The sequence below is a fragment of the Platalea leucorodia genome, assembly GCF_965183815.1.
Source record: "Platalea leucorodia genome assembly, chromosome: 13".
In the NCBI taxonomy this organism is placed as follows: domain Eukaryota; kingdom Metazoa; phylum Chordata; class Aves; order Pelecaniformes; family Threskiornithidae; genus Platalea; species Platalea leucorodia.
In genome coordinates this window covers 8,694,516-8,766,604 of record NC_138835.1, presented here as the reverse complement: position 1 = coordinate 8,766,604, position 72,089 = coordinate 8,694,516, and the positions used below count along the sequence as shown (strand labels likewise).

General features: G+C 41.3%; 1 protein-coding gene across 2 annotated transcripts; it reads right to left on the bottom strand.

Annotated features, from left to right (window-relative positions):
- Positions 1–52,372: 52,372 nt before the first annotated feature.
- Positions 52,373–64,212, bottom strand: ZFP64 (ZFP64 zinc finger protein). 2 transcript variants are annotated; one of them, XR_014229637.1, is made up of 7 exons: positions 64,067–64,212; positions 63,255–63,494; positions 61,692–61,853; positions 60,618–60,680; positions 59,742–59,993; positions 54,264–55,939; positions 52,373–52,395 (listed from the first exon to the last, which is right to left on the bottom strand). XR_014229637.1 is itself a non-coding variant. In XM_082325653.1 (6 exons), exons 1-6 carry the CDS (start codon positions 64,119–64,121, stop codon positions 54,639–54,641), a joined length of 2,073 nt encoding a protein of 690 aa, XP_082181779.1. In that variant the 5' UTR covers positions 64,122–64,212; the 3' UTR covers positions 53,877–54,638. The 2 variants fall into 2 exon arrangements, 1 of the variants encoding a protein (XP_082181779.1); XM_082325653.1 differs by lacking the exon at positions 52,373–52,395 and having other exon boundaries at positions 53,877–55,939.
- Positions 64,213–72,089: the final 7,877 nt, after the last annotated feature.

The window sequence follows — 72,089 nt, the reverse complement described above, 5'->3', positions numbered from 1 at the left end:
TATATGTTTCCTCTGTGTATCTCTGGTCACCTACTAGCTGAATAGCTTTTAAAAAGCAAAGCCCACCACTGTGGGAACACGCTCTGAGTTCTTCCTTACAGCACAAACAAAACACCAGGCCCAATCTTGCCGACATTGGAGTGCTCTTGGTACAATTCAAGGGAAACGTTTCTGTACGTGAGTCATTTTATAACACATGAGGAATTTAAGGAGCTTTAGGTCAGCTGAATAATCTGAGAGGACACCACGACTTCATTAAATCCATGATGCATAGTAGTTCACATCACATCACATCATAAAACCTGAAGGAAACCAAAACCACCCTGTTAATGAACTGATTTCACCACTAAAGTTTTTCCCTGCCCTCGTATTAATAGAGACCTTGAAGTCTGTAATGGCTGTGATAAGATATTTGGTTACATTGATGTAATGTACTTTTTCTTATCAATATGCAAACAGGACCCTAATCTATTTATCTATATCTCCTTCACATTTTATTTGGGGATGGGGGCAAGGAGGATTGTCTTTGAAGGTTGCTTTCAAACTTTGGTATCTAATGAAACCAAGTTGACTTCTAAAGCAAATAATAATTGTTATGTGCAAAGAGGATTGTTTTATTTTTCAGTAGTATTTTCCAGGTTTTATCAAACAATTTTTGAAACAGGCTGCAGTTATACGTAGGATTTACCTTCTGCAGAGCGCGTTTGCGTAGGTCAGCCATTACAAGCACCCTTGTCAAAATAAGGCATAGTAATGCACAGATGCCCGTTGGGAGTCCTAATGTATGAGGCTAAGTACATAATAGTCTTTAATTTTTCAAGGGGAGAAGTCACTTTGGAAGATGCTAGGAGGGTTAATGCCAGGGAGCCAATGACATCCGGACAACTGCAGTCAATTCATTTCAAGAAAAGTACAGTGGTTTGGATTGCAGGAAACATTGATCCGGGCAGTAGCAGCTCCTCAGTGCCACCCACCCCTCCCTTGGTGTACGTTTCTCAGTTGTGTCTTGTCTATGGCTGTAAATCCTCGGCGTGGGGGTAGCGTTACAAACATACATGCCTGAGAGGGTTGAAAAGGGAGCTAAATAGAGCAGAAAAAGGTAAACTGACTTTTCTTTTCCCATCCATTCTCTCTCCAATTTTTTGCTATTCCCTATCCCCACTTAGCAGTCCAGAATTTTTTTGGACCAACAAATCATTGCCAAGTCCCACACCTCATGCAAGTGAAAGCACAACACAAAATCGTGCACTTGCAGAAGGGAGGCTGACCTTCTGTCCTCGTATTTTCATGATTTATTTAAAGGCAGGTCCTATTCTATTTTTATTTGAATGATCAGATCTTCCTCTTGCTCCGGGGAAAAAAACCAAAAGGTAAAGGTACACTGAGATATCCTTTAAGTCATTTTAAGCCAAAGTTTCTCAGCAGGGAAGCCCTGTAGGCTGTTACGGTTATAAGGACCATCTGTAATACCACTGAACATCAACTGCTCCCCGGCACTTACAGTTATCCCTTTTCTCTTTAGGCTCTTCTTTTCAAAATAATAGCAAATTGATGGTGTGTATTTTCTCTCCGCTTATCAGGGGATCATTTGAAGTTGAGCCATCTAATCCTGAAGATTCTTTAGCTAAACTAAACTCATGCACTTTATTGACTTGGACTGTGGCACGTAACCGCTAGTCTGAGCTAGGACTCGTGGACCACCACCACGCCCTTGGGGAATGCAGCATTTATTATCTAGGGGTGCAGTCCACCTGGGCGGTTACTAAAGCGTGTATATTCTGCATTTTCACTGCAGAGTTGTTGCTGCTGCTCTCCGTTGCATCCTGGGAGATTCACTGCGTGACTCCCAGCACGTCACAGTGCACATCATGCTTCTGTTTCATCATTTAAACAGTTCAAATCTTTATTTTTAAAATATCTGTAAGGAATACTGCAGTATTTAGCCCTGGTAGATTATCTGGGCAATGAACTGCCATCAGTCAGGAGTTTGCACCTTATTCCTGGCTCCACTGGCCAGCTTCCAGCCATTAGATTTTCTACCTTCATTTATGAACCCTCTATTTCCTTTTGTACAATAGGTGATAAAACTCCTCTCAGGCAGAAGCTCAGTCTGTTCTCATAATAAAAAATGACAAAAAATAATTGCAATATAATGATTCGGGGATCCCACATTATATTCTTTAAATCTGTTTCACTATGCTGAAACTCAGTAGAAGATCAATATTCTAAGAGAGTTTGATAGCTCTTTGCCATGTGAGACAATTTCAGCAGACATTTACCTGCTCCCTCTCCTTCATTTGGATTTGGTATTATTTTACCCCATTTTTCATTCATGCTTTGCAGGTGTGGACAGTACCAGAGCTTGTAAACAGGGAGAAAATTAAAGACTGAGGAGAGCATGTCTTGCAGTTGCTCTTAGTAGAATTAAATATGGATATCACAGAAAGAGAATATTTCCAGTAAACCTACTGGCTCCAGTTCTAGGAATTGGCTACAAAAAATTAATTTAGGAAAGTGTAATTAAATCCATGGACATTCTGCAAACAGAGCAAAGGTTGCAGAGTTGAGAATTTTTCCACAGAAAAGTTGGCTATATACAAATGAAATCACACCTCCTTTGTGGCCGCTCCTGCACACACAGACTGATCATTCCTATGTTTTGAAGATTTCATTCTGAATGGACCTTTAGAAACACGAGAGTACACGCATTGAAATTCATAAGGTGTATAATTCCTCTTCATCTGAGGAACAGGCAGGGTTTGGCTTGCTTCTAGCAAAGGACAGAGAAAACATTTTAGCAAGTCTCTGCTGACGCCTGCAAACACATGCGTCCTATACACACCTGCAGTCTTGACAAAATGAATGTTTTCTCACCCTGCCGTATTTTCCCGGGGAGGTGAATGTGGTTTTATAATGACCAGTTATCTGCAGCACTGATGAGATATCAAGCTGTGGAGGACACGAGGGCAAAGGTTTCCAAAATTTTGTACACAGAAGGAAGATTTAATGGGTGGAGGTCCAGGCTGAACAACCCGGCTGCAGAGGAGGACACCCTGCAGTGCCCCTCGCTGCCTCCAGGCTCTGGCACGCTCTCCCTACGGCTTTCAGCCTTGGCCTCCCAAACACACCCAGGGGACCCTTGTAGCCACTACAACCTCCACAATTAAAAGTTTGTTTTCTGTGCATTTATCCGAGGCTTTTCAGGTTGCAAAGGTATAGAGAGCCCACTTTTGTGGGACTCTGCTCTAGAGCTTGCGTTGTCTCCTGTGGATCCCAGGGATGGTAGGATGCTGGGGTGGAGCAGGGTGTTTTCTTTTTCAACACTAGTTTCTCCATTGTGATTTTTCAGTTAAGACTTTGGCTGCTCTGTTACTAAAAAGCAAATATTTGCATTGCTCAATCATAAGAGAATATTAAGTAAGTAATTTCTACATTAGTTGCCATTCATTGTGACATTTGTTTTACACCATGGAGTCCCTAGGTTACCGGAACCCCAAATCTCTTTGGTTAGACAGACCATTGGTCTTGCACAAATACAGATGTGAATGTTTCTGCCTTGCCACCAAGAAATTATTTTTGAGCATAATGCTTAAGAGTGTTTACAGTTCAAATACTAACAAAACATTTAGAGGTACACATTTCAATACAGTATATGGGAAACACCTGGCCTCAGAAACATTTGGGCAAAAATTGCTGTCAACCTTCTGTTTGTCAAAAGGGTATATTTATCCTCTGACTTTTTGTCATGACCTCTGCATTCTGAAATGAATTAAAGGTTTATGTGCAGGAATGCAGAGAGCAGGAAATCAGGAAATAGCATGGGAAATGGCTTTCCTGTCCCGTTTCACTGCTTTACGTACTGTAACGTCATCGAGTGCAGAGATTCTCTCCGTTTATGTTGGCGTCCTTAATTTGGGGTGTGCATGCCATATCGCTTTGTTCTCTGCTTCTGGAGTACCAAGAAGATCTATTAAAGGATACAGTGTTGATATAATTTCAGTACAAGACAGCAAGAAACACGTTCAGATTTCAATGGTTATTCGCTTATGTGGTTAACTGGAAAACTAGACATGTTTGAGCTAGTTAGATACAATTAACAGCCACTTTGAACCATCTGCCCTTGCATACATTTTTAAAAGTAAAAGCAGAAAGATCAAGTCTACCCAGGAAGCAGATGATTCAATGGGCATTTCCATTTTCACAAACTAATTCCTCTAAAGGAATATTCAGTTTGGAAATAGAGTTCATAAACTAAGAGTGCAAGAAAATAATTTGTATTTCATAAACAATAATTTTCCTTAAGACTTCAATGCTTTTAAGCACTACAACAAAGAACCAGGTGGGCAAAGTGCATGACCTGTTTGGTGCTTAGCAGCCTTATTGAAATGCTTTGAAACATTGAGTTGGGTGGAATTGCTCAATCTGGCTCTCAATGGTAGCAACAATAAATTTCCTGAATTATTTTCAAGTTGCAGCATTGAACTAGAGGACATACAATTAAAAAAAAAAAAAAAAAGAAAAAAAGGAAAAAAAAAAAGAAATCGAACAGGTTTTACAGTGGCTGGATACTTTCCATGAAAACTTATTATCAATATTTGCTGAAAGTATTTGGTAACTGCTGGTTAGCAGAAGACGGAATCTCCAAATATCTTAAATATCAAATCTCTTTCACTCAACTACTTAGATATGAGCATCAGGATCCAACTTTAAATTAGCTACACTTCGGCTTGGTGGCCTTTTGAATTAAGTAACATCTGTAGGACTCAGTGGGGATGGGGAAAGCTCTGAAAGCAGCAGAGCTCACTCAGCACTTTATAACATCAAGTTCTTAAAGACAGCTCTGAGACTTTTAATTCTTATTGCCTTTTCCACTGAATTTGACAAGAATTGCCGTACGTAGGACAGTTGGAGAGGTCATACTCAGTTTTCTTAGCAATACCCCACCTAAGAAAAAAAGGCCAAATACTACACCTAAAGACAATCACAAAACATCTATTAATACTGTGTTCAGCTGAGCTTTTCCTCTGTTAACCCTACTGTAAACAAAATCTCAATCTACCTACATCATTCAACTCCCTCCTCCCCCAAACAGTTTTTGTTATTCACTCTATATATCCCATATCTGGATGGAAAAACAATTGATGCCAATTTTTAATATTTTGGTTTCTATGCCTTTCTTTTAAACAAATTAACCAACATGGCTAAAACATGCGGGTTTTCATTCAGCTGTTCAAATAGAGTATTTGGAAGTAGATGGGTGTTTACAGGAAGCTCCAAAATAGGAATGTATATTTTTATGCAGTAATTAGTGATTGTTTAATATACCAACTGGGAAGGCAAAGAACAGCATAAACACATAATTGTTACCAGGCAGGGAGAAGTAGAGCATTAGGAGATAGCATAAATAGTCAAACGTGACCTCAAAAGGTCAAAAGAGAACTAAACAATTTTGTCACAGCACTTGCTTATTTAAGTCAATGCAAGTCCAATTTCCTCTCTGCTGTTTTGCCTGGTATTTTATACTGTCCAGTATTATTCTTATTTGACAGAGACACACAGAGAATCAGTTGTCCTAAGTACATTTACAAGTTGCGTGCAACTATTAAGCAAGAATAACCTAGAGCGTTTTGCAAGACGACTATTTTAAACATAACGCCATGTAAAATGCTGAACTAAAAATGTCCACGTTATATTAATTTCTAACAATGATTTACTGAGGTCAATGACAATAAAAATGCAAGTCAGCTATGGAGGCATTTTGTAACCTAGTTGATTTTTTTTTTTAACCCCCTTCATGCTGCCGTGTACAAGATTACCCTGACACTGAGTAGCAACAAAATTTAAAATTTAATCTCTGAAACAAACAATTTTCACTAAATTCATTCATGTTTTGACCCCCGCTCCCCCCTGAAAAAGAATCCCTTTTCTATTTCAATGCAAGGCTAGGATTTCACTGTGGGGGAGTAGTCCCTATGTATGAACCACATGGAAGACAGGATTATTTGGTTACACTTTAAATCATGTTCATTTTTAGAGCCTGTTCTTCATAACAAATAGGGCATTTTATCCTCATATTCTTTCTCTCCCCCCCCCCCCCTTTTCTTTTTTTTTAAAGTTTCCTTGGAGTGATTATAAAAATCACTTAAATCCTGAAGGGGAACTATGCCTCAGTGACAAAACAAATTTGCCACAAATCATTTTACAAAAGAACAGCAGGACTTTAGACCAAACTCGGGAACTGTTCCTATTCATCATTCATTTGTTTTGGAAACTCCACCCTCCTCCTGCCATGTTCAATATCTAATTGGCATTCTGACACTTCAGATAACTAAACATCTGCTGCATGGATGCTTCTTAGAAGTCTTTTGTTCTGTAAGTTGGAGTTCAAGGGATACAACTCACCGATACACTAGATTCATGCCATTGTTAGGGCAACTACTCTTCCTGAATGGAGAGAAAACAGTCAAATAAAAGCATTTTGCACAAATACTTCCCCCTACCCTTCTGATAAGCTTCCTAAGGGGTTAGTGTATTAAAATTCAGATGTCAGAGTACTGCTGCTTCTTAGCTATTTCCGCAGTTTAGGAAGTCAGGGTCTTTGCAAACCTCCCGTTAACAGTTGTTGACAAAAGGTTAATTTCTGTTGCAGTGACAAGCGGGTTTCATCACTGAGTAAAACTGAATGCAGATTTTCTTTGCTTTTTTTAATCTAGTATTTCAATTAACATAAGTGAACGAGATGGGTAGCTAACATTCAGGGCTGCTGTGAGACCTTAGGAATTAATATTTTGAAAGCAGTTTGGAACACTTGGATAAAAAGACGTTGTAGACCTGTGAAGCAATATTATTATTGGATGAAGAAATAAATCATATATAAAATTTTGTGAGCAAGATTTGCATGTTTCTGCTGCTAGGTGTTCTTTAGCCTAAAGGCTTTATGCATTCAGCCAACATTGTGAATACATTATCTGTACTGCAGTAGCTTCTAGAGTTTTCAGACCAGCCTCTGAGTGCTGGGCCCTGTTCGGCCTGCGTAAATGAGAAAAAGCCACCGACCTCATGTCCTCATGGAAGAACAAGACAGGCAAAGGCTAGGAGAGGAGGAAGGCACAAGTTGGTACCTAAGCTATGATGTGTTTTAGTAAACAGCCAAGGATAAACCCCACGTTGACGGGGTCCCCCTTCTGCTTCACCGTTAGACTTTTCACAATATGGTTCCTACTTAATTGTAGCTGAATCTGGCTCTCATGCAGCAGATATTTCCCTGTTCATAACCATAGAAAGGACATTCCCTTCTCAAGCGTGGCCTTTGTTTCCAGAAACAGGTTTTTAAATGCCTAAAGGACCTGGGCAAAAAAATACCCCAAGACCCAGAAGAGGTGCAAACATCAGACAGAGAGCAGTGGATGGGACTCCTCGCTGCTCCAAAGACTCTGCCAGGCTGAGGAGCTGCCCAGGTTCTACAGCAATCCCCTACCTGGCCAGATTTCCCAGCCTTGCTTGATGCATATTTTTTTTTTTTTTTTCCCCTCTGGAAATCTAACACTCTCTGAAATCAAGTTGCTGTAAACTCTGTGAGGCAGGTTACAGAGGAGGGCACTGATGAATGCCCCTAAAAACCCATTGTGCCCACGCTGCTGCATGAAAAAGACTGCTGAATACACTGCATAGGAAACAACTCACGTCATTGTCCTTCTGCACACACAATCACTCAAATGATGCATGTAAATAAGAGATTTTATAGGCACATTCACTTTGCAAATCCTTCCCATCTATTCCAAAAGAGCCACATTGTAAACATTAACAGGCTGATCGTAAGCCTGAATTTAGCAGAAAGGCTTCCAGTAACACATGAGCGGGACTGAATTAGACAGACTGACTTCTGTATTCCAGATACCTCACCGGCTACCAACCTCGGACTTTGGCCCTTGCAAGCATTCAAAGTGTATGAAATCTCTTCTGTAACATCTAAATACACCAGCCAACTAGCAGAGGAAGGAGGCAAAATTGTGTTAAGTATCTGTCTAGGCAGAGAAAGGGATAGAAGAAAAAAAAAAAATCATAGCTACTTATTTAAATGAATGGCTCTACAGGAGCTGACAGAGACAGAACAGTTAATTCACAAAGGAGTCACATTTGATATTCCCCCGTGCTATTTTTGATGAAGGACTGTGTGGTTATAAAGAGCTAGATAAGATAGGTGGAAGTGGAATAGCTATTTGTACCTCTTGATAGCTATGGCCAAAAGTGATCTTGTCCCTTAATTAAATGTTGATTTATATTCAGTGTGGATGAGTCCAGAATGGCAGGATGGAGTTAGCATATGGCTTTGGGAAATCTGGATTTAATTCCCTGCTTTCCGAAGCAAAATCTTTCTTGATCTTGGCCAAGTGACTTAGCAATCGGACCTTCAATACATCTAGTCTAGTGCTGCTGTATGCAAAACATGTTTGCAACAAAGCACGAATTGGTAAATACATCGCGTTTCCCTTTATTTTCTCAGGGGATATCCTAGTACATGACTAGGATAATTAAATTCTCCAAGTAATTTTACTGAAGCCAGCTAGCTGGAAGAACTTTAGCCCCAGGTCTGCTTGGCCAGCCGAGCAGGGAGTGCCACCTCCACGGCCAGGATTAGTGGCAGCTCAGTGCTGAGAGACTGGGAAATGAACTACGTGAGAAATTACATTTGGGAATTTGGTGCAGTCTGGATGTGGACCAGAGTCCACCATTTGAGTAACCTCATAAAGCACGTTGTAGGAGATCAGCTTCCTTTCTGATGCCTGGAAAACACACTGTAAAATGACAAGTCCTTTTAAGGCCATTTCTGTGCCTGCTGTTGAGATTTCAAACTCTATGGCACCTTCAGATACATGCCTCTTCATCTGAGTCCAAGCACTCAAAGTGGGAACATTTTCGGTTTTCCCAGTTCAGCACAGATCCAGATCCAAGAGGAGGCAGTGTTTCACTGAGAAACCTTCAATGACATTTCTGCTTCTCCACAGAAACTTCTGCCTGGAAGTTTTGTGGCTGATAAAGTCTTACTTGTAAAGCAATTCAGAGTCTGCCAAGCGATGAAGGGGAGAGAGCTGGAGCTTTTTGCATGCCATGCCTCCAGTTCTCTGCTCTCAGGCTGGTAAGACCAGGTCTGTATCGGGAAGACCAAGGAGAAATACTTCCAAATCAGTGCGATAGCTCCCACATGTGTGGTTTTCCATTACTTGGCCCAAAGGGTCCCTTGAAGCATTTTTCTTTTCCTTCATGCCCCCTCTCATGCCTGCACTCATGGCCTCTCACTAGGTCGTTTTCTGGACACGGCTGTTCGGGTCTTCTGTCAGTCTGTCCAACCCACTTTCTCTTTTCTCTCCCCTGCCTTTTTTTTTTTTTTCTTTTTTTTTTTGTGGAAAAAAAGAGAGATGAACATCTATGTCAATGAATCCCTGACCTACATAGGCTGACCCTGAGGAGTCAGAGATAATACACAAGAGTAAATGAGGTCAAAAATGGAGAAAAGCCCTGACAGTGAACTTCCTAGCAAAGTTTAGCTGCACCACGACTTCCAGAGAACCGCCCGGTGCACGGATAAGTTTCAACCTCTCTGTGTCCTGTAAAGGCCTTTCAGATTCTTTACATAATTTTTTGGCAAGGTTTATTGCCAAAAAGGTAACCCTAGAGAGAGGCTGATAAGGGAAGATTTCCTCATGCTCTCCTTCCTTTGCCCCTCCGTGGTGCCGGCACGCTTGAGCGGACGTGACAAACTCGGTTCTGCTGAGGACAATGCAACGTGATGGCCCTGGTGGCTCCTGGTGCAGGACTCACCCCTCCGCTGGCACCGCTGAGCTGCTGGGAGGACGTCCCCACCGTCCTGCGTGGGAAACTGAGCTATACCCCTTGGGACGACCTCAACAACTTAGAGATGTCAATGCCAGCAAAGGAAAACTTGGTCCTCTGATTTAGCAGGACTGATTTAGAAAGAATAAATATGCTTCTATAGATAAACATAAAATGGCAGTCCATGCATTTAAGCTGTTCATACCTGGCAACAAGGATCATATGCAAAACATGCTAAAAGGCATTTAATTTGAATCAGACAGCCTGCAGCTTTCTCACATACAAAAAGAAAAAAAAATCCTTTCACAAAAAAGGTCTGAGAAGTCTTACCTGTCGCTGAGAAAGCAACAGTGTCAGAATCATATATATTCATCCCCAGCATGAAACAGGCTTCTTTGCTGATGGTAACATAACATCCAGGTGTTAGGCCTCAACCCCACTTCAACTATTGTTTATTGCCATTGCATGGATTAATCCCTGCTGTCAGTCCAGTCTGCGAGATGCTCTCAGAAAGAAAGGTCTGCATAGCATCACGAGTGTCAGATCCTGCTTTGATACACTTTATCTTCCCTTATCCCTTCAAACTCACCATGACTACTCTGCCTGACATGCTAAAAATGCTTTAGAATTGGTGCATATAGGCTAAACTTTGGTTTCAGGGGAAAAAAACCCTGCCCACCCCCACTTTTTCTTTTTTTTTTTTTCTTCCTTTTTTGACAGAAATCATTGTTGATCTGATAAGAAGTTTGCGGAGTATCCAGTTACAAACTGAGAATCCCCAGAGTCAGTGATTCATTAGTAGTTATCCTAGTGTTACAGGAAGTAAACAGCTTTTAGATGTGCATTTTGCATCTAATTATGTCACAGTCCACTGGCCTTCTCAAAGGTGTGTTGTTTTTCAGGGTAATACATTAAAGATAACAGATTTTACAACAACAGCTGGGAAAAAACAAAAATGGGTAAGTTGTGGAAGCTTTGTAAAAGAAGTGGGAGATCTTTGCCACCCAGAGAAGACAACTGGGTGTCATTTGGAAGGATGTGAAACTTTATCCAGCAAAAAGGTGGCTGCCAAAGCATCTCTATTTTTGTGGCTCATAGTCTACTTCCAGAAAGATCCCGAATCCGTTTATTTTTGTACTTCCCCACTAAACGATTAATTTCAGTTACTGTTCAATAGCTTCATTCTGTCCTCAGATTCCTTAAAGCAAACTATCCTGGATTTATATCGCAGCACAAGAGAACAGAGCTGAGCCCAGTGGGATTTCTCCACTTAGGAGTTTCAGTTTACTACTAGGGGTCAGAAGCTGAATTTCTGTGTGCCCAACACTAACGGTTTTTTAACTTAAATTATCTGTCATTTCAGCTGACTTGAGTTTGTGAGACTCAAGAAGCATTTTCTCTAACAGGCTGGATGCCAACACATTGCTCCCATCGCTACCCAGGGAGGCTTTGCCGGTTGCCCATCTCCTAACGCAGGCGCTCACGACTGTCACTTGCCCACCCCGACACAAGCGGATCTGGCACGACCCCCTTGTGACAAGAGCACTGGGACCAGCATAGTGCAGGGCTGATGCCTGAGACTGTCACTAGTGATGGGCAGGGAGGAGTTTGGGCACATTGAACGTGGGTCACTAAATCGCAAGCCTAGAAGGAGCTAGAGGGATAAGTCAAGGAGAGCAGATCCTCCTGGGACACGGGCCAGCATGATGGGAGAGATGTCCCTGCAGGCACACCAGGATGGCACAGCCTGCCAAGCAAGACCTGGCACCATCTGGAGCTGCTATGATCTTCACTTATTTTTGGAGATGTTAAAAAGAGGATGACTGCGCATTTTGGACACAAACAACAACATTCCTGTGAATGCTGTCCAGGATGTATTTAAGTAGGGGATGACTGATCCCATTAGTCTGCTAAATCCCAGACTCAGGGGTGCAGAGAGCAGCATTCTTAAAAACAGGCAGGTTGGTTTTTTTTTTAGTTTTGCTTTTAAAAATGAAATTAATAGTCTAAGTTACATTTAGGTAAATCATAATTTGATAGTGAATAAAAGTCAGGGGTTTCATTAAAGCATTAAAGCACTTTTTCCCTGCCATGCCTCCAAATATTCCATCATCCATGTGCCAGGAAAAATTGTTTAGTGCTTTTAAAGCACTTGTGCATCCCTTTTCAATTCAAAAGACAACTGTTCTGTTATTTTGCTCTGCTATGGTTTACTGTTTTTGCCTAGGCCAGGGCAGTGCTGTCAGACTGCCTGTCGTCTCTTCTGCTCTTTCACCAATTCCAGCCATCTCCTAGAGAGGATCAGCATGAAATATTTCCCTCCCATTTGTAATGATCGGTAGCAAAGAGAAGCTCCATCATTTACTGGTCTATGCACCACTATTTCTGCTGACAGCTTGAAGAGCTGGTAATGGTGGGGTGCCCTTGGCTTCCCAGCGGTGTGTGTGCATTCATAGGAACTTTTTCCTTGATGCTCTACCACACTTCTGCACAGTCACCTGCCTCCATCTCACAACAATCTCCTTTGACTTGATAAAATCAAGGATAGGTGTCTGGACGAATTTGCTTATTGCCAGCTCCTCCTGAACTGAGGATCAATGGTTGGGAATGGAATTATAGGGTGGAGCTGGAGGATGGGTTTGGTCAATAGTCACTTGGGCTTTTGCCTTTCATTCCCTCCTCCAGCACCTAAAACATTATAATGTCACAAACGAAAGACAACGCAAAAACAAATAAACAGGGAATACAGCTGGTTTTCCATTGCTTTTTGCCTGTGTGGATTCTCCTATTTCTACCAAGGAAAACCCAGGCAGCTGCTCCTGCCTCCATCAGCACACTAATGAGTTATCTCCTTCCCTCCACTCCACACGCACAAACTTTGGGAAATGGATCTTCCTTTGGGACTTCTACTTGGCTTTCAAATTTGGTTGAAATTGGACAATTTCTTGCAGTGGGGAGGGGGGTGAGGGAGAGAGGCACACAGAGGCGCAGGGAGTATAATCAAGTAAACCTCATTTCCTTAGGAAATCGGGCTAAGCCAGCTAGTCCAGGGATCTGTATGGAAAAAAGCAGGCACAGCTGTGGGGATGCCTGAGTGCCCGGCCAGGCAGCGGGGTGGCATTTTGCTCAGGGACAGCGTGTCCCTGGGGACGATGTCCTCCTGCCTAGCACAGCACTGCTCGCTTCAGCTCTTCCCAGCCCCGCCAGCAGCACTGCACACCGCTTGCAGTGTGTGCCCCAGTTCCCCCATCTGCGGAAGGGAAATTAAGACTTCCTTCCTCATCCCGGCAGGGCATTGCTAAGATCTTCCTACCCTTTGTGAAATATTTAAGATCTGCTGAATGCCACACTACTCCACCTCTGCAGCTGGACCCTACGTCAAGAATGAATATGATGCATGTGATACCTGAATTTAAACAATACATGTATTTTTTTCCATTTGTTAAATCAGCGTTTCAGTAATACAAACTGAATTAATTTGTTTGAACTCACAGCTAGAGTAGTGGTTATGTTTCTAGGAAACTACAAAATGAAGGCATTTTAGAGTGCATTTAAAAAGAAATGCAAAAGCCCTGCTGGCAATGACAAAACAAAGTTTGAGCTTAGAATGGAAAATGGATGGGTTGTAAATAACAGTGATGTCAAAACCTCAATTGATTCAGTTCCACAGTTAATCTATTATATTCTTCCAATGGAATTTGTTTTGCTTGAAAAGGATTAGATGAAATCATAACCTTCATTAACTTTGAGTGATTCATTTTTTTTTGTAACCAGATGTTTAGTTACAGCTGATAAAGCATGAAAACCTGCATTCCTCACAGCTTGCTCTGCATGGGTGTGTTGGGTAATGATGACAAATATTAAGGTACAACATTGCTCCTCTTTGCTGACATAGCAATGACTGATCTGCTTATCAGATTCAGCTGGGAACTAGAATGCCAAAAGAAGGGGAAATATGAATGTATCTGATATGAGCCTAATGGATCCTAAGAGTATTTATAGCTCAGAACAGACTGAAAAAAAATAAAAAGGCAAACAAATTTGAAGAGAACCCATACTGCCATTCTGTGGGGCAAAGAAGGCATCGCATGGCTGTTGTGATTGTTATCTAGACCATACATGAAGGTAAAAATGCAGCTACAGTTGCTCACAAATACTGCAAGAGCTCTGTGCCTTACACAAGTCTGTAAGCCTCAGACAAGAGATGAGCTTCTCTGTAGAGGATGTGGTCCAGGAGATCTAGCTATGCCTGTGAACATTTCAGTGTAGCCAACAGGCTTACACAAATGAAACTCCTGCGTGGGGTTTGTACAAGTCTGGGGAATGGTATTTGTTAGTATTTCACTGCCAAATTTTCAAAGAGGTTTAGAACCCCAAAGCTTCTGTTGGTTATGGAGAGGTGTGTCACGGTGCTGAGACAAGCTGGCTGCTCGGGGGAAGTAACCCATAAGAGTGCAACTGCCCAGTCATCATTCATGCCAGAGCCCTGGGATCAGCATTTCTTTGAATAGCAAGTTCTATGTCTTCTAACAAATGGAAAATGTAACTCCGTCTTTAAGAAATCAATGAAAATGTAGAAGGAAACTTCAAGGCTTTTCTTAACTGAACTTTTTATAAACAGATTAACCATTTCCAGAAATAGAAAATGCCAGTCAGATCATCTTGTTTGACACAAGGTCAGCTTTCTGCAAATAAGGCCAGTGGCATGTCAGATGTGAAGATAAAACAACAGCTTTGCATTACGCGAGCCCAAGGTGCAGTTACCTGTGAAGGGGTTTCATTTCATTTCATTCCTTTCAGTGCTCTGCCCAACCCTCCTAGGGCCCAAATTGGGAAATGCAATTCTATTATTGCTCTTTTAAATGCCTGTGTTTAAATTAGTAGCGCCAAAATTTTAGCCAAACAAGAAGCGGTCTCAATAGGCTGAGCACACCTCGGGATGCAGGCTGACACTTTGTAAATGGATCTACCTGCAACAATATAAGTTACTACCCTTGCTTGTCTGCTCCCACCTCTCAACTAGTCATCACCAACCCAGCGTCAGAAATAAACAGCGGCAGGCAGGAACTTCTTGAGCTGCAGTAGCCAGACCTGCAAGAATCTGGCAGTCGCCACTCTTTGTGCCGACATCCTGCAGCCCTCGCATCCCGTCCTGGCCTGCCCTTGTTCAGGCACTTTTTGTTTATGCCACAAAGGTGCAATGGTTTGGCAATATAGCTGCATTATACCAAAGCACTACCAGCACTAGTTATGTTAAGAATTGGTGCAAATGTGAAGTGACTTTAAAATTTTAGTTTTCATTAAGAAAAAAAAAAGTTGTTTTGTTTGTTTGTTTGTTTGTTTTTTTAAACAAACCTGATGGAAAGAAAAACTCTGATATATGTCATCTAAGCTCTCAAAAATGAGTAAGAAAAATTAAAAAAAAAGGAGTATTGAGTCATTTTTTTAAATCTCATGATTTAAAATGATGCCTGACTTGAGATTTTAATGCTTCTGAATTAATAAGGTATGGATGAGCCATACATGTTTCCTGCCTAGCATTTCTAGCAGGACCATTCTGTGCCCGCTCCCCAAATACCCAGGTATACCTTATAGCCTTGCCTTTAGGCTGTGAGCACTACAGACAGTGATATGGAAGAGAGAACAGAAACAAGGATGTGTAATAAAGATTATTATTTTTTCTAGTTTCCTTCATTAGAAATTGGAAGTGTTTTTCGAGATGAAAACCCATAGCCTCTATATACTTAATAATGAAACTTCAAATAAGTTGCAGGGCTTCTGCCAATGAAGACTGATGCCCTCCTGTTAATTTTGCCATCTGAACATGAAGGAATTTAAAGCTGTATTTTCTGAAATATTGGCTGTGAAGAACGCCGAATCGCTAGCATTTGGCCCAAACAATTCTCTCAGCTGTTTATTGCTCCACCAGCACATTGCAAGAGCAATCGTTTTGCCAGGAGCTGAAAGAGTCATCCTGTGCAAATGAAGTATGCAATTGCCCATGCAATCACATGCCTCTCGGAGTACAGCTCTCCCACTCGTATCTCTGTCTTGTCATTTACTGACACCTATCACAAGACCAGAATAGCAGCTGGAGCGGTATGTGGGCAGCAGCTTGCTTTTTTATTTCTTTTAGGAACTGTCCAGAGGCTTGAATGCCTTTGTACGTTAAATTACTGCAGTACGTGCTTTATGAATGTTCACCCTCTCCTTCCCACCTCTCAAAAAATTCCAGTCTCTCCCCGCTGAAAGCAAGCTGTTCCACCACATAGGTTTTTCCTTTGAGGGAGGCAGACAAACGCGTACTACATTGATTAGGCACATCACTTATTGCACTGCTGGAAGATGCTCAGATGCTTCCTGACAAGATGAACAACATGAGAACTTGCAAAGAGTAGGTTCACATTGCCGTTAGGTAAAATCTCTACCATTAATAAGTTAACGTGTGATAATAGTGATAAAACACTGCAGAGGCCAAAAGGCGCACATACAAGGAAGAACTAATGCCATGTTGTGTCTTAATACGGACTGACTGCGGTACTGATCTCACGTGAAAGCGGTCACTTGAGTCATGGCAAGCACGTCTGGCTGCAAATCACAGTTTCAGCACTTAATGACAGGGTGGCAGGTAGAAGGATTAGCAGTACTAGGTACAGTTTTATGTGCAGCCAGATAGCCAGACCTGTATTCCTACAATTAACAGTTTTGCCCTTATTGAGATGCCAGACGTGTTTTGTAGAATTCAGGTACAGTATTGCCCTCCTCCAATGCCTTTGAAGTCAGCAGAGATCACGAGCTATTTTAGCATTTGCCAAAAGTGACAGTGTAATCAGCCATGCCTGAAAAATAATGGGAATTGTCAACAGTTAATAAAACTACTTTAAGAGGTTGGATTGATCCCTTTTCAAAGGCAATCTTGCACCTGTGAAAACTTGTCTATAGCAGTATGTATCACTGAATTGTACAACTGTTATTGCAGTATAATCATCTGTTTGCACCTACAAAGTTGCGATCCAGCTGACTTGAGGGCAGGTGAGCCCAGACCTCCTGCTTCCTGTAGTTTCTTATGATTTTATGGTTCAGAATGGAACATTAAAAGACAAATAAAGTTCCTGTAGTAACTCATCTATGACTGCTTAATAAAAATAATGCAAATATTTGCTAGAGCAGAGCCCTATACTCATTTACCTCTCCCAAGACAGTGCCCTAACCCCTAGTTAGGAAAGTTATATGTATTCTTGTTCTTTCCTTACAACTTCATTTTAAACTCTAATTATTCCATGAAAAGTGAAACAGTTTCAACAGGAAAGACTGAGAACTCGCCCCTGATTAAGGTACGCCATTCACCTGGGCTGAAAAAGGAACAGATGAGAGGTCTCCTACACCTGGGTGACTGCTCCAACTCCAGAGACCACAGCTGGGCAGGAGGGGAGGATCACCTCCGGAGAGACTGAGACCCTGTCTCTGAAATGAGCGCTGGCAATAGAACAGGACATGGCCTATCTGCGTGACCTGACTTCAGGACTCCTAAACTAAGTGAAAACCAGAGATGAGGCCCTCGTATTCTCCATCTCATCCTTCTTTGTGGCACAAGGACCAGATGGCTTTTGCACAAGAAGTGATACTTGGAAACAACAATTGCTGAAGCTGCTGTAGATGGCACTGGCCTCTCCTGTCCTTTCAAAATCTAAACAGAAGTAACACGATACACTCAAACCCTCTCATTGCAGGAGACCTTTAATGAACCCAAAGACTAACTAAGAGACTTAATTTCTTTTTTCCTGCTTTCTTTTCTCCTCCTCCTGACCAAGCTGGGATGCATTTCTTATGCAATGCTTATATGAATGACAGCATGCAGAAGGCATAGCAGAGGATTTCCACAACACCCGGGCTTGTATTGTGCTGCACCTTATTATCATTCTCTAACCCTGCACATATGGTCATCTTCCATTCTTCTAACTGGTTCCAGGGCCCTGGAATTCAGCATGACCCCTGAGGGCTATTCTAATGCAATCAGTAGGAATACTATATCCAGGGCCAGTCCAAAATCAAAGGCCTGGCCAAAGCCCAGGATAAATTACAGCTGTTATAAAGAAATCACCTTTTCACCTTGGCCCTCATATTCTTTCAGTTTACAGTCATAACTCAGCAAGGCCAGCAACATTTGTCATTAATAAACCTGGTTGGATAAACAAGACTGATGGATTAACAAGTCACATGTAAAGAAATCTGAGAAAGTGAAAAGCTTTAGACAGAAGGTAAGGATAAGCTGAATTTTTTTTTCTGAGGTAAGAGAAAAATTGATATATTTTTACATCTATTTTCCTGTACATTATCTTCACTTGTAACATGCGCTGGCATGACTGACAGCTGTACGTACAGTAGGTCTGAACGACTACTGAAGAGAAGACACAGCCCTGGCCTATGTGATTTCGGAATGCACGGATGACCGTATGATCTATGAGCGTGATGTTAACAGACATCCTGGTTTCACTAAAGTAGAGACTTCTTGCCAATATTTATTTTTTATCCTACTTGGACACCATTGTTTTCCTCCAAACAAAACCCTTTTGTGATTTTAAGTGAGAGGAAAGGATATTTGACTTAAAAAGATACAAAACCAATTAAGACTCTCATTTCAAACTGAATTAAAGAAATACCTTGAATAAGAGTCATTTGATTAATAATGTTAAACTAAAGTTGTTCCTAAACGCACAGTTCTGCAAATTTGACAATATACGATTTTCCATTAATGAAACAAATATGCCATGGCGAGAATGGCATGCCAGAATGTGAAGGGTTAAAAAAGAGCTCTTGGAAACCTGTGAGAAGGAGGAAGAACGGATTATATTCCCTAGCTCTCTTGGGAAAGCCTATGAGGGTATGATTTTTCTTTATTAATCTCTCTGTGATTTATAGCATCTTGATTTGAAAGTTGTTAAATACCTGTTAAAAATAGGAAGAGCAAATGCTGTGAAATACATGTAGTATATTAATAGTTTATATAGAAGATATATACAGGAGTATATTACATTAAAAAAAATCTATTGAATTTTTCTGTAAAGAAAAAAAAATATTGCACAGATGAAATATACAGTAACAACAAATATCCACTAATGATCTTAGATCAAAAATCCTCCCCAGTGCTACTCTGACAGCACGTGGACAGCAAGGGACAAGACAGTTCAGTTGGCTTTATGAAAGTGATGTCCAGGTGTACAGAGATGTTTGCGCTGAAATTCAAACTGACTGAGAAGTCTGTAATCTCTCTATTTTTGTTTCTGACACGATTTGGTCTAATTAGTCCTAATTTGCCACTCTGGTTAGTGGTCTCCATGCAGAAGAGGGAGGGTGGGCTGGCAGTAGCTGTGAATGAATATGCAAACATGACATTAGAGGCTCAAAACAATATCCTGGGGAAAAATAATTTATTAGGGTTTCGATGGGTGGTTTTTTAAACTATTTGGCCTTAAACTGTCTTCATCTGGACATCAGCTGTTTACTCTGCAAACATCCCCACCCAGCCGGCACAATGCGAGGTGCCGCTGCAGAGCCGGCAGCTGCAGAGCACCTTTTGTGTTTTCAATTTAAAGCCTTTGGGTTGATAGTTCACATTAACATGGAGAGAAATATACAACTTGTGAGTTTGAAAAGCAGTTTTTACTCATAAAAACCTTTGATAGTTTAGCCATCTGGTCAGAGTGAAAGAAGCTCATAAAAGAGGCCCAAATAGGGTCAAAGGTCTCTTGCTACGTGGGTCAAGGGGGACGAGGAGGGTTTGCTGTAGTGGACTTTACTAAAAACTTGTCAGTGAGGATCTTTGACAAATTATGGCACATTCCATGGCTTTTTGGGAAAGTATTTGATTACAGTGTGCAGGAATGTTGTTGATATTTGCAAGCTTTAAGGAAAAAGGCAGTTAAGTCAGAAGCTGTAAAGATCCTTTAGGAATCGTCTTCTGTGTGAAAATGCACCGGGGAGATTTTTATTTTAGTCTGCTTTAATTTTTTTCTTTTTTTTTTTTTTTTTCCAGTATAAAAAGATTCAGGGCAAAACAAAACAAAAACCTCTCTACTGCAGAAAGCACAAAGGCTTTGACCTTTGATTCAGGTCATTTATTCTTTTAAATGGTCACAAATTATAAAACATCCAATTACTTTTTTTTTTTCCTTCCAACTTTTGGTAAGTGACAAAGCAATAAACAAACCAGAGGGAAAAAAAATTAAACATCTACCTTATTTTTCTGGTTTGTTCATATCAACCTAGTTAACTATACTGCTTTTATTTGTAAGAGGTTGTTATGAAAAGTAACAGGATTTAAGCAGAATGAAAGCAATTTTCTTGTAAAGGTTCAGAAGAAAGCAGAGGAAATAACATTATTTTTATGAGGTGTTTCATGGCACAGCATTATGATAAGTGATAGTACAGTAGTAATGTCTTAAGGGACAAGGCTACCTCACTTAAAAACACAAAAATAATTGTGTCAAAAGTTTTGGTTTGTTCTTCCATCCTGGGGGAGGGGGAAAAGTGGCAGAGAAATGAGTTAGTTAAGATTATGTACTTAAAATATACAATACTAGCATTCCTTAATAGAAATCCACCTATTTCAGCTTAATCCAACTTCCAATTGTGCACACACCATGGACTGTGGCCCCAGAAAACTGGATGCATATTCATTTCACTTGGAGCAAAAACTGCACATAGTTTTCTGGAGACTAACCTCCGCAAGGGAAAAAAAAATTAGGACTATCGCAACTTCTTAGTAAAAACTTGGCTGGCTGGGATGACAGTTTGAAAAGCGTTTTGCAACTTCTTGATTTAAAGGTATTTTGTTGTTTTTAAAGTTGACGGGGCAGTTTATAGCTACTGTGACTGCAGAGGAGTTCAGTGTTGCAAAATATCTGGTTTTTTTCTTTGCATTCACACAAAGCAGCAGTGTGCTGCTTTGTACACTACCTTTCTTGTGACATCTGAAATTAGACTCTGACCTTAAAACAGTGAAACATCATATCTACGAGTGCAAAAAAAAATGCAGGATTACACCAAAGCAAATAAAGATATGCATCAGTTAGTTGTCACCTGACTGTTTTTTAACAAACATAAATCAGGTTTAATAAGTTGGATTAGTCGTTAAGTTTTCTTTTAAAGGAACTCTGATTTCTGTACATACTATTGACCCTGAAATGTCTGTGTGTCATACAAACACACCAATTTATCTGACTTCTGCATATACATATATCTCCTACCTCCTGGCTGGAATTTATTTTACGTGGAGATTCTCAGGGGATGTAAATCAGTAAAGCCCCATTGATTTCAACACATCCTGGCTGCTGGGGGCACGCCGATGTATCAGCAGAGGTTCTGGCCTATGGTGTTTATACTGCCTCTAAATAAATAAATAAGAAGCATTAAGAGGTGATTATGTTTAGAGTGCAGATCTGCTCTCCAGCAGGTTACAGAGTGACAGTTAAATAGAAATCAGGGCTTGTTAACTACTCTTTAACAGACTTTATAATAAATAGGCTTGTCCATTAGTTATAATGATCGTTGCGGAAGGGCATTGGCCGCACTGTCAGGCTTTCTGATATTAAGAAAGGAATAAGAAAGGTGGGAGGGCAAAACCCCAAAGTGCTGAGGGTGTGAAATAGTCCTGACCTGACCCACGGGGACAAAATAATCCCTCAACAGAGGAGAGCAGTTGTGCACTCAGTACAGTATTTTGCCCTGACTGACAAGCGCGTTGATACCTTATCCTTCTCCAGGAAGGAAGAACCTTGTCTTGGAGACCCGCTGGGAGTCATAGGCTGGAGAAGACATTGCCCGTCCTTATGCTAGCGATCATTTGCTGACCTTATGTATCCAATTGCACCGGGAAGAAATTACCTTTCTTAAATCTAGAGAAGGTAACTAGTAAATGCTGTCCTTATTCATGTGTCTAATCCCTAAATCCTACTAAACTATTTGCCTCAGTAATATCCTACTGCAGTAAATTCCACAGGTTAATCATATACCAAACACAAGATTATTTTCTTTTATCCATTTTAGTTGACATATAAAAGGCCATTTTAAATTTGACTGCCATTTATTTTTAATCATCAGACAGGTAAATAAGTGTAATTAACCGTAGAACTTTACTGTGTGACATGCACAGAAGCATCTCTGTTACTCATGGAGAACCCTAGCAAGATAGATGGAGGTCCCGACATACTGTCAAAACCTCCGTCGCCACACCTATAGGCACGACTGTAGTATTGGATGGGACACAATCATCAGGACAAGTGCAGCGTCTAGTTATGACAAGGCAGATGTGCTGTAATTTCTGCTGGGGCGGAAAGCTGATTTCTATCACTGGAATTCCGTAGAGATCCATTCAGTTAATGTGGGACATCAGTTGCCCTTTGATGACAGAGTCCATGGAGCCTATATAAGCCAGCAGCTGCTCTTTAATTATAACGTTACCCCAGGACCTATAGGGACAAGCAGTTGCAGTCTGGCTGCAGAGCATATGTGGGTCAGTAGCTGATGAAGCTGAAATTTATCATCGGAATGATCCCCAAGTGCTTTGCAAAGCAGAAGAATGATTAAGTCTGAAGGTAGCACTAAGCAAGGTTTAAAGATTAAGGAAGAACAAGCTCAGATGAGAGGTATTTAAACTCAGATAATGATGTGAAAGCAATGGACAGTACTCTTGGTAAGATGTTAAAGGTTAGAAATACAAGGTTTTACAATACAGAGGCATCTCTTGGATCAGGAAAGCCTTTATGCAGTCAGCAATAGACCAAATCAACTCTCAGTCACACTGGGTTAAATCACAGAGTTACCCTCAGTCATTCCTGCGTAGGGAAGTTGAACTTAGCATGTTTCACTTGTTCTCATCTTCAGTTCATTTTGTTTTGTTGGTATATGCAGATTTTAAGATCTTATAACACTGAAACAGAAATAAAACGAAGAATATATAGATATGTAGATATATCGTCTCTGCATCACTAGTCAGAAAATTGAAGACCAGTACTTTATACTTCTTCAACAAGAGTGGGGGAAGACCTATTCACAGCACATATCACGGCATTTTCTTTCACATTACTAATTCATGGCCCTAAAGTTGCCCTGAATGAGAGAGCTCATAGACTCCTTCCTTTTGGAGATTTAGAAGTCCCCAGGTCTGTCCTGGTCGAATACCAGCTTCCAACTGGGCCCAGATATGTGTTAAAAATTATACACACATTTGCAATGCTTGTCCTAGTCAAGACCTAGTCCTAAGCACACATTGCATTTCTCTTTTTGAGACTATGCTTTCCTGCAAGAAAAAAAAAAACCAACAACCACCAACCAAAAAACTTAAATCAATAGACTGACATGTGAAACCAGGGTGCAAGTCGGACTTACTGTCTTTCCTGTAGCTATAGATAGCTTTATTTTTATATAAGACAGCTCATGTTAAGAGCCTTCTCTGATAAATACAACGGGAAACGTACAAGAAGTGACTAAGGTTTGAGTCACCCACTTGAAATATTTCTTCCCGAGAACAGTTTGATACAGATAATATTCCTGAATATCTGAACTGCAGAATAGTTGTTTTAGGCGACTGTTTGACACAACCAGTCCTGTGACCAATGACCTTTTTTTTTTTTTTTTAAACAACCTCTAACTCATCTGTTTCTCAGTTATCAACTGGCTTTGTACTTAACGTGGTGGTTAACATTGGACACCTGCATAAAATACTTGATATTCATAATGTTGCACAAACTATAACATGACAGACATGATTGTTTAGCTACTATTATCACCCAATTTACACTTCTTGTTTTGTTCTGTTGCCTTTTTAATCAGGATTTTAGATTATCACCTTTCCAGCACAACAAACAAAACGTGAGTGTTGTGATGAATTTATCAATCTCCATTAATTATATCAGCAATGTGGTGAAATCATCTATTCTGTCATCTCTGGAATATTGCTTGGCTTCAGGTTTGGCTCTCTCAATCCGATTTGTAGATACTTATTCTTGCACTCGTGACCTCCTGATTGGATTATTGGAATTCTTTGCTGACAGCTCTTCCTGATAAGGCCTCGCACAGGATTCAATTAATCCAAATGCAGTAGTGAAGAAATTCTGTTAAACAACTGTTCTCTTCTTGTGATGTATATAGCCCTTTACTAGCCTGACGGGAGCGCGTTTTAAGCAGCTGCAGAGGCAGCCCATACTGTATCAGGAGCCAGCAAACCTCTCGCTCTTTGGCACGCCTATCTCTTTCATCTGCCTTCTTCCTGGCTCCACAGTAAAATGTGCTGACCTTTTGGGTGCTCTTAATCTCTTTATCTACTGACCTCCCACTTGCTATTTGTCCTAGGTATTGAAATCATTTCATCCTCAATATCACTCTGTAATGAAGATGTAAAATTTCCCCCTTCATATTTTGGAGTGTGGTACTCAACTCTGTAGTCTATAAAGTTAAGTTTCCACAGCATGAGGAACATCACATAATTTACCATCCCTCTCTGTGGGCAAATGAGATCACTGTGGTCTTGCTACTGGTAGTGTCCTTGGCTGGGGGCAGATACCCCCCAGCAAAAAGTCCACAGGCTCTTTTATATTGGAATTGCAGTGCTAATCCCAGTTCCTCCCGAGTTTCCTTAAATGCTAGATTTATTACAACAGAGATGGAGTCTTAAAGTGATCCCGAGTCTTTAAAGATGCTCGGCAACAGTGCAGAAGGTAAACTGCTACAGAATTTAAAAAACAGACGTTGCAGTCTCCAGCCACTACAGTTTAGCATTGAAGTGGTGGGCAATGTGCATGCATATTTGACTGACAACCTGCTGAGCTACTGCTCCATAAGAGCCCTACTGAGAAACTGGAGGAAAGAAATAGGAGCCTCCTATTTTTGAGAGGAAAAGGTGAATACACTCAGAACTCAGAAATTTAAAGAAATTAAACAAAAAAAAGCAAAAGTTTTAAAATTAAATTTGCAAAGTAAGGCTCCACTGAATATTCTTGAGATTTACTGAGTAATACATGAAAAACTCTTGCCACTATCTTGAGATAGTTAGAACCTGGGACTAATGTAAAGCAGCCTGGAGTGCAATGACACTGCACTCGGAAATGCTGGACAGGCTCTTCTGCAAGATCAAAACTTAAAGCATAAAGTTTTCCACTAGCTCCCAAGGAAAAATCACTGACAGCTTTGAGGGCAGTATTTATTTGGGCCTTCATCTTTAAAGGAAAGAAAGAAGTCTGGATGACACCTGCCTTTGCAAAGAATTTGACTGGTTTCCCTGGGATGGCAACTGAAGCTTAATGCTTGCATGGATCTCTCCCAAACCAAGATCAAAGTTCTCTTTTGTTTTCCTTACCATTCTGAAAATATCTTTCATCATTGTTTTTAATACAGCCTGTTATAACAGCAACAGGTATGGCATTTTTATATCACAATTTCAACCTATTAAAATATCTGACTTCAGTGACATACACCAGAAAGCCAGAAGAGGTATTTCTGTCCTTTTGCACAGAACATTGATTATATTTATTAGTCAAAACCTTAACTGGGGTAAAGAGACATAGTTCTTAACCAATACAAAAGACACTTAGACCTCCTCAGTCATATTTTCAGTACCTAGTAGGTTGGAGAACCTGGCAAGCCAAACTACTGCATCCATTTGTGTAAGACAAAGAGGAGAAGCTGGAGGTTATCCATGCTATGGGTAGCCACGTGTCCACACACACTGCTCACACACAACCTGTGCAAATATTTTTGAAATTCCAGAGCCCATAGTGTGTGGGAGGGACGAGGAAACTCTCATGAATCTTCCTAGTAAATCCTGAGGCTTATCAAATATTTATCAAAACTTAGCTGTTGTTTTGCCAAGGGTTTATGATAGATAGAATTTAGATAACTTCTGAAAATTAGGAGTGGATAATGAAGTTCACATGAGGAATTTGTTGTTGCTGTTCAAGAGTGTCGTCTGGCACAGAGTTCAAGGGTCCTGGCCTACTGATATTTAAAGAAACTAACATTTCACTCCAAATTTCAGCTGAGTATATTTTACACCGCAGAAAAGCAAGCTTGTGTCAACCAAGTGTAATGTAACCCAGAGCATGCTACTGTTCGGTGTGAGGCTATTCCAAGGAAGCTCGGGAACTTCTGAAAGAGCGATGCTGGAGGACTTCACGCATAAACAAAGCACACGACCCACCGCATTCACAATCTGCAAAGCTGAACCAGCTGCTTCTCACTGCTGCCAACTAGGTGGCACGTTCTCTTATTGTACCTTTTTGAGCTCCTCACATCAGCGTAGCTTCTGCAGCTCTCAGCGGCTTTGTGAACCACTAAGCCCTGGAAGGGCTGTGGGCACCGGTGTCCCAGGGAGGCACACCAGGTTTGCCCTTTAAGGGTAACCAGCATCTTTAACTAAAACATGTGCCTCTGTGGCCAGTTTCCACAGCATGAGAACAAAGATGGATGTGCTAATATCCATAAAAGCAGTGTATATCGTGGCCTCTTTTTTCACGAGTAAGATGTTCCCAGCCAGCGGATTATAAATGCCATGCTTCGTTACATTTTAAACAATAAAAATGAATGACCCATCTCCAGCGAGTGTCATATTTCTGGAAGGGAGGATAACCTGTGTGGTTAGGAACATGTCCTAAATCTATCTGCTCCATTAACCTTTGGAAGTTGGAATAGTTCTAAGGTTTGAGAAGCAATTAATATCTTGCAGGCAACAACATTCTTGAATGGATGACCCAGGATTTCAGTTACACCTGAGCAGAAAGTAATACCTCACCAAGCTCTCACAAAGAAAAAAAAGAAAACCAAACTCATTTGAAAGTGCAGTGAGAGGTCATAAAAATTGCGGATTACTTTAGTTAGTCATTTGTAACAGGTAAATGCATGAGTATAACTTCCTGGCGTGGGGGGAAAGGTCTTTATGATTTTTCCAGGGTTATGAATACATAAATAACAATGGTCATTTAAGAAGGACAGAAACTTTGGGATTAACCTTTCCACACATTTCTAAGTAACCTGTTGACCCAGTAAAGGATTTTTTTCTTGTTTGCTCTCCACATCAATCATATCTATAGGAGATGTAAACATTTCACCATCTAGTTCAAAATGAAAACTAGAAAATAATCACTCGACCTTTACAATTAGTTGTTTACACTCAAGCTGCCTTTTGGTAAATGCGTTACTACAAGAATTCTTGTGTAAGAAATGAATAGCTTTATCTACATCATGTATTTCTCCCATTTCAGACATGAGTCCATTCTCCCCGGCAGGTTTACAATGACCTTCCTCACTGCTTGAGGTACAAGAAATCCCCTCCCCACCACAGCATCTCCATCAGGATGGGTTTAAACTGTTGGTCTCTCCAAGGTGGGGTGTGTTCTCCAAGGGGTGCACACCCCTCCATGCCCACATCCGAGAGCGGCTCCCCATGCGCGCACCCCCATGAAGGGCACCTCCATGTCCCCAGTCCAGGGCTGGCCACTGGCAGCCTGTGCAGTGGGGTCATTAATAACAGGCCTGAATATTAACCAGTATGAAACCATGGATATAAAATTAAATATGTTCTAGCAGGTTTTGCCAGTGAGAACTTCAAGCCGTGATGCAGAAGATACTATTTTTCTTTTTAAATTCTACTACGCATGAGTTTGCCTGGGGAGAGGAGAAGCCCACATGATTCAGGCTACATTACTGCATGCCAAGGTCTGGAGTCTACAGATAACTTACAAAGCTTTCCCATGCAAGTTTTCCAACATAAAAATAAAATTCCTTGTCCAAAGTGGTCAAATCAGATAACTAATCCAGCATCCCATGAAGACAGCCACCAATTTCCGCTGGCATTGGGATGGGCCTTTGTTGCCTACCAAACGTTGAGTAAGAAGTAATTAAACTGTCTCTGTTTAGACACTGCCTCACCCAGGAGAGTTTTGCTCATGGTTGACTTGTAAACACAGCTATTATTTATAAATTGTGAGTCAGATTGAGGGATGCAAAAAGCTCTCTACTGCTGCTTTAGAGGAGCCTTCATCATCTAGTAAATAACCAGTGAACAAGGTTTGTTGATCTGAAAATAAAATTGACTCCAGACCAATGGCTCCATCGTAGTCACAGAGAGTACACTCATCTCCTAATAACATGTCAAACTTCCTTTAAACTGGAGGAATTCTGCCTCTTTCCACAAGTGCAAGGGATTCTTTCTGGGTTTAGTTTGTTCTGATTTTGCTTATGCCTTTAGAAGGTAGGCATCTAATTCAGGTGCTCAACCACTTTCCATGAGGGCATCCATCTCTTCCCATTGGCTTTGTAGAGCATCCAACTTTCATCCTGTGAAGGATGCCCACCTTAAACTGGGGTCCAGTATCACAAAGCATTCAGCAAGGAAAAGCAGCTTACAGCCTTGCCACCCCAGCTGTCTCTTGTGTTGGACCCGGCCCCAGAGCTTTCCATCCTTCCCGTTCAGCTGCACTATGAACCCAACCAAGACACTGGAAAAAAACACAGCCATTTTTAAGAGCAAATTATTCCCCTCAAGCCACTTCACAAAGCAGCCCAACAACTGTATTGGTCTACTAGAGAGGCCAGCACACAACAGCGAGACAGAGAAGGCTAGCGGAGGAAGGGGAAGCAGGAGCTGATGAAGCTGCCATTGCCCTTGCAGTGCCCATGCACTGGCTGAGGTGCCCCGAGCAGCCTCAGCATCCATCAGGTGCCGACAAGAAAAACAGTGGGATCAGTGAAAGGAGCAATGCTGAATTTAGAGGGTTCTGGATAAGTAATTTTGAGTCTAAGCTAATTAAAGCAATGATCTGGCTCTTAACTTGCCACGTCACTGAACTCACGCTGCCCACAGCCAGCTGCATTCATGGTATCACATAAATTGCAGTATCTACTTTACAATCAGACACGTTTATCAAGAAGAGTAGGTGCAGTATTTGGGATATAATAAGTGTCAAACACCAAATTGTACCTTTAATTTGTACCTGCATTTTCCATGAGTACATATGGAAATAAGTAAATCAAAACCTAAGTGTAATTACCTAATCAGCAGTGCCACCACTGCTACTTGCAAGTAAATGCACATCCAAATTCAAAGTAATCAGAATGGAGAGTTCAGAAATACAAAAATCAAGGTTTGCGAGTGAACGATTTCATGGCACAAATACGTTTGCAATGTTTAGCGTAATTATTTTTGATTAAAATACTAAAATATCACATATAACCATAAGTATCAGTTTGGCAAACATGGCATGCCACAGCTATTCAATCTGAGTGCTACTAAAGAGTTATGTTTCTATTTGAAGAAGAGAAACAAATAGACATAAACAGACATAAATAAGATTATTTATTTTTCTGTAAAGGATGGCTGAGCACTGGCATCAGAGATACTATCAGTTCTCTTCCATTCAGCCCCAACAGCTTTCTTTAAAGCGGGCTCTGAGCTCTTTGCAATCGTTAGTGGCTTTTTAGCCCTATGCCATTCGAGAAAAGCAAAAGGAGCCGCACCTCCTTCCTGGGGGAGGCGGCCGAAGCACAGGGTGGGCTGTGCACATTGCCCAAGGTCAAACAAGAACTCGGTGGCCAAGGCAATATGCTGCATGACTTGTACCTTTCAAATAAAAATCAGGAAATCTCGAGACAACTTAATTTCTGCCATACCCCAAAGCTGCTAACGCAAGGGAACTGTGCTGAGAAAAACTATACGTGTCTCTTTCCCTCGTATCTGCCAGCAAAGGAAATGGGGTGGTTATGCAGAGAAACTTAATATACTGCATTTTAGGCTATTTTGAAGATGGGTAAAACGTTGCCAGTGAATATCTTACTGCTTCCTTCCCTGGAGGAACCCATATCCCTCACATTCTACATAAGGCAACATTATTTGTCTATTTGTTCTAACAAAGAATCGTCTTTCACTATTTTAACCGCAATGGGGATTTCTCATCCTCCCACTGTAAATTAAGTAATTTTTCTAGTATATTGAATTATGGAGTTACAGCTAATATGCCTTTGATTTACTGTCCCCACAGAAGCTGAACAGGCTCCTGCTGCGGCCCCATCCAGCCGGGACTCGGAGCCCTCCACCTCTCAGAGTCATCGCTGGCTGCTGGATTAACATAAAGGAGGAGAATTTACCTTCAGCTGCAGAGCTGCAAACTGTGGAAGGAGCAGATAGGCTTCCTGTGCAGCCACCCCCGCGCTGGGGCGATGCTCTTTGATTTTAAGATTTCAGTTCACTGTGCAGTGATTCACCTCTCATGGTGCTTGAGCTCACCGCCAGCACCCAGCACAGCCACCCAGTATCACAGCCCCCTTCCCCCCGGGTCTCCCTTTGGCTTCCAGTGGGCACCACAGGTTGCATTTCAGCTTCTCTTCAAGACAGGCATGATTAAAATCTTCCTTAAGAAACAAGGCTCCCCCACTGCACACCTTTTCCTCTTGGCTGAGGGATGTGAAAAAAAGTACAAGAGTTGCCAACACTGAAAATAAGCAGTGCCTCTAGGTTAACACAACATAGGAATTCCCAGGCCTTTAGGATTTACATTCAACTCTGTCAAAGTGGAGAATGATTTCAATCTGGTCCATCAAGTCGCAGACTAATACTTTATCATAGATATATTTCAAGGAGGCAAATAAAATGAAACAAATAGGTTAACGAGCTAGAAATTCAACACTGGGGGCGGAAAAAAATCCCCAAACTCCTTGCCTTGAGAGTGCAAAACTGGATTCCTGGTTAATAAAGCAGATGCTTTTATTAATGTCCCGAGAACAGCTGAAGTGGGGCAATAATTGGCAGGGACTGACCTTGGGCTAATTTGAACAAACCAAATTCAAAGGAAACTTGTGCTTTCATGAAGCACCTCTCTCTCTATTCACATTCCTCTATCCCAAGCACAATTTTTTTTTTTTATTAAACTCTTATACTAAGAAAGGATTTGAGGTTTTGACGTTGTTGAATTGTTTATCTGTAAAACCAAACTTTTGGGTTTTGCTTTTTTTTCCAGAATATACACATTGCCAAAAGTTCCCACAAGTTAAATGACAGAATTGTCTTCAAATGGCAACAGTACCAAAGCTTACTGCTAATGAGTTGCAGATCTGCATCATAATTGAACATCCAGATTTCCATTTACAAAAGAAGGATGTGGTCAACAAGAACAAATAACATTTCAGAGCCAAAAAAATAATAGTTAAGAAGAAATTTGCAGAGTCGAGAGTACAGTAAATGACATAAATATCAGTCTAATTGCTGAAGACACGATGCACGAAAAGACTAATCAATATGGCCAATGTTTCATTCTTTGTCTGACTCCAGAAATGATACGTGGTGATATCAGCTTTAATCGTACAATCCCCGAGAAATGTTTGCGATGGCGTTTTCACGCTTCTTTCCCCCTTTAAACAGCAAAGTACTCGGGAAGTTATTTTCCTTCTCCCCAGTAATAACGCACGCACACACACAAACAAAGAAGACGGGGAAAAAATGACACAAATAAAAGAAATTAAGCTTGCCATAATGTCTGTGTTTCATGTTAACAGGCTCACTGTCCTGCTGGGTTGTCCATAATACTCTATCACAAGCACTGTCAGGGGCCCATGCTGGGTGGCTAATTAAAACAATTACAAAGACAAAGAAGGTATCAATAGCATTCCAAGCAGCAAACAAAGAGATAAAGTAGTGAAGACTTAAATCATCAATGGTTGATCTCTCCAGGATAGTTTTGATGTGGGGACCACGTCCCCAACACTCTCTCCCCTCTCAAAACCAGGGAGCTGGCTGGTTCACTTTGTATTCTTTCATTACAAAAGGTGTGGGAAGGGTTAGTTCTTTAAAAGTAGTTTCTAAAAATTGCGGTGAAGTAAGGCTTTACTGTTTGGAAATTTCTTCTTGTAAACCTGGGATAGTTTTGCATTCCGTTTTACAAGATGATTTGTTTAAAGCTCACTAAACAGATTACAGCTTTTACCCATAAAAAACATCTCTTTTCTACCAGCAATTACAGGCATAAAATAGAAATGCTTCAGTTTTAATTCTAGGTTTTCACAGGCGGGGAGGATAAACATATATCATGGAGGGAATCAATAGAAGGAGAATAGATGGCTGCATAAATTAGGCAAGTTTCTCAGATTCTGTTAAAGATTTTCCCAAAAGTTTTGATAAAGACAATTCCACAGAGCAGTCTATATATAGAAAAATGGTAAGCAATCTTCAAGTGTTTGCAAGCCAAGCTGTAGTAATACTTTAGACAAACATGCTTACCTTGACTGAGGAGTGTAAACAGTAACAGTTGTTTTTCTCATACACTAAAATAAAGGCAGGTTCTTGAGAAGGGCCGTTTCATTTCATACAATCTATATGCCCCAGCACAAATTGTTACTTTACAGAAAAACTTTTCAACAAAAAGCTTTTTAAAAGCTTTTGTTATACTGATTTGGTTATCTGCAGGGTAGTTTACCCAGGGCTTACTTAAACTATAGAGCAACGGTAGTTTTGTATAGGCAAAAAGTTATGTGAGTTTACAGGAGTTTCATTTGCTAAATTAATCAGAGTGAACCAAAGAGCAGAGCTGGGTGTGTCAGCTCTGTAAATGCATTCTGACTTCCACTCAGCTGTTCTTTTAATCATCAGGATAAAGAGCCAAAAACTCCAATTAGCCAACAAGAAACCTTGAGGGCAATGACAGCTTTTTCTGATTGCTTCCTCTGATGGAAGAAAAGTGATTGGGAATGCAACAGTTAGAGAGAGATCAGCAGCTGAAATAAATAAATAAGCAAATAAAGAAACTGTTAACATGGAGAACTAAAATACAGACCATTTTTCTTAAAAAGTGTGCTTTCAAAAATGTCTTTAATAAACTGGGAATAAAAACTTGCATTAAAGTGTCTACATAAATGTGCAGTTTCCCTCCAAACAACTACTGCAACTGTTATTACGAAGGCACAACCACTCTACTCACGTTTGAAAAATTAAAGAGCATGGATGGTAAAAGAGGACCTCTGTTTTTAATGGATTCTGACAAATCTGTAGACAGCCTGAAAAAACATGATGCTTTGTGAAAGAAGATCGTAAATCTGATTTTCACTGCAGCCTCTGTTTGCGTACATTTCTGTCTGTGCAGTTCTGTGTTGGTGCTGAAAGATCCCCGTAACAGGGAAGAGGGAACAGAATGTAGTTTTATACCTTATTGAACACATTTTTACATGGGGAAGATTATTGGTTTTATTGCCTGAGCACACCAAAATGTAACAGAGGTAAAAAAGACACAAGCTCTGAATTAGGCTACCAGAGGAGCTCTCACCATTTATTCTGAGAGCGCTGAATGACAGGTAAGGTCTATTTGATTTTGCAACACATCCAAAACGTAGTATGACATTCTGAACAGGTTTCAAGAAATGATCGTTGTTATTATTCTTTCATAGCAAAAGCTCCATGAAACCTCTGATTTCTGTTGGGAGATTTCATGCTAATTTTGCAGTAACATCTACATGAGCAGGGTATGAACAACCTGAGGATTTCATAAATGAATGACTCAAACATCAGAAGGATTAAGCTGACACTAAATGTTTTGTCTACAAGCTTCTTTGCCAAACACAAAAAACACATTACTCTCAACACAGAAACATAAGCAAATGATGAATTAATCTAAAACCTCAAAAGTTTTCTCACTGAACTGAGCCTAATTTGTTATCTGGAATCCAAACCCCAGCGAAACCGGCACTGTTTAGATTTTATGGCAATCATTTTGCACAGCTCCAAACCAACCTCCTTTCAGATGTGTACAAGGATTATTGCACAAGGCTGTTCACATTGTAAGTTTGACAACAAAAGATGATTTCAGCAATTTCTGCTGGTTTTGTGTCTCAGGGTGTCTGAGGAAGGAGAACAGAAAATGCTCTTCCTTATGTTATCGTGGGTTCATAGGTGCCTCATAGTCACGGTGTTCCCAGCCCATTGGTATAAAAGCTGCCGACATCCTCACTTGTGCGTTGTATATCTGCCTCCGTTGACCACCTATAAATCCCACCACTTTAAGCACTGCTCCCATGTCATCACACCGACTCCCGACATTGATCTATTTATTCTGTAGTTGATATCATGAACAAGAGGAGCAGATTAGGTTTAGGAGTAAACGTCAGGTCACTGAATCAAAGTAAAGTGGAAGAAAAAAAGGAAGATTTGCTGGCCACGTGTGTATTGTATATTAAAGCTGTTGCTCCCATAGCAAAATCTTCCTTTATACATTCCCCTCTGTTTTTGTCCCTTTGCCTCATTTATAAAGTCTCTGTTGGCCATTCTGGTTGTAACATGGGAAATGTGAATTAGTTTTCTTAGCTGTAAGTTTCAGATATTAGCAAAATTACATCATACAGCTTTCTGAAGAGGCTCCATCCACTCCATTTTCTGAGAAAAACAAAACTTGTCCCTGAATTTTATTAATCAGTGCAATTGCTTTTAACACATCACGAAGAAAGACAAGGACTTTAAGCCCTGTTTGTATAATAATGGAAGCACGGTGGTTTCTATTCGGGGCTAACTCTTAAAACATCACATCTTTTGTCTCTGGCCACCAGCAGCAGCTATATAATCCCTGACCCACAATAGTGCTCTGTAACACTTGCCTTGGCTACTGTCTAAATTCTTGCCAAGTTTTTCATAATATCCACAGAAGAGAGATTAAATTCATACAGCTGCTTGTAAAAACTCCTTAGCCAAGCACGTAGGTCCATTTTGTAAAAAATATCTAAATCCAGAGAAAACTGTTACATCTGCCTCCTCGCCTCCGTGTGTTATAGTCAGAGGTGCAGCCACCTATTGCTCAGCGCTTGTACAAACTGCAGTGAAGGCGATCTGGCTGTTAAGGCTTCCCTACAAAAACCTTCTCAGATTTGCTGCCACTCTTTCACTAGGAAGAGCACGATATACAACTGTGAAAACAGCCAATATAGATATATATTTGATAACTCAGATTGTTTAATCTTGTAGGCAAAAGGAACTGATTCCAGAAAGGAATGAAAACATTTTAAATGCTCAGCTTTTGGGGAACTGCTTGAAGCTTTTCTGAAAGTTTTGGGAGTGTTTACAAATTCCTTCTTTCATGACACAAAAGCAAAACAGGATACTGTAGTTATGCTTTCATTACTGTGATAAAGATTGCTCTGTTTTTATGGAGGTATACTTAAGAAGTACACAATACCTATAAAGTGTGATTCCGTGGCAATTTTCAGAAGCGTTAGAGCTGGGTGTTCAGATGCTGTAGCGAGTTCCTTGGGTACGCATGTAACTTTATGTTGACACAACTGATTTTTGAGCATGCTGCTGGATTGAGCGGAGGGGGGATGAAATGGCCCCGCACCATTGCCATGGTGTGTGATCCTCGGAGCCCCTGCTCACCTGGAGCTGCAAACCACACACAAGACTAGTGTACATCAAATTAAGTTCACGCTATGCCTGCTTCATATTTTCATTTTTTTCTGTGAGCCACACACTATTTAATCTTATGAGGATTTAAATACTCTCACTGTACTTCATGCCTGATAATTTTCCTTCAGCGGGACCAGTCACTTACCAAATGTTCTTGGTGGCAAAAGCTATCTGAACCACACGACAGCAAGAGATAGGGAAAGAAAATGGAGCAATTCCAGATAAAAACCTGGCACAATTAATACTTCTAATGTTTGAGAATTCATCAGTCAGCTTCAGAGATACTCTGCAGATGGGAATGAAGGCTAGGAAACTGAGCTTCTCTTTCAGAAGAAAAGGTCCAGATCTGATAAATGAGTCAGTCCTTGAGCTGCCCCTGAGCAGCACCCCAAACACCAGGAACTGTACCCCGCTGAAGCTTCGCCTCTTGGTGGGCTGTAACTGAAGACTGGCTGGAGCCAGGGAGGGAGTACGGGGCTGCACCCCAGCCACCTGAGGCGAGCAAGCCCGGGGACTCCAGCCCCTGCTTCTAGGACTGTTTCTGTGTCCTATCCGAAGATGGTTTTACAGAAATCACAAAAGTAGAGCCCGGCCAGAGAGCAGTAACTGTGTGCTTTTTCTCACGAGAGAAGAGGCCGCCCGGCTCTGGGGCACGCACAGCACACTGGTTACCGCTCACGACGGATGGAACTGCGTCTGAACCCCTCGGGACAGACAAAGGCAGAGGGCATGAACTGTTTTCTCAGTAATGGCACTTAGCAATAAGGTATAGCGGGGAGGGCACAACCATAGCTTTTGGCAGCAATCTTTTAAAGAAAGAATAGGAACTCTCTTTCAAAGGCAAGACATTTGTGATGTTTCTGGGCTTTCAGTTACAGATGAACACACGTACATCACTGCTGGCCTCTACAAGACATTCGGGGTGTCCTAAAGTTGTCTTCAGCATTTCGCATTGGCTTGCTTTAGTGCTCCATGCTCAGCACAGCCTTTTTCATCCATCCTGTTGTGGGCTGCTGAGTTTTCTTCTTGCAAACAGCAAGAGTCTTGCACCTCTCAGCGTTTGAAATCTCATGCCAGAGCGTTACACTAACATCACAGCCTTAGGGAAGACGGCGGGATCTGGCCAAACATCCAAAATTCATTTTTTTCCCTGCAATTCCAGAACTCCCTGTATATTGCTGATACAGTGACAAGTTTTCTGACTGTGTAACTGCTGTGATCTGTTGTTCCTCAGGGCAATAAGAGTTTAGCAGTGTCTATCTAGGCATTAATTGCCTTGGATCATTTAAAAAATCGGAGCATCCCCCTACCAGAATTTCTAGGGGAAACAAAACTAAAGTTGCTAAATAACAGAAGAACTAAAGCTGCTATGTTTTAGACAATTCTAATGGACATCAAATTAAAAAAACCCTAAGAAATAATTCCTTCTGCTTTTAATAATAGCTTCAGAGTAAGAGACCTTTTCTATTTAATCAACCTGCTTAAAATTCTTGCCTCCAGGAGGAAAGAATCTCAATCAGAGGGAGACAAACATTCATTAAGCCTTGTACAATAAACCTGCTCTGCAGCTGAAGTGCTATTAATATCATTTTACAGAAAGAGGAAATGGAAGAATGGTGAGATGGGAGTAACTTGCTTGGGGTCACAAAAAGGTTCATGAAACCATGGTAGAGTAGTAAACCTTGAATCAGAGACCTCTGCTATAACCCAGAGCCAGCATGCCCTCACTTACTGTGCTCTTCCACATTGCCTGGTGTTTACCGTTCATTACTTTTTTTTTTTCTTCCTTTAAAGCAATAAAGTTTATAAGATGTGAACACATTGTTTTCTTGAAGATCTAAACATTTAATATTAGTGCTTTAAAGTTTCACTCCACAACACAAGAGCAATTCTTTCTATACTCACTTATTCTCCTAATTAATGAGCACTATTAAAGAGGTGTCCAGTCCCCTGCCATTGGCCATAATCTTTCTCTTCCCCAGCGAGGATAAGTCTGAGGAACCTGATAGACAGCAGTTTTTCCCGTCCTGGCAAATCTGTGCCAAGATAAGTGTGCTATGAATCCTCATCAGGTGAAAAGAGACAAAACTTGAGCCGTAGGACGATGGCTTTGTCAATGTGACTTATGTCACCTTAGCTGCTGGCATGTGACTCGAGGTTGTCCTGTTTGCTGCTGGGAATATACTGTACAGGAACAACAGATGTCTCTTGCAAAAGCCACTGGTTGACTCTTATAACCATTTAAAATAATTTTACTGGTAAGGAAGTAATATGCAGACCAGATCCCAATGAATTAAGCATCTGCAGAATTATAAGGAAAAAAAGTTTTTATGAGAGGATGGAGCAGCTGGTAGAACAGAAGAAAAAGAAAAAACAAAAAAACCAACAGATTAACAGATTTGATAGATTTTGTCACAGATTTGTACTTCAGTAAAGTATGCTTTAATCTTGGGAAGTTATACTATATTTCACTTATATGAGTAAGATATAGATATGGAGTTGTTCATACTGTGTTATACTGGCTGGACAGGGAACAGTAGGTTACTGCAAAGATAGTTTAAACTTCAGCATCTGACAAAATATTAAGAAAAACATAACAACTGGTTTTATAGAAATACAATATCTATTTAACAACTGTAAATATGGACAAAGGAGCTGAAAGATAGAGTATCCTTCCCAGCTTAACCTTTGTTTATTGCCAGATGCTCAGGGGACACGCAGAAGGTTTTAATGCACTAGAGTAGAAATTCTATGTTAAATTCTAACCTTTGCAGCGCCCAAACACTTACTTAACAGAAAAGACAATTCTGGCACCAATCCCAGCTATATGGATGTCAGTATGACGGATGATGATACACATCTAATTTAAAGATCACTGGAAGTTGTCGGTGGTCTCTCTTACTTTGGCAAAGTTCAGGATGTCACCAACAAGATCTGAAACAACTGAGAGCTAAAGAATTGTCAGCCCAAGACCTGGCACTGGTTATCATGCATCAGCTGGCTTAGTATAGTCTAATCCCACTGCAGACATAAAATGAAACATTAATTAACACTGTTTACAGGGGTTTACGCTCATGGATTTTACCATAGATGTGCCACTGCCCAGCCTTGCAGTCAGTTACAGCAGCTTGGTGGATAAGAAATAAGGTTGTACTGATCTTTGGCTGACCTCTCAAGGCTTATCCAGGCACCCAGAAACCGCCCTCCAGCAGCATCCTGCAGTACCAGGAGCTGAAGGACCCACTCCGGAGCAGGTATAAACTAGCCCTCCTGCAAAACAGTTTTCTACCAGCCTCCAATTGCATCCATCCATGCACATTCAATGTAAATATTGCAGTACAGACATTAAAAACCATCACACCCCTGTTGCCAAAAGAAATGTATTACAACCAGGATTCGGTTCAGGCAAAGGGGGAGAGAATAAGCAGACTCCTGAAACAAGCAAAGAGGAGGCTAACACCACAGAGGGGGCTTCAGCAACTCAGTGCAAGGCATGGGGAGATCACGGAGTGGTGAAACGTAAATAAAGAAGGGGGAGCTGAAGAAGAGAGGAGAGAAAAACACCGAGATGTTTAAGATAACCTTGACAATAAAGCAAGGTTTCAGCTGGGGCCCTCACACGAGTACTATTTGATGCAGCTCGCGCGCTGTGAGCAGACGCACGGCTGCTGGCGTGCGGAGCCTGACTTCATTCCCCAGCCGAGCGAGCTGCGGGTTGCTTCGGCGCTCGCCTTCTCTTCTTGCACTTCCCATCTATGTAGGATAGCTGTCCCTGCAGAAGGAAATGGAAACTAAAAGGACTTTTAGTTGACTTAATTAATGCCTGTAACACTAGCCAATTGACATCAGCACCTTGTCTGTCACTCACTGTAGGAGGGGGGAGATGTGTTAAAAATAACAGCCTATTTCCGCTTCTCCGGCCCCAGCTCTGCTGCAAACCAGCAGAAAAAGCCAAGGCCAAGTCAGTTAGTGACATCTTAAGGCTACTAACAGAACTGGCTGGTTCGTTTATGGAATGCATTTTGTCTTATACAACAGAAGAACCAGCCTATTGCTGTTCCTCAACAGAGTACTTACAGTCGGAAACACCTGGGCATCGCTTGGTTAACATGCTGGTTACCCAGAGGCTGAGGTTGAAATATGCAGCTTACAAAGAAACTTCATCTTATTTTAAAATGAAACAACAAAAATAAATCCACATTTCATTTAACAGTCTTTCTACTTTTAAAACTAAAAACAAGTGCCTCTAAACTAAGCAAGCACGAAGGAAGGGTGTCTCTGACACATCTCTCGTCTTTAAAGGGAATATTTGCAAAGCCCAACGTCAGCCTCATGGGTTTATTTTCACTGCACGTCAATGCAGAGAGAGAAGCTCTTCAATGGGTGAGTCAAAGCTGACGCTGTTCTGACTCAGCCTTGGAGAAAACCGTTTCCCTCCACTGATACGGAGCAGGCAGGGTGTGATTAGCCTCATTAGGTGACGGCCAGCCTTTGTGGCTATCCCCATCAGTCTAGATTGCAAAGTTATAAACGGAGTTTTAAAACAAAAATGATTTGAAATGATTATTTCTTTTACCTTCTATTCGTAAGCCACTAAAAGAGTAGTAGTAGGTGCTTTACAAATAGAACAAGGCCACTTTTGTCACCCTAAACCGATAATTCTGCAAACTTCCTATCTGCGCGAGGCCACAACCAACATTTGGCAGGATGTTGCCTCCTGGAGCCACCCTGGCCCCGGGCTGGGGCAGCGAACCAAAAGGCTCACCAAGGCAGTTCCAAACATCGCCACTCCCGGCTGTCTCCTGGATGCTGCTGCTTCCAGAGCAGAAAACTTGCCCCCATCATCCTGGCTTGCAGCACGGCACAATAGCTTTAACCACCAATAACAAACTTATTTTCTTTAAGAAGATGAATCAGAGCAGCAGTAGGGCAGCCAAGTGCTCTAGACAACTAACTCCAGCTACCAGCATGGTACCTCTGCCTCGGGAAGGAACGAAAGATGTACAGCAGGGAACATCAGCATCTTACATGGGCATTTGCTCAGTGACTGCTGTGTGCAGTAAGGAGGAGCTGGGGCTGAAGGATGCACCTAAAGACATGACTTCAAGGATAGTGGGAGCTGGTATGCATACAGAGAGAAGGAAGGTACGCCTTCTCCAGCTGTCGCCCAGGGGTCAAAGCACGCTCACTAAGGGTGAGAAGCAGCTGGCTGCTCCTGCAGGCATTACTCAGCCTGGCCTTCAGCTGAGGATGGTATGAAAAGAAAACAAAATACTGAGTACTCTGCAATTATCAATATAAAGTCACTGATCTAATTCCTATGGGAATAGTTATGAACGCAAAGAAGAGGGGGTGTTCAAAAGTCACTCTTTATATATAATGGATAACCCAGCTACACCTCAGCAAAACAAGCAGTCAAACCCTTTGGAGAATTCCAGCATTAAATTACTTCCGCCAGTCTCAGAGTACCATAATTTATGTGCGATACAGCTGAGAGAATTCAAAGAGTGAGCTGTCCTGGGGGATGTTTCATTTCACAGCCCGTGAATTCAACGGGCAGAACAAGCTGGTTAAAGAAAGAGGTTCCCCTCGCTGAGCAAAACAGGCTCAACACCTGCTGTCTGAGGGCAGCTTCACTTGCATCAAGTGCAATGAAACTTTATTCACTGTTTTATATACAGTACTGTCTTAAAACCATCCTTTTAAAAGCTTGACTGATCTTTGCAAACAATTGTGATATTGCTTGCTTTGTACGCTGCTTATTTAAGAAGTTTAGGCGAGACAGGCTGTCTGAGTGGCTATATCCTGGCTACATTCTCACACAAAAAAATGTATGATACATTTGAGTAGCTCATCCATGGAAAATGTAAGTCTTAATGCCTCTCGGTGAGACACACCTTTACCTGCTGCGGTATAGGTGTTGTTTGGGGAGCAAGAGTTCATAGGCTCTATGATCACTAACAACTAGCCACACAGTTATGAGGATATGTACTAAATCACTGACTACAAGAGAGTATCAGATTTCCTATGTAAATATGAATAAACTTGTTCCTTAATCTTTACTAGAGGTTTTATTCATCATTTGATTGATCAGCTCCTGTGAGAACCTCGTGCACCAGGCAGGCTGGTGACTTGGTACGGCAGTCTAGGCTTCTCCACTGGCATCACGAATGGGCATCCCTAAGAGGTACGCGGATGCAGGCTGCATTAGCACTTTTGTGGTTGATACATGAAGTTTCTTATTTAAATAACTGAGATGGTTACTCTTATCAATTTACCAAACAAACAACATATACCCCAGCATCTGATCCCTTTAAGCCATGGCTAGATTTTGTCAATCAAGCCTGTTGGGACCTCTGGCACACAAATGACAGATCACAGTGTTAGCAGAACTATTGACACACATTTTTAATACATAACTACTGTTGTTATATATAATCAGAGCTGATAGAGTTCAGCATAAAAGGGTATTTTAAGGTGCCAATAAAACCACTCAGCTTTTACAACACACTGCATTTACTCCATTCCCCCCCTTCCTCTAAAAAAGCTTTTCTTTTGAACTAAGCAATTTATATATTGGGTCGGTGTTATAAAGTAGGTATTTATAGCAGATTTCAATGGAGTGGAAGCTGGAATAAAGGCAAGTTGCTTTTAAATGCAGCACGGAGGCAACTTTGCATTGATAAGATTATCAACTGGAAGGGCCTCACATTCTCTTTCTGTAACTGTAACCCAAATTATTTGCTTTTCTAACAAATCATTTATACTTCAATTTTTCTTAGACTCGTTCAATGTCAGCTGAGCAACTTGTTCAACAATTAGGAGCTGAACTAAAGAATTTAGCTGATAACACCACATTGTCGTCTTAATTGAATGCTTTTCTTCCCAAAACCCACAACAAATGCATCACCAGGCTAGTGATAAAAGCAGCTCTAAGCAGTATTATCACTATAAGATGATCACATACGCAGGCAGTTGGCCATAACTTGTGCTTTGTTACGCCTCAGGGTTGCATTTATCTTGGAAATCAGTTTGGTATTGATGGCATAACTCATCAGCGATGCTAACTAGCCCCTTACTGCCAGCCTGCTCTCAATTACCATAGCGATACTTTCTTCCTTCAGACAAGCTAGCTCAAAGAAGCAGGACACCCAGATTTTTACCAAGTGTGAATACAGAAAATTATATACAATGTTTAATTGGAGCATATTAAATATTAAAGGGAATAGGGATTAAGTTTTTGGAAAGTCCTCTTCAAAGAAATTGTGCTTTGTAATTGTTTTCCACTAATAACAATGCAGAAGGAAAGAGAGGAAAACTCTTAAGTCTGTGGTACCTTCTGTATGTCTAAATACGAACTAAAATACTGATAGCCTTTGTGATTTAAAGAAATTCACATCTTTATAACATGGATAGGTACAAACCAGAAAACCTTTGGATGAACTGGTTTTTCTATATGAATTAATACTGCTTTAGTCATGAGCGTGTTTGTTTATTTTTGTTTGGTTTTTAATACTTGCTGTTAGTTATCATAGTAAATAGAAGAATTGGGGGGGGGTCTAGTTTTCCTCCAAAGACAAAGTATTTCTATTTAACAAATGCAAAAATCGAATGCATACAATGGAATGTGCAGATGCATGGCAAATAATAGAAATTTGCACATGCAAATAGACCAATTATGCATGCATGTGCCAACGGCTTGTGAAACAAATATTTGAAAACCTATCCCAGAACAGGAAACTGGCACGTCAAAAAGGTAAAAGAACAAGTAAAACAAACTTCAATGGCAATATTTCTGTGAAGTTCAGTGGCCACATGAATAATATATTCAGAGCTTAATATAGACAGAACTCTGTATTTCTGCACATGGATCCTTTATAGATCACAGCTTCGCATACAAACTGGATTGATAGTTGGATTTATTATTAAAGACTTATCTACATGGGGAGGAAAAGAGGATTAATTTAAATTTAAATACATTGCTGCAACTGCTCTGTACTAGCTGGTGTTCAGTAACTCTGCAAAGAACTGGCTGGGTTTTCGTCCCCAAGTCACTGTCTCCACATGGAGGGGTTTTCCTCAAAAACCGCACCCAGCCCCTGCGCCAGGAATCCTCCACTCTTCGCTGCTGCCAGGTCCTGCCCATCTGCTGCCTGCTCCCAGGACATCAGGTACACTTACTAGGACAGTGGCTGGAGGGGGTCAGGCTCAAAAAAACATCCTGCAGCTTGAATTCTCCCATGGCACAAGCCTTTTCATTTTGGGCCTTTTCAATGCTGTAGCTGGTTAGGTGAGGTTTCTGGATCTGCTGGCTGCTTGGCTTTGTACATCCTGAGTAAATAAAAAAACAGGGCAGTGAATTCAGCAGGGGAAGGAGGTGTGGGTACATATCCATTCTTGTTAAACATGCTTTGTGTGTTTTTCTTAATTTCATATTGGAAGGAGGATATGATTACTAGGGAGGGGAGCATCATTGTTAATTCGCGGTCCTGCCCTGTAGGACTGACGGATGAATAAAAAGGCAGGTGGGCTTTCGCCTGGGTTTGATACCATTTTACTATGGTCAATGCAATAGTCATCGCTCCTGAGGGAGCTTGGGATTTATTGCAGAGGATTTATAGGGCTGTAGAAGTTTTAAAAAAAAAAAAAGAAAAAAGAAAAGAAAGACGAAGAAAAAAGAAAAAGATAAGCTTAGATGACTTTTACTCTTTTGCACAGCAATATTGTGCCATTGGAGTAGAATTTAAACCTAATTTAAACAAAAGCATTGTCCTCCTGCAAAGGACTCGCTATTGAGGGAGAAGTGCAAGGTCTGCCCCTCTCGCCTTCCCTACCTGCAGCATTTTGGCTTCTGCTCAATGCCCAGAGGCTGACAAGTGCTGCCTACTCCTTCACGCGGGCACCGAGCGTGGCTAAGCAGCCCCATGGTTAGGTTGGAGACATCAGTACGGGTCAGTTCCTACCAGCCTGCTGGTTTCGCTGCTACCCATGGATGAGCTGTGCCAGGTGTTATTTTGGCTGCAGTACTACAAACCATCTCAAGTCCACAGACCTTACGTAGATGATTTCAGAAACTGATATGACAAAGCAAGTAGAGGACAAGGGGTGTTTTTTGCAGAGTGTGCCAGTCCCTTGCGGCAGCTCTTGCTCAGGATAAACACCTCTTCTACTATCTCTTCATCACCAAGTATCCCTAATTCTTTACCTTCCTATTTTCCTTTGAGATAGACAGATTTTCCTTTCTTGATCTCCTGTTTCTCAATGGCTTCTACACTGAGCATTTTCCCTTTTTGTCCCTTATTTTTCCTTCCTTTGAAAGTCTGGAAAATGCTGGAGAGTGGCTAACTGGTATTCTTGAGTGTTTGGACACTTCAGGACTATGCAGGAGAAAATGAGCCGTGAGGGTCTGTGGCTCAGTTTCCATGGCAACAAAACGAGAAAAAGGCACCTACTCCTAGTTGTTGAGATGTTTTTGGAGGAATTCCTTGTCCACCTTTTCTCCCATGGGCTGTGGAAGCACAGCACAGGGACCAGCAGCACTCATATTGACGCTTAACAGCGGTTAGCGGCTCAGTCCGCGATTACAGTTTGAGATTACAGCTCCTCTGCAACATATTTTGTCATGAGGCAGAGAGGCAGCACTACGTGCTGATCAGAGTTTCAGAGCACTTTCTGGATGGGGAGCAGACGGTGAGGGTGGCTAACAGGGCCAGAGTAGCGGTTGCATCTGTAACCCTGCAAGCAGTTCCGGCGGTCAAGGACTCGTCGCTGACTCACACAATCAAACAGCTCTAAACACACTTAACCATTGCTATGTAAGGAGTCCTGGAGCACACTAGAAATTAAACAAGATGGTAATGAAGTAAGAAACTTGAGTTACTTTTGGACAACATTTTATTTCAGTAGTTTTCTGTTGTGAAGAGCCTTTCCCCAGGGTTCTGGCCAATAAGATGGCATTAACTGCTTGCTCCATCCTCAATGACCGCTTTCCTCTCTCAAAGCGGTGCGGTTGGCATGTGAATATGTCATGGCCAGTGACTGGGAGAGTCCCAAGCAGTTCAGTCAATAAAGCCAACAAAGACGCTAACTGTGACCTGATGGCAATGTGTAAGGAAAGGATAAAGCTCAGGGAAAGGGCGAAAGAGGCAAAGTGGCAATGGCAAAGCATGTGGGCTACCTGTGCAGGGTCCTCCAGGCTGCTGCAGTTCAGTCATTCTACACCAAAGATGACAAGCACATCATTGCTGAAGGAGCTCTCAACTATGCAATCCTGCATGTCCTTTTGTTGCCTCTTCTGTTTCCAGGATGAACGTCAGGTTGAAGCCTACACCCCCCCTTACCATGCCAAAATCCCAGACAGCTCATAAAAGCAATGGGGCAGTTGGCATGTTGCTGGGGAACCAGACGTCTGCCATCTTTGTTAGCTTTATCTTCACGCGACTTTGCTGATTCTTATTAGGTCTGTCAAAACCCAGACTCCACCTTCACCTGTCCAAGCAAGGAGACCCAGGGCCAGCACAGCTCCTGTTCCTGCGCCTGAAAGGTAGAACCACCCCGGTCCCAGCGGGAGCTACGGCACCTCTCCCATGCCGCAGGAAACCAGTGGCCGACCAACACGTCTTCTCACTCCGATGCCACCTGGCCTGCCACGAGGTTTTAGTTGCAAATGTGAACTTGGTTTTTCCAGAGAACTTCTCTGCTGTAGCTTCATCAAAAGACTGGCTTTACCCTAGTGGCTTCAGTGCTTTGAACTTTACTCCCGAATCCAAATGAAGCACAAATGGGAGCCATTGACACTGTACTGAACTTTTAAGGCTGACACGCTATTTAGCAACTTATTAATGCTAGATCTTTTGAGGAAAGTTTTCACTCACCGTCCACTCTAAAGACCTTTGTCAAACTGTAACCATTTTAATTTTACTACAATTGCCCCTGCAGGAGCTGGTGAAAGTTATACCAGCTGTACATTTATTTTAATGTTTTTGCCTCCCTTTTTTCTGATCATCAGTCTGTCAAGGCTATCAAGATTTACATTTAAATGTAAAACTGGACTGTCCACCAAATAGCCTTTGAAGCTATTAGCTGTGAAAGATAATCAATTGGGAATGGGCCCCTGCAGAGCACTTTTCAAGCAGAGTCATCACCAAAAAGCAATTTTGCTGGCAGGCTTTTTTTTTTTTTTTTAAAGAAAAAAAACCAGGAACATCCCTATCCAATTAAAGTTATATCAATGGCTGATCTACATGATCTACAACAAAAGCAACATTTAACATTGTTTAGGCAAATTGATTCACATGATAAATTCTGAACGTTTTAGGAGGGACTAAGAAGCAGGGATTGGCAACTTTTTTGTAATCCCCCAGCAACTATATGTACTTAGAGAAACCAAATGATCCAATATGCCCACAGATGAGGGAAAGTGCTACGATTTAACGTAATAAGCCTTACATCACTCTTGTAAAAATTTAAAAACATGGTACATTTTTATCATCTCTTTAGCTTTACAACTTCAACATGGCATCTTACATTGTTGTTTTTCTAAAACTATGTCACCATTTATAGTTCCTTTCATTTATTAGAATAAAAATGCTTGTTTCACAAAGAACTTTAATCTATTAATTATGACTGCTATGCATAATGCACTTTAGCTTTATGCATTCCTGTTCTTTCAAATTTTCCTTTAGGCCATCATGAGATGTGACTATCTCCAGTATCTATCTAGGTATTTGCATCTTGCTCATCACTGAGGTATCCAAGTTATTCTCAGCTTCACAATATACTTCTGAGGTGCACGTTACCTTCTCCAGGTGGGGAATTCAGCAGCACTACTCCAGTGAAAATGCATGTTACTAATATAATAATTAAACATGGCCAGTAACAGAAGTGGAGACACACTATGGAAGTATGAAGATGTGATTTGTATTAAGAAAAGGCAGAGGATGGATATTTTCTTTCAGAGACTGACATTTAAAAAGGTGCAAATACAACCACCAGGCAGAATGGGCTGATGGCTCAGGGCTGGGAGACCCACAGGGAATGCAGCCGACCTGCATCGCCGGCCTTGCTCTGCCTCACCTGGCCCAGGGGTTCCCAGTCTTGATAAGCTTCCATTTTGTGATCAAAAGAAAAATGATAGAAAATTCTCTGAACAGCTCTGACCAACAGGGATGCGCAGCCTAAGTCTGCTATGTAGGGCCAGCCTTTGTTTCCAAATGCTGCCCATACAGATAGCACAAAGATTTTAACAGCTCTCCTTCGCTTTGAAAGATATGAATGGGAAACTCAAGCTGAAAAAGTCCGAGGTTTCTCCAAGCTCTTACATCAGGTTTGATAAATTGAAAGACGTTCATGGCATAACATCTTGTTTCATCCAGGAGCACAAGAAGGCATAAATGCATTTTTGTATCCTTAAAAAAAAACAAACAACAAAAAACAAAACAACAAACAAACAAAAAAACCCCCCAAAACTCTACAGGTCCTCAGATAATTATTTCCCAGATAATGTTCAACTTTTACCTACCAAATTCACCCACTCCTATCACTAACCAAGAGAGTTTTCGCTTTCAGACATTAAAAGCAAGTTTACATGAGGTCTGAAACTAGGAACTTAGAGCAATCCCCACAGCACCTCTGCCAAAGCTGAATCTGTAATAATACATAATTCCTGTTTCTTATAGAAGCAAACCCAACTCCTGAGGCTTATGGAATAAATTATCTGACATCACAGGTCACAGAATTCAGTGGCATTACAGCAGCAGACCCTGAACATACACGTTATTTGTTACTCTAATCGTATACAGCATTAAAAAAACCCAACTTTGCTTTGTCATGCACTTTTTTACTTCCCTACAACATTGTGAAGTCTCTAAAAGATGAAAGACAGCCATGTAACCAAATACTGTATGTTTTATGAGTCCTTCTCCGTGTCTAGCAACTGGAATAAAGACAAAGGCAGAACTGGATACCTGAGAGAGAAAAGAAAGCTTTTCCTGCAACAGACTTAATTCACAATGATACCTGAGACATTATTTCCTCAGGTCACTATAGAAACCTTTATCACCTTATGGAAGGTCACTGGGATAAGTGACAGGAGACATCAGTTTCTCTTAACAATATTGGTTTCTCTTCTTAAAATTTAAATAACAAGGCTAAAGGTTTTCCAACTAGAGATGTAAAAGGCCATTAGAGTATCCAGTCAATATTGCTGAAATTATAGGATAAAAGCCTTTCCGTTGAGGACACAGCAAATATTTTTACAGACACCAGAGCAATGCATTGCAAAAAGGATGACTGTCTATATCTTGACTGTAAACACAAATACATAAATGAAGAATCAGAAATACAGAATAAAATAAATGTGTCTAAAAAAGAAGCCTTTCCCCAGTTCTTTGTAATCTAGAGAAAAATGTCTTGGCATGCTTCTAACATTTTCAAAGAACAATTTAAAACCCCACAACAGAAGGTACTTTCCAGTGCGGTCAGATCATAATAGCAATAAAGAGCTCTGCCAAAATGATTGGGAAATATTCCTATTATAATTTTTTAATTGCAAAACCCATGTGTATTCAATAGAAGTTTGGTTTTCCCCCAGATCCCAGAGGAGCTAGCTTTGGGCCAAGTTCTGCTTGCTGTTAGGTCTCATCTCACGTGAGGACTTGATCCCATTCATGCATCCAGGAGCTCTTCCCGGTGCATCTGCATATCCAGTAACCCCCCTGCGCACAGGACAAATTGATGCTGGTTTTGAGCAGGAATCTGCCATTTTGATGCAAATGACAGTTAAAGTGTTTATCAAAAGTGCATAAAAGATACTAGCAACCTGATAGAGGGCTTAATCCAGAGTGCTGCTGGTTTATTGTTCAAACTGAACGCTGTGTCTTTCTGGGGACATTGTGCAGGAGCTCACGCAGATAACTGGCAGATAACTGCCATGCCAAAAAACACAACTAAAGGTGTTCAAGGCAAATTTTTCTTTGGACTTTGGATTTTTTTCCTGCTGCATGTTTCTACCTCACAAAAAAAAACAGAGAGAAGAGCACATTCTAGTAGGCCTTACTAAGGATAAGCCTCTGCTCCTGTGATACTTGCTTTTAAAAAACAGTGTCATGGAGTAACAACAAAATCAAAAAAGGTTGGGAAGGATGCAAGAGCAGGGGGGTGCTTTATTTGAAATGCATGCACACTAGGTGCCACTGCTTGCGTAGTGTTCTGGCTAACGTTCTTGCTCTGTTTAACCTCATTTCTTTAAGCAGTCATAGGCATTCACATTCACTGAAGAGGGAGGACTGTAACACACTGTAACTCGCAAATGGGACTCCACAAGCAAATTGTGTAAAAATTACAATCCTGTGCAGAGAGCAAAACCCGCAATGAATGTGTTGAAGGAAGCTAACCGTGGAATATTTAGTTTTACATTTTCCTCTTGGAGCCAGTTCAGTGCAATGCAGTGTAAACACCATCCATTTTGTACCAAGTGAGCAGACGTGAGCAGTGCTCCCCAGCAGCAGCCCGCGCAGCTGGGTTTGCTTGCGCTATGCCCCATGTGCGCTGTGCGGCTCAGTGCTTACCAGCGAGGGCTTGCAGATCCCCAGGCAAGAACAAAATCCATCCCGATATTTTCTCCCGGGAAGAGACAACTTGCTATAGAGCTCTGAGGCTACGGCAGAACTCTAGGAAGGTGTACAAGTTATCTACCATGTGCTTGAAAGCAAGCAAGCTCTGCAAGAGACACTTGTTATGAATTACCATGCTCTCTCGAGGGATAGTTCTGCTGATAACATGAAGAATGTATTAAATGAGTATCAGAGATTAAAACAATCTGCTTCTTCCAGCTCCAAAACACAAAGACCATTACTGTCATGCACAGAAATAAAACCAGAATATTGGAACAGAAAAAAAAAAAAAAAATTGCCCCCCTGTTAGCCTCAGTTATCAGCTGCCTTTTTTTTTTTTTTTTTTTTAGGGTGGAGGAAAGAAGTCTCTAGATTGTTCACTTAAACATAATGTAATCAGCTAAACAATGTTGAAGAAGCAGCACTAGGCTTTGTCTATTCATTCACACCATTTTGTTATCTTTCCTGTTTATCTTAGAGGCACACATAGGACCAGAATGAAGGTTAGTCTTTACAATATGACAAATCTACTGGTTTCCTATTTTAGAAGGTAAACAAGCCTTTTTGTGAAACTGAAATGCAGATAACAGAGCAGTGGAACGTTAAGTGTGACATTAGATTGAACATGAGATTCCTGGACGTGGTGGTGCATCCCCTGGGTGCAGGTCTGCTGGCCAAGTGCAAACACAGATAAATTGCAATTCAAAGCATCCGCTTTGTCAAAACCTCTCATTTGGTATCATTCTTGTAGTGCACGACAATTCTGCAGCTGCAAACTATGTACAGATTAAAATTAATTAACAGGGAGTAAAAAAATGATCAGTTTAACAGAAATTGTGGAATTAAGTTCTGGCCATAAATCTGCTTCATGGGATATTCATAGTAGAAAACTCTGGATATTTTCTTTATTTATTTGTTGCTTTTTATCTTAAATGAAAGTAAGACTTTTACGGCTAAGCTTTTTGTAACTTCTTATAAAAGTGGATTTTGAAATGCGTTTATCCGGCAAAGAGTTAAAAGCAGGGAACTGTTTAACAGGAAACATCATCAGGCAGAACAGGCCACGCTTAGAAGTTTATCTGGATCTCTAGCACCACCTGTAGATGACACAAAATACTTCATCCTCATGAAACCCTGCACGCAGAGCTCATTTATGCCAAGGAGTGTATGAAAAATCACGCTACTTTTTAGTTGCCAAATTCTAACGCATTTGCACTTACAACTTCGTAGGCTTGGGACAATTTTCTATACCCGAAAGCCTGCCTACCTTACCCACCAGTATCAGCAGTTAGTTTAACTACGTCCAAACTTTTATCTTAAGATAAAACTACCACCCCCTTTGCAGTAACGTACAGCCACCAGCGCTAAACCCAGAGCGACACATGTCCACCGGCTCCTATCCCATGTCCCAGGCAGAAGTTTCTTGCCCAGCTGGAGCACTTGGGAAGCTCCATCAGCAGGGTCGCTGCCATGCAAGCCCCTCAGCTGGGATACTGAAACTCTCTACCCATGCGGCTCAGAGAGATTAGAACATAATTATCCTCGCGATCGCCAGCCTTCATAAGATCAACCAGGAGGAAATATTGGGAAGATGGCGTGCGAGTGAGCAGATACAGAGGCAGACTTACCAGTGACAAAACCAAGTATGTGAGGGCAGATCAATTTAGATTCTTTTGTCTTACAATAAAGGGAAAATATATAACTGGTATTAAAACCTACATCACCAATAGACTAATTAATCCTATTCAAAGACCTAGTATAGGTTTTGAAAGCTGTATACTGAGAGTATAATTTGCTATCACCATTTGTGTCGCTCACTATTACAATTTGGCAAAAAAAAGGAGTTGGAAGAAGTCTCCTGCCCGACTCATCTCTGGTTTGATCTTGGTTGTAGTTTACCACCTACTTCGCTACGCGAGCGTAACTTTGTGGAGCAGTGCTGTAAACCGGACCACTGAGATGACCTGAAGGACCCCCCCCCCCCCCCCCCCCCCGCAGGTCATGTAGACTTGAACTTCAACTGCGTTCAACTTCCCCAAGTTTGATCTCCTGCTGCTCCGCTGTCCGTCGCACGCGCCACAGCCCGGGCAGCTCAGCCCCACCAGGCACTCGCGCTCCTGGGGAAGCATCTCCTCCCCTGCAACGCCAGTGCTGCACGCGGTCTAGAACCACTCTAAGCTGGGTGAAAGATGGGTATTTACTGTTAAAGACTGAAAGTGCCCATCTTTCACTAGTGTTTACAATAACTATTGGCCCAGTGCACAGAAACGCTGTACACAGCCTGATGGTTTAGATCACACCTATGTACACATGTATTTGGAGATGGGTTAATAGTGAAGAATTGCTACTATGCCGTGCATTTTAATTCAAAGATAACAAAGTGTTTGATCTGTGCTGCTCCAGTGATCATTTACAACCTGGATATCAGGGACCACATATAATAAGATCAAGCACTTACCTGTGATGCCTTTTATCTTCCAAGTGCTTTACAAGTGGTTTCAACACAGTTGAAGTGTAATGATCAGGTCTGTGCTATAGGCACAACAATGAAACATGACTGGAGAGCCACAAAACAGCAATGCCAGCGGTAAAATTCAAAGAATCTAGGCTTTCAATTTATTGTTCTCAATGAATGTTCTGCAGTGATTTAAGAGTAAAAACCTCCCACCTACTTCTACTTTATACAAAAATAGGTGTGCTCGGTGACTTGGAACTGGGTCTTGTCAGCTCCTTAAATCACCTATCTGTAGGGAAGAGAGAATTAACAGGTGACAAACCTGCATCACCAGAAAAGTTGGAGAACAAGTGTAGGAAATAATAAACCCTGAAATACAACTGTCAGGGAACTCAGAACTTGTGCTTCGTATTTCAATGCAGCATGGGGCTAGGAAACAAGTCTTTAAGAATGCCTTGTTAATTAAGTATTTATGAAGTTTCTCCCTCTCATTGGAGTGTGGTCTTTTCTGATATTCACAAGTGTCAGGCACACTGCCAGACAGTTGAAACCAAAATCCATGTTTTAAAACCAAGATTATTTGGAAGGGTTTTTTGTTTTAAAAGAATATTAATTTAGAATCAAGGATTAGGAAGGCAAAAGAGATATGCATCTCCAAAAATACTATTTCCCATAAATAATGAAGCCAGCAATACTGGAGCATTCAAGTTTAAACAACCCTTATTTCCACAAAAAACAAAGGTCACATTTTCAAGAACCTGTATGACTGTACTTGTGAGTTATGATTGCATTTTCCTACTCATCATTGTAAAACAGGAAGCCTTGCACTGTATGTAGAGTACGTACCACACAGAGGGGAGGAGTGGGAAGCACCCCCACATACACAAAATAAAGGCTGTACAAGCTAAAAATTTCAAACACGAGGCCTATTCAGAAAGTGGCCCTAATTATATCATCTCTATAAGTTTTCCAAGCATGTTTCTCGCACATAAACCAATCATTCAATGTCTCCCACTAGCAAATACTGTGAAATTTAACTTGACTTTGATTCCCCAAGAGGGAATCTCAGAGCTGGTTTTGATAACAGTCTCTTTTCAGTCTTCATGTGTGCTAACAATTGTCCTTGGGATGCTGTCTGGCTGTGAAATGATCTCCGATTTTTGCAGATCCAGGCACCTACAGAGCTGTCTATTTTCCCAAGTTGAGAGTCTGTTCTTTAACCAGGTAGTTTGGTAGTGAAGATATTATTAGCTACCACTACAAGAATGCTCACCAGACAGGACTACAATATTGCATGAGTTCAAAATACAGCCTAGAATTCATTCGTTATAGAAATGTGCATCATATAATGGTCAATTACTATCTCATTGTGATCCAATCTGAACTTATGCTAGCGCTTCAGACCTTGTATTAGAATCTATTTTTTGTTTTAAATGGAATGAATTCAATCTTTTCCTTTTTTCCTTTTAACTTGAAAAGGACAGAGCCACAATGTAATCCACTTTTACCACCCATGCAACTACAAACAGGCAGCATCAAAATAAAAACAAAACGTAAGTAGTGTTTATAAAAAATATATTTGCAGTTGTTTTGTTCTTGAAAACACAGGTGCCTCTGACAGAGATCACTGTGCCATACATATAATTTGTAATAGTGTTCTTGCTAACAAAGTTAGTTATTACTGATGGACAGACAAAACTCTCTGGTTTTCTAAAAACAATCACCTGGTCTTCTGCATAACCATTTCCAGATTAAATGCCAGGTGCTAGCAACTTCTACAGATATTAAGGAACAGCCCCCTTAAACTTTACTAGGGCTGCATTAGACCCAGTAGTAGACATTTCTTACAGATCAACAATCAGGCAGGTGCAGTTAATGCATACATAGCATGTAACTGAAACAGACTTCACTTAAAAATATACTTCAGAATGGCTTGGACTATTACCTTTTCATGCGTGCATGAAAGAACGAGTCTGCTGTGAAGGCAATTCATCATAAGGTGAGGCTTTCTTATTTCAGCCAGCACAATACAGGAATCATATTCTGGGAAGCTTACTGCTTGGTGAAACTGCCAAGAGTTGCTTCGATGCTCAGATTTTGCAAAGAACACAGCCTCCGATTTCAATAGAGGCGCATAAATATACACATCTTCTTTTTCACATACAAGACATATGTTTCCACGTACAGACAAGTAAAATGTGTAAGTGGGAGGTATTTGGCTTTGTAGGACAAATCCTGCATTCACGTATGTCCTATGCATTTCTGCTGAATTCAGCACTGCCTCTGAGACTCAAATTTGTTTAGTAATAGTACTTTGCGACTAATCTGGTATGGAGTCTGCTGGACACAGCAAAGCTGTATGGGCTCCACTCTGAATGATAGAATAGGTCTGCTTAGGGGCTTCTGTGTGAGAGGATGAAGAAAATATAGGAGGAGGGGGACCTGAAGTGGACACTGTTATACTCTGACCTCCATCACTAACCACAGTCACTTCTGTTGCCCCTTCTTGTATCAAAGCATTAAGGCCTTCCAAGTCAGAGCAGCTGATTCCAGAGCTGGTGATGAAAGCTTGGTTTGCTGAAGCCTCATGACTGCTGACAGGAGCAGCAGGAATCAGAGTTTGATGTAAAGCACTTCCATCGCTTTGGTCATGGGTTGTGAGAAGAACTGCTGGTTGTGCCACAGGCCCTGCTTCGCTTTGAGATATGGGAGGTGGATGCGGTGCCAACAAACTGACTTGGCCCAGCAGCTGCAAGCGGCTGTTGGCTGAGAGGTCTTCCTGATTCTGGCTAACTAATGTGGGAGGCACGACATTCACTGATGCAGCCTGAACGATACTGTTAGTCTGAGGGACCTGGTGACCCACGATGATCTTGACCCTTCCCTCATTGTATGGAGAAACCTGAGCAGCCTGAAGTGGGACCTGGAGGTGACTGACAGTAATTGGGGCACTGGCCTGCCGACTGGGATCCATCTGGAGCTGTAGAACAGCCAGTTCGTTATTTTTAGAGCCATTATACATACTGTGCTGCTTCTTATGACTCCTAAGAGAATCTTCTCGGACAAAGGAAGCATCACACAGGTCACACTTAAATGCTTTCTTGGCATCCAATTTGGCAACTTGCCGGGAGCCACCTTGCTTTGGTCTATCTCCTTCCTTCTTCTCCACCGTTTGCTTCTTGGTCTTGACTTTGTCACCATGAGCTTTCCTCACATGAGTTGTCAGGTTGCTCCGCTGCTTGGTATCAAAGCTGCAGAATTCACATTTGAAAGGACGATCTTTGCAGTGAATTCGCTCGTGCACTTTCAGAGCTGCCTTGTTGGAGCAAGAGTAGTTGCACTCTGAGCACTTCACTGGTTGTTCGGGCTGATGAGTTCTTATGTGGTGCCGAAGGCTTGTTTTGTTTCCACACTGAAATTCACACTCTGGACATTTGAGAGTGTTTTCCATGCTGTGCTTGATACGAATGTGTGATTTCAAGTTTCCTTTCATGGCACACCGAACGTCACAGAACTCACATTTGTAGGGTTTCTCACCAGAATGCACACGCATGTGCCTCTTCAAGTCTGAGTTGATTTTAAATTTAGCAGGACACACCTGACATTGGAAAGGAGCATCTCCTGTCAACAAAACATACAAATTACACATTTGTAACATACAAATTACAGATGAGACATCAAGATCCATTGCTATAATGAATTATGTATAGCTGACTTGTTCTAAATACCTGTAAACTCCCAACGTATTTTCAAGACATAGAGAACTTTAGTGGCACAGTATTTATCACCTGGTCTGACATATTTGTGTACAAACTCTCCACAAGCATGCCTGCCCACATCTGTTGCTTTTTTATGTCCGCATCTTAGATATTCTCCATTTTTAGTTCATTTTGTGTGTAAAATGTTCCAGTGAGGAGACCGAAGTTTCTCATTTGGCCCTCTTTAGCAACAGTGTATATCAACTAGTGTTTAAAATTAATAAACATAAACACTGTAACTTTAACAGCTGCTACATTTTTGAAGTCTAAGAAAACAACAAACACATCCATGTCTGGGGTTTACATGACAACATTTACAGGGAGGCTTGTAGGTTAGCTGTCAGCCTAGGTGAATGGTAGGCTACTGCAAAAACAGATGCTTAATGGGTACCAGCCGTACTGCTCAACCATACAGTTGGGTTAGATTAGCTGATAAGAAAAACTGATTACTTTTTTGGCCTGGTTCATGTGGTGCAGCACAAATACTACTGCTGGCACAGGAAGGCAGTGGAAACTCTTACCCAGAACACAGGGAGATGTACGGACAAAAGTCCATACCTAGGTCAGTGTCAGGCGACTGCACGACCATTGCATTACTACAGTTATGGAAAAAAGAAAAAAAAAGAGGGATTACAGCTACATAAACGCAACTGGAAAAGACAAATGTGAGACTAATGAAACATGGATGCAAGTCTATGACACTGGGGAAATGCGCTTACACAGAGAAGTAACATTAAGCTTTTGTTTTTCTGGCATTAGATCAACCAAGAAAGAGATATTTGCCCCATGTAGCATGCCTAATAACGTTCCACAGATTGCTTCAAGAAAATCTAATATCAGTTTGCATTCATGTAAAGTACATAAAATATTCATAAGTGTTTTTTTGTTGTTGGAGTGGTTTGTTTTTTTTTTTTGTTGAGAGCAATGCTGATGCAGAAACCTAACAATGTAGTTGAAAGTTAGGTCAAATTCTTAACTGATAAAGCCTGAAAAATGAACACACTCGTCTGCAAGATCTCTGTAAGCCTATTTATGTCAGACTACCTACAGGAATGACCATTTGAATTGCCTGGATCTAAACCACTATTTTGCATTTTCTTTATTTGCAGGCCTGTGTCACAACATGCATGACCAAATTAAGCTGTAGTCTGTTTAGTCCATACTCAATTCCAGGGTAAAGACCAGTGACTCCGTTCTGAAGTCATTAAAAAAAATCCAAAGCAAACATACCAATTCAACTAAACAACTCTTCACTTTTTTCCTTTAATCTAAATATGTAGTTCTCTAAAGTATCTAAGCATGAAGTCTTTAGGTAGGCATTATTTTGAAAAAGTAGAATTGTGTTATTAGGTTCCAAGACACCCTTGATGGGTAAGGAAAAAGAGAGTGTACTTAGTTCAGCAAGCATTTATCTTCTTTAATAATCAAGCTGCAAATGACTGATTTATTTTATAAGTTAATATTTTATAGAGTTTGTGATAGCTGTATAATTTTGCATAATTTGCTTATCCAGCTACGTATGTCATAGGTTTAGCTGCATATTTTTCAAATCAAGTTGTGGCCTACTGTGCTAATCCATGTATCTGTTTAATAATTGAGATACATAGTGTATTATCTATATTAAACAGATTTTATTAATGAAGATGCACTGTTTGTTCATCTCGTTTATTTTACAGTCTCAGCTGCACACTCAGCTACTGAATTTTTATCTACTTTGCTGATGAAGGCACAGTACGTATTTCAATGACTTAATTTTCACATACAGGGTAGCACAATATATGAAAAAGAATTAGTAATTTTACTGAATATAGCAAAGTATGTTGGTTACGTTTATTTAAAGAGTGGTCCATTACTTTTATTTCTTTACATGTCTGTCCATACATAATCGACACTGACAGAATATAGCCTAAAGAGTGTCTGATCCTGGAATTATTAATTCTAAGAGTAGTTTTACTCAAATTAACAGGAAACTGATCTTTAGATGACTAGTTCAACAAGTAGTGCTATGTAGATGATCTCATGCTGAGCAATGTTGATTACACTCACCTTCTAGAGAATGACTAATTTAATTCCAGTAAGCAACATATTCTACATACCAGCCTTACTTTTCCCCTAAAATTGGTTATGTGCATAACAGCTTTGTAACCTAACAAGGATGAAATGATTACTTTCAAAATTCTTGTGCCTCCTTTCAGCGAATCAAAAGAAGTCCTTTTACAAAACAGCATTTATTTTTGAGAAATGGAAGAGACAACAAAACTACAGACTTGAATTTTAGCATAATTCAATTGCCAAAAAGAAAGAAGGTAGCCTAAAACCCCTTCCCAACTATTGCAATATTAATGCCACAAAAATCTAACTCTACTGGAAATACACGAGAACCATGATCATTCATAGGCTCTCCCCCAGCCAAATTCAGAGCATACCTGCCCGTGCCCATAAATGCACGGGTACGCACGCTCTTATATGCCATGGGGAAAATGCAATACCGTATTCTCTGACTAGTGCGTTTACTAACAGGTAACTTCTCATAACAACCCATGCTATTTTCACTGACCATCACATCTTATATAGCGATAGAAAGAGGGAAACTTGTAAAACAACTGCCTGACAGTCCTGCCTGTTCCATCACAGTACATTTGTGAAGTATAAAAGGTTCTTTTCTGCTAGAGACAGATTGGTTTAATGCTCCCCTCCTTCACAATGCACAAGGGATTTATTTCTTTTATCTACTCAAAATAAATCCCATCTTGCACACATCTGAACTAATGTTGTTTAGTACTTGAATTCAGAATCAGATGTAGGATAGGTTCAAAGCTAATCTAGTAATCACTGAACCATAACCACCTTGCAGCTAAAATTCACAGAACTAATCAAATGTATAAAAGACAACACAGAAACTAATCCAGTACCCTGGATTAGACAAAAAACAACATACAAAGACAACTGTACAAAGACAACTGTACAGCAGTATCTTTACAGCAAATCTCTTCTAGGAACAATCTATAAAGAGAAATCTGATTAAAATGAAACTTAGGCAAATAATTCAAATATAAAATGATATAATGTTTATAAGCCTGGAGGCCAAAACTTTCTATCCGTAGAGCAAAAATGATATGGGCAGAATATAGTTCTAGCTGTTCACACACACTGTTAATGTCCATCAGTTTGCACATGGAAGGTACCACAAAGAAAGGTCAAAAAAAAAAAAAGTAATGTAAATTGCTAATTACTTGCTAATTTACTGACGCAGCTGAGGTTTGCATTGATATAACCAGTTCAATTACAAAGTAATTTCAGTGTTTCTAATGTAGTGGACCAGATTTGAGAGACACAGATAGGAACCTAGACGCTCTTAATCAATCAATCAATAAATTAGATCCTTCAGTTCTACTGGTTTAAGAACATCTAATAGGCAGTTTCAAAATCAATATAGAAGAAAATCTACCAAGAGTCAGATCTGTCTTCTGATTGCTTCCAGGTGTTTTTAGTAGAGCTGTATTGCCCTACTAGATTCTATGCCCAAGAAATTCAAAGCAGCTGGATGCCTAGGTGCTTTTGAGAATTCAAACAGGCCCTTCTGGCATCTTCACACCTGTATACCTTTTAAAATCTTCCCTATGACCTTCAAACCTTTACAGATCTGAATTTTAGTATAAACTTACCTGTGTGGGATCTGAGATGTACAGTTAGCTGGCTAGAGTTGCGGCTTGCATAAGGACAGATCTGGCATTTAAAAGGACGCTCGTTGGAGTGAATGCGCTGGTGCTTGTTGAGACTGCTGCTGTCAGCAGCTGCATAGTCACAGTGCTTACATTTGTAAGGCTTCACCCCAGTATGAGAACGCATATGCATCTTCAGCTTATCCTTACGACTAAAACATTTGTTACAAACTTCACATTTATGGGGCTTGTCTCCTGAAACAAACAGAAGAGCATCAACACATCAAGAATTTTTGCACCATAAGGATGTTGTTGCAATAAAAAAAAAAAAAAAAAAAAAAGACACACTAAACACTTAATAGCAATGGGGCTAGTTTTCAAAAGCTGGACATTGGATTTCAGCAGCCATCCTATCAGCTAAGAACCCTTCTATGCTCCAGAAGGCTGCATGCACAAGCACAACCAATTTAGAAGACCCTTTGGAACTTTCTCCTTTACAAATCCAAAATTGTGGTTTAGGGGGAAGGGAGGTGAAAATGTTGGAATCATTGTTTCATATGAAGAACAAACTAGGTTTCTGCACCACCATCCCACTGTACCCTGATAAACACATGGTCTGCACCTCAGAAATTTAACTGTGCCTTAAATCCATGTGCACTGTTCATGCTTCATAGCTGTGAGGGGTATTGCCCATAGTGGGATGTGGCTTACCCAAAAAGGGCAATTCACCAGGCACAGAGAACTACAATACTAAAATGTACAAACATGTACATTCTATCCAATTTATCTATTAGATACGTTATTTTGTAGGAAAATACCTTTGGCAAAAAGCCAAAAGGAGGAAACCAACCAAAAATAAAATATAGCCACTATATAAACCTGTGTGTGTTCGTAGATGACGTTCCATATCCTTCATACCATAGGAAGTCTTGAACTGGCAACCTGAAAATGGTAAGATTAAGACCATTAAATTCAAGGAAAATCTAACAAGATAATTAAAATATACTACCATATGCTGGGCATTACGTTTCTTTTCAAGAACATTTTCTTTAAAATTCAGCATTAACAGAAAACAAATTCCCCATCTTGTTTACACATACCTACTTAAAATAGTGACCGGCTTACCTATGAACTTTAGTTTTCTAATGCTTCCCTTAGGAGGCAATTCACTCTCTACATTACTGTTTTCTGTAAGCTTTGAAACAAATTCTCTGGAATCTCTGCCTAGGATTTGAGATGCTCTTTACAGTACACAGGGGATGCTGGGGGAACTAATTAATTCCACATATGACTTCAAGTTAGTGCAACTGGGAACTCGGGTAACAGCTCACCATACAGGAATTCTGTCCAAGTGGAAAGTGCTACAGTTTTAGAGCACTGAAATGAATGCTAAGCATTTGAAATGTGCCTTTCAAATGAAGGCAAGCTTGCAAAAAGAGACTAACTTCTGCTACTGTTAATATGGCTACTCATCTATACGGCCGTCTCTGCACGTTTTCTGCATATTGCATGGTTTTTACTCATTAAGGTCTCCAAATACTTTGGTTCAATCCATCCTTATAAAAATGCTAACTGACCAAAGACAAAACATATAATGCAAAACGCTTGTGTAATATTTCTCATGTACAACGATGGCAGCTAGCAAAAAGGTAACAAGACTCTGATCTTACGCTGCTACAGCTGTGGGCATAGGCCAATGTCTATATACAAACCCACTGCAGCATTGCCAGAGTATACCACAGTACAGGACCAACATCTAAGGACATGTAAAATCAATAGCAAAACTACTACTGCTATCAACAGTAGTACATCACCCCCTCAGTAAGTAGGTTGCCTTCCAGGTTCTGCGCGTCCTAACTGCTTAAGACAGACGGAGCTACTGTGCAAATCACTACAGGAAACCTATCAACCAATTTTAAAATGAAAAGGAAGAAGGTATAGTTCACATCTTACCTGGATAGCAGCAGTTTAGTTTCTTCTGTGTAAGTGAGGAAGTGGATTTTCTTGAACGTGCTTTTGGTGGCGTAGAGACGACAGCAGCAGTTGGAGGCTCACTGCTCTCACTGGGCAGGTATGTTTGATAGCCATGCTCAAAAACAAACTCTGGCGCAGAAACTAAACACATAAAAAGAGCTCAATTTGAGACATTAACTTCTCCAATCAGAAAAATCTAATTATTTTCTAGTTTCATTAATTACTTCTCTATTCTGTTTTTTCCAGCAACATTCCTGTTCCTGGCTTCCTATTCATCTGGGGGAGGGGGAAAGGAGAAAGGCTTTTCCCTCCCTTGCTATCCTGCTATCAGTGAAAATTCTGTCAAGACCTGATGAGCCACGCTGAACTTAGTACAACCCTGCATAGGCCCACTTGTCTCCCTCTGACTCCTATCTGACCACACCATTCAGTTTCTTCAGCAGTTCAGTTTCTTCTGATGCCTGTCCAGGTCTTACATTAATAAAACTATGTTTGTTTTTCAACACTGGCTGTGCTACAGCCCAAAGGAGAAAAAAACCCAAATTATTTATATGGCAAATGTTGTCAAAAAGGCATCATGTAAACATTTTTCTTTTAAATTGTTAAAAAAGTTCAGCCTTTCAACTATACTGTTTTTAGCTATTACTCACAAGAATAACAGGTGAAACTATCTCAGCCAAAGTAGCAGCTTTTAAATCAATTAAACAACACTATACCCCAAAAGGGCAGAAGGATATAACTGCCCTCATTTTAAAGATGAGTAAATATGAAGCAGAAAAATGACTCATCCAAAACCCACACTGAGTTGAGGGATTATAATACAAAAATTCCTGGAAGTGAGCCCTGAATTCAGTTTGTTTCGCTGCTCTTCCAGATTCTTTGCCCTAATCTGTCTATCCAAATTAAAGTCAAATAATTTGGACTTTAGCAAGGTTCTAGACCAAAATAAAATAAAATAAAACTATATATAGAAGGGCAAACCTTGACAGGCGGAACAAAAATTCTAGTTTTATTTAAACGTCTGCAAGATCAGGACCTCACTTGAGCCTTCACATAGGCAGAAATTTTGAGTAATATTTTTCCTGCCAATTAGTTGTGGGAGCAATGTTAGGGAATGCAGTGTTCTCACATAAAAAGGCCTGGATTGGTGCCCAACAGTCATTGTGTGTCTGTTTTTCATCAAGAGCACTCTTAAAAAATAAAATGCATAGTAATTTGATTATTTTTCATAAGTATTGACAATGTTAATTAGTTTGCACAAGTTGGTTACACAACACATTAGACTTAAGCAATTCTCGAAGTGAATTTGCTAATTGAGATGCAAGTTAAATAACTGCTGTCATACCAAAACCAAGAAGGCAGCACACCACTTCTTTTTTTTTTTTTTTTCCTCTTTCTTTTGCTTGCAGGTACGCGACAACTAATGTGAAAACTGTTATTTTAGCTTAGTGCGATGGGGATGCACGAGCACAGGGCTCCGTAACGTTGGCACTTTGCATGAGTGGAGTACTTTCAAGCTCCTGGTACGTAACACCAAAATACCTGTGATGGTTTGGGTCTCCGAAGCGATGGTCCTGGTTGTGGTTTGAGCCTGTGTCGATGGCACCGTTTCTTCCGACACAAACTGGACCGTACTGGTGGCCCCGGCCGCTGCACTAGTGAGCTGGCAACCGCTTTGCTTGTGCCCAACGAAGGCATCGAGGTTATTGAACTGCTGCTTGCAGATGCCACAAATGTGGATGTCGGGGGTGAGCTCCACCAGCACGGTGGTGCCGCCGGGAACTGTGGAAACAGGAGCACGGTCAAGGGCTCGTCCTGAGAGAATGGGAACGGGTGAAGCTGCAGAAACCGGCACACGGACACACCGCTGACCAAACGCCCCGGCTGCGGGGGAGCCCCTTCGGGCCCGGGGCGGCCCGGCCCTGCCTGGAGCTGCGGGGGTGAATCAGGGCACGGCGGGACCCCCGCGGCGGGGCCGTCACGGCGCTGCGGGGAGAACGGGCGGCCCGCGCCCCCGGGCACACCGCCCCGAGGGCCCCGGGGGGGGCCCCGCCGCCGCGCCGCGGGCACTCGCCCAGCGGCCGCAGCCTCGCTCCGCAGAGCTCGCCCGGGGCCCGCGGCCCGGGGCCGCCCGGCCCCCCGCTCCCGGCGGCCCGCGGCCCCTCACGGCCTGCGCGGGCCGCAGCGCTCACCCAGATTCCCGGGTTACCCCCCCAGCCAGGTTCCCGGGCTCCGCTCCCGCCTGTTTCTTGCGCTACTCAGGTTTCGGGGCCTACCCAGGCCCCGGCTCAACTCCGCTTCCACCGCGCGGGCCCCGGAGCGCGCATACCCCGCTGGCGCGCAGCGGCACTTACACTGCACGGGGCCGGGGAAGGCCGGCGCCGCCCCCCCGCCGCCGCCGGCGTTCATGGCGGCAGCGAGCCCCGCACGCCGCCTCCGCCACCTGCAAGGGGCTTATTACCGACGGGGAACCGCTCCCCCCCGCGCCTCTCGGCCGCCGAGCGGGGGCGGATGTGGAGGAGCCGAGCATGCTCAGTGGCAGCGGCGAGGCTGCGGCTGCCCTTAGCTACCGCCGGGCTGAGGGCTCCCGCCGCTGCCGCCCCCCGCCTCGCTTCAGCGCGGCCGACGCTGCCGCTCGCCCGGGCAGGCCGCATGCAGGAGCGTCCCTGACAGACCAGACCGCCGTTGTTAAGCCGCCAACAGGCCGCCAACGCGAGGCCTGTGCGATCTGCGAGAGGCAAAGCCCCGTGTCTGCCTTCGCGGAGCAGCGGGTGGCTGCTGCGGCCCGGCGCTGAGGCGGCTGCGCTGCCCCGCCGTGGCTGTGGCAGCGGGGCTGCGGCCTCACGCGTGCCTCAGCCCTCCTTCCCTCGCAGGCCTTTGTCTTAGAGCTTTAATTCGTCTAGCAGCGCTTGCAGGAGTTTGGCAATGAGTTAGGGCTGATGGCGGGATTAAATCTTGGGCTAGTAGAAGCAGGCAAAACTAGCCTTAAGTTTTGGCGTTTTCTTCAGAGTCAAACTGCTGGTCTTCATGCAAAATGTTTATTGCTAGCACAACGCTAACAACTGTGCTGAGAACCAAACATGCTTGGGTGTAATTGGCAGAAAACCGCTCTGATATTCCAGCTCTTTTCATCAATCTTCCTTTTCAAGACTTCCTACAGGCCTTTTGTTGTCCACAAACCCTCCACCTTTTCTTCAGTCACGCTTACCCCAAATCACGAAGATCATTTCATTTATAGTGCCAAATAAGAATCTGATACCCACTGAAGTTACTGGAAAGCCTCTCTGTTATTTGAGTGGGTTTCTGGATGTGGACCTCGGTGGGCATTACAGGCAGACAGCGTTCCTCCAGGGCTGGAGAAAACTCTTTCCTGTAAGATGACAGCCCCTTTTAGGGGGGATTGGCGTGTTTTGCGCCAGGTGCGTTTAGTGCTTTGCAGCAACAAAGTGGCTCAGCCGATTTGGAGTGCCAGCTCACTGAAAGTTATGTTGCTTTGCCCTGTATTAAAAATGCAGCTATTCAGGAAAGACCCACAGCATTATACATACACGGAGTAGAAAATGGAAATTTGGAAGACAGATGGCCTTTGCTTCGGGTAGATGCCTTTTGCTACTTGAATTTCACCAAGCTGTAAGACACAAAAAGCTCCATTTGCGTGTGATCAGTAAAGAGTCAGTGGCAACTGAAGTCTCTGACAGACACATTGCATCTACGTGCGCTTTGCATCCAGTTCAGGCTCCTGCTACCTTCAGACTTGTGTTAGGCACCGATATTTCTGTGCTCTGGGGAAGGGCACGGTAGTGGGGAGGAAAACACCTGGCGATACAGGGGTAAAGCGGCTGCAGAGGGAGCAGAATGGGCTAACACGGGTAACTGAAGATCGTACAGCATGGACAAACACGAATGGGAAAACAAACTATTAATTCTGCTTTCTCCTTGCGAGTTTGATTTTGTTACTGAATGATTTTATAGCTGTGTAGATATAACTGTATTCATTAATAAATGCAGCATAGTTTGTGTATGCACTAAACATACCCAGAATTTCAAATGCCAGTTCATATTACAGTTGAAGTTTTATTTTCCTGGGAAAGTGGCATCCGCTTGACATTTCCGTTGACCCATTTTGCCAAAACAATATAGCACAGACATGGGATTGTTAGGGGGCCGAGATAAGACACAAAAGGTGATAATCCTGGTTCCGGCCTTTGAAACCTGCTAACTGTGGTCGATAGCACATCATAGTGCTGGCTGCAAGGATCAAATTCATCTTGCTTCAAGACCTCAGGTATATTTTAATGCAATTTTAGGTTAAAAATTTGATTAACACATTAAAATGCTAACGAAGAAGGAAACCAAATAAACTCCACACAATGTGTATTGAATGTGGAACATTGCTAGGAGTTTCAAAATGTATTCAGAATCCTCCCCCCCCCCCCCCCCCCAATAAAAATTAAGGAATTTACATTGATTCTGGAAATAGAGATGATTTTATGTTAGCGTGGCTACACAGCCAGTACCTGTAAAGCATAGCACAGAAACAGGAATACCGTTAGTGCTGATGAGACTGTTTTGGGAGTATATCCAAAAGAAATTAAAGCTTAGAGCAAGAGTAATCAACTTCAATCTATTTTTCCACAGTATAGATAGAGCTGTAGGACTGAAGGCTGACTTTTAACTCATTTTGCTGTTTTTTCCAGAACACTATGACCCATTTCCAAAGCTGACAGAGTGTCTGCCTGCCTGTCGATCTACCAATTACAGTTGCAGTCACAGGTGTACTTTGGGGTACAGCATAACTTATTTTTATCTAGTTCTCCCTCGGTTTAATGCCTTTTCATTAGAATACAAGCCTGCTTGACTTGATTAGAAAAGAATAGGCATTGTGTTTTGTTAAAAGTGAATTTTCACTTATCCGAGGACCTGTAATGACAGTTAGGCAGGCTATGCGTTCCCTTTTGACTGCCAGAACAAATACAGCGGGGAAAGAGCGTTGCAGCCGTACTCACTGATGTGCTTGCTCTTTCAGACAGGGTGTCAGGGTAACAGTATTTAATTGATACAGGGATGGTCTGAGGTTGCACTACTGAGTCAGATATGAATGGTTTTGTGTCTGGTGCGTTACCAGCTCTTTTAGAAACATTTGCTACATTATTCAGTTGGACACTAATAACAAGATGTGTTAAATTAACTTAAGGGAAGAGATTCAGAGCTAACTGTACTGCTGCAACTGGCATCTGAAAGAGGAATTCCCTCCGCCCCTTCCATCATTCCTTCCAGCTGTCTTGCAAAAAGCGCTTGGTCAGTAGCAAAGCGAACTGCTTAGTTCCCTATGCTGGCAAGGGCTGAAGGCAATTGGAAGGAAAATGCTCAGTCTTGGACTGCTCTCGCAGTGTTCTTCCCATCTCTGGTATTTCCCAGCATGCTGCAAATACAGCTCGGCTGGGAATTTTCAGGCTTTTTTCATTGGGGGAAGAGGAGGTGGGGCCAAATTAATACTTTTTGTGGGGACATATGAACTTTGATAATGTCTGTGCTGGGAAGAGGTTTTCAGGTGGAGGCAGCTGCCTGTGGTTACAACCAGAGGAAGGCACTGACACAAGAAGAACCAGTAGCTTTCAATGCAGGCGCCTGTGGTTCAAGTCCTTGGCCTTTTATATCTTAAGGGAATATTAACTGTCAAATCACTCACTCCGCGTTTTATTTTGCTTTTGTTTTACATACATGGTTAGAAGAAGAAAAAACAGTCAATAGGCACTGACTTCAACGTAATGTAGAGCTTGAAATAATTAAAAAAAAGCCTCGTGTCTTTGGGATAACAGCCACCTTCAGAGCCACTGCTACTTACAAGAACTCCTGACATATGGCACTTCCAAATATAATAATGTAAGGACCTGTCTTTAAAATCATTGGACTTACAGTTATATTGCCTCTTTGTGTAAGACCTTTGTAGTGAAAAGTTCTCAGAAGCACACGAGTGTGTACATAACGTGGCTTGCAGAGATACTGGCTATCAAGTGCACACTTACAGTGAAAGCTCCCTGAGGCTGGCACTGCTTGCTGCTTTGTGTTTCAACAGTACTTAGCCTGATAAAGGCTCGATTCTGGCTTTGGCGTGAACATTGAAAACCTCATTATTATCTTATTAATAACTAATAACACTTACAGATCAAGACTTTATTGAACGATGTTCTGGACAGAGAGTTTTCATTTTACTGGATGAGGATTGATGTCTGAGAGTATAACACCATACCGAGCACTTGAGTCATCGAGCAGAGCTCTGCTGAGATCACACTTGACACTATTTCCAGACTTTAAGGCATAAATCAGTATGCATGTGTAATCTTCGTCACCCTTAACCTGACTGAAATGAAAATACTGCAGTGCTTCGGGCTCCCTACAAGTGCAGTGCAAGCAAACAAGGCCCAGAAAAGACAAATGTCAATCATGAGAGAGAAAGAAAAAAAATCAGACAGAGGCATAAAAAAGTCAGGCCTCATCAGAGCCTCGGAGACAGGCGTTCCCGGGCACTGTGTTGAACAGCTGTGGCCTCAGTGCTTTCCTGGAGACAGACATTTATGTACGACAAGAAATGTGTAGACTTCTGCCTTCATACAGAGTTTCCATCCACCCCCCCGTCATCTGAGATCACACAGGGGCAACGTGTCCTACCTTGCAAGCTCAGAGAAAAAAAACCAACCCAAACCTATTGAAGTAGTGGGAAGAGAGTTATCAGTTGAGGTAGACAGGAGAATAAACCCTGACACAGAGGAAGCCCTTTAAAATATTATACCATTTATTGTTTTGTTTGCCTTGCACAATAGGTGGAGAGAATAGGTTTAAAAGAGAAAAAAAAATGATAGAAACCAGAGGTATAAACGTATAAATGAACAGAACATACCAGCAAGATGTGAAAAAACCCCACCAGTATTGCAAGAAAAGAACATAAACTTGGTTGTAAGCTTGTGGTCACCGAAGAGGGAAAGCTTATCTCTCTTGAAGGCCGCGGTGCGAAAACATCACAAGTGAGACTGGAATGTGGCCTAGGGGAGAGGCAAAAAAGAAATGTAAATTGTAATTAAAACTTTCAGATGTTGAAGATGGAGACAAATGAACGGTGGGTTTAGAGAAAAACCCAGCCAATTAAAATAACTTGAAGATTCAAACCCCAATTTTTAGCATTTCATAATTATATTGATGGATAATGACATACACAGCAACATAAATGCACTGAGCTCAAATTAATTATGTTAAAATAATAGGTAATCCGTCTCTGTGTTGATAACATATAATTATGATGATGTTTTTCAAATGTTTTAAAATAATGTCATTTCAATTCATAATGCAAGGTAGGGATTTTGCCGCTTAATGTATTTGCTATTTATACAATATTTTCAATGTCATTGCTTTCCTCTACAATAAATAGAGTCTAAATAATCAGTTAGTACCTTAAGATATTTCTTACTGCTGTATGAACTGTAAAATAACTCAATATGAAAATATTATTCACTGAAATAGCACATCGACAACTGTGATTAAAGCTCAAATGAATACTGTAACAAAATAGAAATGTATTTTTATGTTGAGATGTCTAATTATTCATTGTCAGAAAGCAGACCTAAATCCACACAGGGGAAATTTTCAGGGTTTTATGGGGTTAACTATGCAACTAGGCTTCACTATCTTTCACACAATGGAAAATACACGGTGGCGATTAGAAAAGTTAGCTGTATCGTTTCAAGCCTGAAGTCGGTTGCTCAGGGAAGTTCTGATTATCTGCAGTTGCTTCTCAGCATGAATTGTCCTTTACCCGGTGCCTGGCAGCCTTGCTTGGCGCAGCCTCCGTGCGCAGTTACCGCAGCCGCGGATGGAGGCGCGGCGGCGCGTGAGAACAAGCGACCGGTTGCATCGCTGGACGCGTACCTGAGCTCTCCATTTTTGTCACTGCCGTGGCCTGGGGCTTCGTGCATGAAAATCCTGCTCCGATACCAGACTCTGATTATCCTTAAGAAAATGTTTTATGCCCCTTTTTTACCCAAGAGTTGTGTGGACTTCAGATTTTTGCTGAATGGGACTATCCCTAAACTATTCTGAGACTGGTGGATTTTTTTAAGCTTTGTAATCTTTTGTTTTTTAATCTGTTATCTGCAAGTCACTTTTTTCTTTGCAAACCGTTTCTCTGCCATACCTTCCCATCCTTCCTGCACCTCTTATCTCTTCTCATTTGTTTCAATGCTTCTTTTTTTCTAAATGCAAATGGGCTGCTGTCATAATCTGAACAAACTTTTAAAACAAACTTACATTATTATGACGATGAATATGTCACACCTGAAAATAAACTAGTTAATTTGTGCAATATGTTTCAGCACATTTTATATAAATATGAAAGTACAGTAAAACTCCACTGGGATAAACATGATAACAAATAAATGCTGGATCTAAGATTGTACAGCTCCAGTATAATATTTAGTCATTTTTATTATTATATCTGGGTTAAAAATGGAAAGCAACACCAGCAGAGGGACTCCCTTGATACTCGGTGGAATTTTGCCTGCTCCCTAGCAGGGCATAGAGGTAATTTTATTCTAGAAGCTTTTGAATGCTTTACAAGTAATAGAAACCAAGTGGGAAAAGCATATTCCATATTTTAGTTCTGACATTCTCATAGAAAAGAATATATAAAAAAAATTAAAGATTCAAAATACTTGCCTGTGATTCAGTACCTAAAGACTTTCTGGTGTTTTTCAGAATTCCCTTGAGACCTATAAATGCTTCTGAGCTAGAAGTACCCATTGTAGCTATAGTCACTTATGCCACTTTATCAAACTAACGAGCCATTGAGTGATGCTATTCCCAGGTTCAACTCTACCGGGGAGGGAAAGTAGAAAACAAAACTGAAATTTAGACAGAATGGAATTCGTAAGAGCCAGGACAACTAGAATTTATTAATTCATACACTCCAAAGCTTACAAAAAATAATCTTCTTCCTTCAGTTTTTCCTCTATAAATCTTACCATCTTTCCTGAAGCCTGTGCATATAGAAAGGACTGCAGAATTTCAGTACGAGCAATGCCTATCAATTTGCCACAAACCCACCTTTATCGGGTTTCCTCTTCACACAGCCGTGGTTTGTGCAAAGGTTTGCCAAAGAGGAATGTTCTACTGTCAGATGACAGCAAGAAGGACTTCTGCTTATATCTTAGCTATTAGAGATCAAACCTCTCCAGTTTTTAAATTAAAAGATTTCTTCAGCTAGATTAGCTGATGATAGATAAGAATAAAGAGAAAATTCCTTTTGTATTGTGTAATTATATGACATTTATTAAGTACCATGTCCTGGGCATTGGAGCTGCAGCTCCTGACGACTGCAAGTTTTTCTTACAAGAAAAGTCCCATTCGGAGGTTAGTGGGATTATTCAAGCAAGCGTTGCGTTTCTTTTTATGCTACTGTAGATTACATTTGATATTGTTAGAATGATAAACAAAGTATATGAGACACTTTCCTTGTGTGCAAATTTTAATTAAGTCAGCCATAACACAGAAAAGTACGACTCCAAATCTTTGTCAGAAATAGCGTGCAAAGAACTCCGCATTTGAGCTGCATCAACATATTGCTATTTTACAAAGCATCAGAGGATATTCCGACTAGCAAATTCTCTCTACTGATCTCTAGTTATCAAGGTATTTAGCTTGGTCAGTCCTGACATAAAATAATAATGAAAAAGAGTATTTTGTTTTTGCACCACAACTTAATGCTACTATTTTTGAACTCTGTACTACCCACTACACAAAAAATAATTAAAAAAAAAAAATAGTCCTTCTGAAAGAAGGCTTTATCTTTGTGTTCATGTCACAAGAGGTTGCTACTTTATTTTTTCAGGCACTTCAAAGATCATGGAAAGGGTAACAAACATGAGGGGGCAACATCTTAAGTTGCTTTAGAATAACATCTGCCTACAAAAATCACAGCTAGGGAAATACTATCTGAACTTCAACTGCTATTCATTTTCCTTTTACAATTAAATCTTTATCATGGTAATATTCCCCATGGTCATATGTGTTTGCTTTCCAGGAATCCTGTAACAAATTCATTCATCTATTATCAGGCTTCATTTGTTTCAGAGAGTGTGGCAGCATATTCATTGAAAGCAAATTTTAAATTTACATTGGAAACTTGAACTTAAGAACTACATTTATTCAACCAAGAATCAGAAACATAAGAGCATCTTCCTGAAGAAAGCAGAATATCAAATACATAAAACATATTTGCTCATAAAGAACTACAGAATGAAATGTAGCTCCACAAACTATTTTCTGAACATGTATAGTGGGGAAAAAAAATGATCTTTTTATGATAAGCTCAGAAATAGACAAAAATGA

Excerpts from the sequence above, each read along its gene's own strand:
- ZFP64 (XM_082325653.1), bottom strand. The coding sequence starts at position 64,121 with ATGAACGCCGGCGGCGGCGGGGGGGCGGCGCCGGCCTTCCCCGGCCCC. Across the intron at positions 59,994-60,617 it reads TCATCTACGAACACACACAG|GAGACAAGCCCCATAAATGT; the intron begins GTTTATATAGTG and ends TGTTTGTTTCAG. Across the intron at positions 55,940-59,741 it reads ACATCTCAGATCCCACACAG|GAGATGCTCCTTTCCAATGT; the intron begins GTAAGTTTATAC and ends TTTTGTTGACAG.